At 38.8% G+C, this 72,089-nt stretch overlaps 2 protein-coding genes across 3 annotated transcripts in view; one reads left to right on the top strand and one right to left on the bottom strand.

Annotated features, from left to right (window-relative positions):
• Positions 1-12,749: 12,749 nt before the first annotated feature.
• Positions 12,750-69,491, bottom strand: lrrc47 (leucine rich repeat containing 47). The gene is made up of 7 exons (XM_039755986.1): positions 68,747-69,491; positions 67,475-67,942; positions 63,966-64,082; positions 35,769-35,884; positions 30,917-31,019; positions 23,831-23,920; positions 12,750-14,152 (listed from the first exon to the last, which is right to left on the bottom strand). Exons 1-7 carry the CDS (start codon positions 69,317-69,319, stop codon positions 13,916-13,918), a joined length of 1,704 nt encoding a protein of 567 aa, XP_039611920.1. The 5' UTR covers positions 69,320-69,491; the 3' UTR covers positions 12,750-13,915.
• Positions 69,492-70,525: 1,034 nt separating this feature from the next.
• pgap1 (post-GPI attachment to proteins inositol deacylase 1) overlaps positions 70,526-72,089 on the top strand; it is a 348,101-nt gene continuing 346,537 nt past the window's right edge. For both annotated transcript variants that reach the window (XM_039755984.1, XM_039755983.1), the window contains exon 1: positions 70,526-70,754. In XM_039755984.1, coding sequence (XP_039611918.1) covers positions 70,626-70,754 — 129 coding nt within the window. In that variant the 5' untranslated portion in view covers positions 70,526-70,625. The remainder of the gene's footprint in view (positions 70,755-72,089) is intronic.

Here is a 72,089-nt window from a genome sequence, read left to right as displayed (position 1 = left end):
CTCACCGTGATAATATCTTGCACTGCCACCTGGTGGATTCCTCCAGATTTACAAGTATAAACTGTCAAACGCTAGCGTAGCAGAAGCGTCCGCTGCAGCATGCGTCACATTGCATGAAGTATAACCCTGGCCTGAGGGTTCCCCAGGTCTACGTGCAGTGTAGAGAACTTTATGGCAGGAGTGACGAGGCTCCAAAAAACTGGAGATATGAATGGGTATCAGACAGGTTTAAATGAAATATTGTATAAATGTTGGGTTCGTGATCGGTGATCGGAGACACAAACACAGAATTCAATGGATGTTCTTCTACCAGGCTTTCTTTATTGCATGCATGCTATCCCTATCTGACGTACTAAACACCAGTTCCTATCCTTCCTTTTCCATATAACCAATCACCACACGATAAACGTCTTTGTGAAATTAAAACGTTATAAACTTAGACCTCAGAGTTTTCAGAACTTTAAAAAAAAATCTTTGTTATACATGTTTAATTATGCCATCCATTCAGGGTTGCGCCCATGCCAGCAAGCATCATGTGCGAGGCAGGAGCAAATCCTGAATGGGGCACCGGCACTTCGCAGGGTGAATACGAGCAACACATACACTAGGGTCAATATAGCATAACATAACCCCACATCCTACATGACTTTGAAAGGAAACTGAAGCACGCCATGTAAGCCCACCAGAAAAACATGCAAACACAAGGCAGGGAACACCCAGGACCCCCTTGCTGTGAGGCAGCAGTGTAACCACCATGCCCCCACATGCTTTAATACATTTCATCATGAAAATGATATCAAGTATTTATCTTAGCATTCTAAATGTTCAGACAGCAGGAATATCATGAAGTGAATGTATTGTGTGGCGATCGCTGCCTGCGCCTCCTCTTAGTGCAAGAGAAATCAGTTTAAGAAGCACATACTGATTAAGATGGCTCGGGGAACACTTAACACAAAGCATTTAATGTGCTACATAATTTATGACGGGGTTTGAGAAAATCTAGTAAATGAAACATTCATTTTAAGATGAAGTTTAGTTTGTGACATTCTACTGACAAACTACTAGAATAAAGTGGAAATGTCAAGAATAAAGTCAACATGTTGACTTTAATCTCAACGTTTATGACATTTCCACTTTATTCTTGCCATTTACGTCGAGATCAAAGTCGACATGTTGACTTTATTCTCGACATGAAGTGTTTTTTTCTTCACTGTGTCCATATTTTTTTCTTCACCGTGGCCGTAATACGCTTCCGTAAGACACCATTTACCCTTGTTATGCTTTTTTATGTTTTCAGCAATAGGACATTCCTGCAAAACTCATGCACCCAGTAAGCTGCTGCGTCGTTGATTGTCGTTTATTAAGATGACTTGTTTTGAACGGGTGTGATAAGTAAAATTTAAAGTCAATGTCATTTTCTAAAACCTTATTACGCTGACGTACACCATAAAATCACAATCCATGTACTGTATACCAGGGCTATTCAATTACAAATTCAGTTGGGCCAGATTTTCAAACCAAGACATTTAGTTGAGCCAGACATTTTAGTGGCTGGTAAGCAGAAGGTAATAACACATTTTAAAGTAACACAAATGAACGTATTGAAAAACAAGTAATGCTTTTTCATTGTATCCCTTTTAAATTTGGTCAATCTGACATATAGGCACATCAAAAAGTACATAAAAACAATAAAAAAAATGTGTAATTGAACAGAATCTGAGGTAGTAGCAATACTTGAAATTAAAAAAATAAACATTTTGGTCACATCTGACCTAAGCACATCTCAAAGTGAATAGAAACAAAAAATGCACAGTATTAGCAATAACATTTATTTCTCTTTTGAAATAAATTTATTTTGGTCATATACACTGTGTGCACAATTATTAGGCAAGTTGTATTTTTGAGGATTAATTTTAATATGGAACAAACACAGTGCTATCAGTCAATCCAAAATGTTAATAAACCTGAAACCTGAATGTTTCACAACGGAAATGTGAGTGTGAACATCATCAGGGGAATACATATGTGCGCACAATTATTAGGCAACTATTAGTGTGCAGATTTATTATGCAACTAAAGGAAAAATGAAAATTTTCCCATCTCACTTGTTTATTTTCATCTGTTATAGTGAGAATAATAAACAAACACCTCAAAATTTACAAATAAACATCTCTGACATTTCAAAATAAATCAATCAATCAATCAATGACCAATATAGCCACCCTTCTTTCCAATAACAGTCCTAAGCCTTTCCATTCATGGAGTCTGTCAGTTTCTTGATCTGTTGACGATCAGCTTTTTGTGGAGCAGTGACTACAGCCTCCCAGACACTCTTCAGAGAGGTGTATTGTTTTTCTCCCCCGTAAATCTAGCGTTTAAGAAGTGCCCACAAGTTCTCGATAGGGTTTAGGTCAGATGAGGAAGGGGGGCCATGTCATTATTCCTTCATCTTTAAGGCCTTTACTGGCTGGCCACGCAGTGGAGAACTTCGATGCAAGTGATGGAGCATTGGCCTGCATAAAATCATGGTCTTCTTCAAAGATGTAGACTTTTTCTTGTATCACTGTTTGAAGAAAGTGTCTTTGAAAAACTGGCAGTAGGTTTGGGAGTTGATTTTGAGTTCATCTTCAATGCAAAAAGGTCCAACTAGCTCATCTTTAAAAATACCAGCTCATACCAGTACCCCACCTCCACGTTGGAGTGGAGCTCTGTGCCATTACTGATCCACAGGTCCATCCATCTGGTCCATCAAGAGTCACTCTCATCTCATTGGTCCATAAAACCTTTGAAAAAAATCTGTCTTCAGATATTTCTTGGCCCAGTTTTGACGTTTCAACTTATGTTTCTTGTTCAGTGGTGGTTAGGTTTCAGCCCTCCTTACCTTGGCCATGTCTTTGAGCACTGAACACCTTGTACTTCTGGGCACTCCAGGTAGGTTGCAGCTGTGGAATATGAAATTACTGGAGGATAATGGGTTCCTGGTAGCTTCACGTTTGATTCTTCTCAAATCTTTGGCAGCTAATTTGCGTCTTTTGTTCTCAACACGTTTCTTGCGACCCTGTTGACTATTTGCAACAAAATGTTCGATGGTTCTGTGATCACACACCAATATCTTAGCAATTCCAAAAGTGCTGCATCCCTCTGAAAGACGTTTTACAATTTTTGACTTTTCAGAGTCAGTTAAATCTCTTTTTTGGCCCATTTTGCCCGAGGAAAACTAGCTGCCTAATAATTCTGCACACCTTGATATAGGGTGTTGATCTCCTTAGGCCACACCCTCCCTCATTACACAAATACACATCACCTGACGTGCTTAAATCCAATAAGCATTCAAGTTAATACAGCTTGGAGTTGGAATATACGCATTAAAAATGATGATATGGTCAAAATACTCACTTGCCTAATAATTGTGCACACAGTGTATGACCCAGGCACATCATAAAGTACATTTAACAGAATACAAAAGAACCATCAGTGCCATCAAAGCTATCTATCAGTGCACAAACCCATAACAAGTGCTAACAGTAACTGACACAACTGAATACAACGTCTACTGCACACGGAGGGAAAAATGGGTTTAGTTTTAAATCACCACATGTGTGATTAGCAGTGCCTGTTTTGTAAACCAAAAGGTGGTGGTTCCTACATGTTGTGTTTGAGGTACTGTAAAGGTATATAGAGGCAGAGAATCCTAGCACTACATGTTTTATTTGGTAAATAATAATAATAACAATTTGAAATTGACAAATCATAAAGTATAATAATAATTCTTTACCTTTATATAAATCTTTACTCACTACTCAAGATGCTTTGCAAACTCCACACACAGAGGACCCAGGATGAGAACCCACAATGTCCTTATTGCAAGGCAGCAGCACTTCCATTATATCACTTGCACGGGTGTACTGTGTTGCATAATACTGTCCTTGAAAGTTTAAAATTACAAACACAGAATTTCCAGAATTGAAGAATATTAACAGTAGGTTAATAATGAGCACTGCATTCTACAAAAAGGTGTTATGTAGTCCTACAAAGCAATCAGTGCTTAGTTTGGCAGAGTTTTACAGAAAATTCTAAACCTTTTGCATGTTTTCATCAAATGCAGTCTTTCCGATTTGTTCTTTGCTTTGAGTGTCAGGGGCTGATCATTGTCCTCGTAACAGCCATAAATCTTCAGGATGGCAGCCTGTGAGTGGAAGGCCAACCAATTGTATGAAGAGAAGTGTTTGTCAATAACAAGCTCTCTCCCATTGGAGTAACGATTAGATTCATTTGTGAAAACCCACATTTGAACAAAGTTGATAAAACTGGAATACAAGGAAGACTCAGGACTCGATTATAGAATCACTTAATTTGTAGTTGATGCCACGAACAGCAGTTGCGGCTGAGGATCCGGGTGCATACTGTCATACCAAAAAAGACAAAGAAATCACTGTATCACAGACTACTTACTTTCTGGCGGGACCACAAGCTGATCCACTCGGAGGTTGTTTTTAAGCTGCAAGTGGCCTGTGGTGTTAGCAATCCCACATAATGACAGTGTTTGGCATTGAGCAGTCGGTCAGGTCGATCGAGTCTTCAAACAGGTGACTGACTCACTTCTTGATGTCAAAAGTCTGTATCATTTTTTTTTATTTTTATGAGCACAGAAATAAACAAATCAATATGGTTGCTTGTTTTTCACTTGCAGGCTGACAGATTCCTTAAGTCTGACCTTCCTGATCCTTGTAGCCGTTACCGTACAAGTCGGCTGAATTTCTAGAGTGCAGTGATTAAAATGTTTTTTTTAAAAACATTTTATTGAATTCATTAAAAGCAAGTAACATTCCATACAAGCAAGCCAAACTTGACGAAACTAAGTGCAAATCAACCCTCACCTATAAGAAAGAGAGCAAGGCCAAAAGACCGAATAAAACTTTTAAGAGTAGGGGAAAAAGGGGTAGGGGAGAGAGAGAATATCCTTCTCCCCATTTTAAAAGCTATTCTAAAATGTTATTGATGAGATCCTGCCAGGTTTCATAAAAAGTTTTTCACAGATCCTCTAACTTAGAAATATATATTTTTCCCAATTTCAAATAGTATATAAGATCAGTTACCTGCTGATTTACAATAAGAGAGTTAGGATTCTTCCAGCTGAGCAAGATAAGTCTACGTGCCAGTAGTGTAGTAAAGGCAATTACAGTTCGTTTGTCCTTTTCCACTTTAAGCCCCTCTAGGAGTACACCAAACACACAGTGATTACAATTAAAGAGGATCACATTTCTTATTTTAGTGATCTGTTGTGAAATGGATTGGCGATGATACGACAGGTAAGAGTGTGGCTTGCAGAACAGGCAGAGCGCTAAAGGATACACTTCTATTTCTGTATTTTACATTTGCAAATAAAATTCAATACACTCAGACTGTACTGAAAAAAATGCAAGGCAGTTATACATAAGCAACATGACATACCATGTAAAATTCTCAGACAGGCTAGCAATATTAACAGATTCCACCTCCCAGTCTTCTATAGCTCAAACTCATGACCCGTTAAACCTAGACAAACTGACAATTTATTACACCAGAAAACAGATACCCCCTGTCACAAATGCAAGCCTTGGGAGCTCTTCACCGACTCTGGTCAGGTAGGAAAGTGCTGGAGGAGTTTGGACAAAATGCAGTCAAAAGTTGCCTGTAACACTTTTGAAATGCAGCAGAGGACAGAAATGTAAACAAACCTCAATGTCACTTCCACTTCACTTCCAGAAGTCCCACTCCTTCTGGCCCAGATCCTATTTAAGGCAGCCATCCACGAGATGTTGGCATTCAATTTCGATCCTACTTTTTGTTAAAGACAGGTGTTTACACTTGGATGGTTTGTTGAACAAGAGTTTTAGTCAGAGAACAGTGCCCTTCAGTTTATTCAACATCTTTGTTATTCCTTTCAAAGAAATTCTGATTAAAATAGGATTACTGCTCTGGCACTTTAACACTCTAAACATGTAGTACCACTCTTTTTATACTCCAAATTAAACAAATTTCATATTGATACCCACCACTTAAACCATTCCAAAGACAACCCCTGGTGTTAAGATTGGAATCCACCAAGATGGCACATCAGACAATCACAGGGTGCACTCACAGATGAGTACTGTCATTGACTCCAAAGTCATTACATTGCCTGCAGCTTTGGACACTTGCTGGGACAATTTAACTTGTGTACTGTTAAAATATCTAAGAAGGAGCAACAGTTTATCAGCTTCTGAAAATATACTCTATGCAAACACCTTAAAGACTGTTCTCCAAGATGGTCTAAATTCTGGATGTTAGTTGTACTTAATATTGTTACTATTTTTGTTATGCTTTTAATTCTCATTTTATACTTATTAGACTTTCCTTTAATTACTAAAGTGTGAATTATTTAAAGGGACTTTTCAAATATTAAATACTCAATTGAAAAATTGACAGCACAAACTGTTGTTTAAAATCCATTGTCATTGTGCTCAGTGAAATGCAGCTACATTAAAACCTTTTGAAGCGTGTTACTCATATTTTTGTTACCACCAGGAACACTAATTTAACAGGAAGAACTGCAGTTCAGGGAAGCACAGTACTGTGTACAAATCCTATACCTGGCTGATGTCCATATGGAGTTTGCATATTTACCCAATTCTGTATGGCTTTTCTCCCTTACCTCAAATACAGCATTATAGTTGAAGTCAGAAGTTTATATACACTTAGGAAGAATTCTTTAAAACTCACTAACAAACTATACATTTGGTATATGATTTAAGACATCTACTTTGTGCAGGGCAAAAGTAATTTTTTTCCAACAATGATTGTATAGTTTTAAAGAGACTTCTAACTTCAGCTATATGTTAATTTGCTATTCCATATTGTCCTCATGTGACTCTGATTGTGGGGGTGTCTGGGCCTTACGATACTGCTAGTACAGTATATTGTAGGTTCCTACTACCCAAGCCCACAAATTTGGAATAAGCAGGTTTGTTAATATATTAACTGCTGTTCAATTTACTTACTGAATTATTAGTGGTTTGCACCAATAAATAGGATTAAGAACTAGATATTGAACTCATCCACATTGGTTACATTCATTTTGTGGGTCATGGCTTAAGGAGTGACAAGTCATTATTTCTATGATAGACTTCATATAAATAGCAGTTATTACTAAATCAGTCAGAAAAATAAACAAGCGGAATATGAAACAAGTGTTAGTCTGAATAGCCATGGATGAGGGTAAACCAAAAAAATATATAAATTATATATACATTTAATTATATATTAATTACTAAGTATTTACAGAAAACAATGAAAAAGATCCAGGTGCAAAAGTCAGATGGCCACCACGAATCACACCTTTGCTGCTTCTGTTTACAAATTCCAAGGTGGCAGTAATTCTTTACTCCAGAAAATGCATGCCCGTAAACTCAGTTGTCAGAGATGATTTTAGTTAACCTTGCAAAGTTCATTTAGTACATTAGATTAAACATCCACAAACGTGAAAATTAGAAATGACAAGCTAATGTAGCTCCCATGTTTTGTAAAGAGAAAAGACTAGAATTTGTTTCGTCTGACATGATACATCTACTTCATCTGAACACAAAAGTACAAGCAACAGCAAAGCATCAGGGCAGATGCACTCAAAGCAATCTTTTATTCATTTTCACTTCCTCCACATTTAGCAAATAAGGTTCTCCCCCCTTTTTTTTTTTTTTTTTAAATCAAGTCTCTGATATATATTTGTTAAAAATGTATTGCATACACAGTTTTGATCATGAGAACGTAAGGTGCATTGTATAAGCTCTGAACAGGTAAGGAATAACATGGTCATTAACATTTCTTCCCTTCTTGCCTCTAGAGAAGGGGAAGAACCCTCCAATGCACCCTGACATCATCTTGGCCAGACTCCTGGAAGTAATGACCCTACTGGTTCATATGCTACTTGAGAAGCTTCATCAATGGAGTCAGTCTTTCATGGACCGTCTTCAGTGGAGACCAGACTCTCATGAGGTGGAGCTTTCTTTTTACTGCTTAAGAAGATAATCCTTCAATACGGACTGATGGTCGTCAAGACTTTTGCTTAATTTGTTACTTTTTATTATTCCAGCAGTCACTTGGCAGTTAAATGACCTTGCAGGTCCCCAAATCCTTAGCTGTGCTTTTCATTTTTTTACATAATCACTTATTTTAGAATAAAACCAAAATGACACTTTGTATACACATATGGTGCTTTTCAACTGTTCTCTATAATCAATTGTCTAATTTTTCTGTAATAAATTCTACACTGGAACTTTGTTCTCTGTGATATTTTTATTTTAAAGTGTTGAAGCTCCAAGTAATTTTCTTGAAATTAATACTGTTTTTTGTTAGAGAAAATATATATAGAAATAAAGGAAATACGCACAAATGATTAATTTCCACCTGCAGGAGTCACACATACAAGTATCACTATAAATGACACTTCCTTATTTTGACGCACCTTCTACAGTGGTGTGAAAAACTATTTGCCCCCTTCCTGATTTCTTATTCTTTTGCATGTTTGTCACACAAAATGTTTCTGATTATCAAACACATTTAACCATTAGTCAAATATAACACAAGTAAACACAAAATGCAGTTTTTAAATGATGGTTTTTATTATTTAGGGAAAAAAAATCCAAACTTACATGGCCCTGTGTGAAAAAGTAATTGCCCCCTTGTTAAAAATAACCTAACTGTGGTGTATCACACCTGAGTTCAATTTCCGTAGCCACCCCCAGGCCTGATTACTGCCACACCTGTTTCAATCAAGAAATCACTTAAATAGGAGCTGCCTGACACAGAGAAGTAGACCAAAAGCACCTCAAAAGCTAGACATCATGCCAAGATCCAAAGAAATTCAGGAACAAATGAGAACAGAAGTAATTGAGATCTATCAGTCTGGTAAAGGTTATAAAGCCATTTCTAAAGCTTTGGGACTCCAGCGAATCACAGTGAGAGCCATTATCAACAAATGGCAAAAACATGGAACAGTGGTGAACCATCCCAGGAGTGGCAGGCTGACTAAAATTACCTCAAGAGCGCAGAGACGACTCATCCGAGCGGTCACAAAAGACCCCAGGACAATGTCTAAAGAACTGCAGGCCTCACTTGCCTCAGTTCACGACTCCACCATAAGAAAGAGACTGGGCAAAAACGGCCTGCATGGCAGATTTCCAAGACGCAAACCACTGTTAAGCAAAAAGAACATTAGGGCTCGTCTCAATTTTGCTAAGAAACATCTCAATGATTGCCAATACTTTTGGGAAAATGCCTTGTGGACCGATGAGACAAAAGTTGAACTTTTTGGAAGGCAAATGTCCCGTTACATCTGGCGTAAAAGGAACACAGCATTTCAGAAAAAGAACATCATACCAACAGTAAAATATGGTGGTGGTAGTGTGATGGTCTGGGGTTGTTTTGCTGCTTCAGGACCTGGAAGGCTTGCTGTGATAGATGGAACCATGAATTCTACTGTCTACCAAAAAATCCTGAAGGAGAATGTCCGGCCATCTGTTCGTCAACTCAAGCTGAAGCGATCTTGGGTGCTTCAACAGGACAATGACCCAAAACACACCAGCAAATCCACCTCTGAATGGCTGAAGAAAAACAAAATGAAGACTTTGGAGTGGCCTAGTCAAAGTCCTGACCTGAATCCAATTGAGATGCTATGGCATGACCTTAAAAAGGCGGTTCATGCTAGAAAACCCTCAAATAAAGCTGAATTACCACAATTCTGCAAAGATGAGTGGGCCAAAATTCCTCCAGAGCGCTGTAAAAGACTCATTGCAAGTTATCGCAAACGCTTGATTGCAGTTATTGCTGCTAAGGGTGGCCCAACCAGTTATTAGGTTCAGGGGGCAATTACTTTTTCACACAGGACCATGTAGGTTTGGATTTTTTTTCCCTAAATAATAAAAACCATCATTTAAAAACTGCATTTTGTGTTTACTTATGTTATATTTGACTAATGGTTAAATGTGTTTGATGATCAGAAACATTTTGTGTGACAAACATGCAAAAGAATAAGAAATCAGGAAGGGGGCAAATAGTTTTTCACACCACTGTAAGTATACTGTAATTAAGTTCTACTCTGCTCAAGTTGTGATTTAATTAGGGGTGTAATGAAACATGTGAAATAGAATTCTGGTACATCTAATATATATTGAGACCTCATTTTCATCCATTTAGCTTATTCCATTCATGAACATCATCCACCATCAAGCATACTCACACCAACACTTAAAAACAGTTTGAGTGATTTCAAAATCAGATCATTGCCTAATGCTTTGGAAGGGAGATGTCAATTATATGGTTTCCTGCGTTTTTCTTGTAGGTGCTTTTATTTTGAAAATATTCAGTGCTGCATTAAATCATGTGAATATGTACAAGTACTTGTAGCTTTCTTTAGCATTACCACAAAATTGTTGTCTAATCAGAACCAGCCTTTCTCATCTGATACAATAGTTAGGAGATTACTAATCCTATATATTGGTTAAGAGGAACTGATTAGTATAAAAAAAGAATGTACAAGTTAGAACGTGTACACATGATGCAACATTGAGGTGCTTTGATGAACTAGTCACCTGATTTGAAAGTTGGAGCATTTTACATTTTTAATTACTGCAACATAGTCAGTTTCTTAAATATTTTTGTTAACAGTAAGCCGTATTAAAAAATAAGGATAACAGAAAGCAATTATAACACATCAGTAAACTACATTAAATAAATTTCATTTTAATGACACTTTACAATGTCATATGGTTAAAAACATATCCCAAACAGGCATGTGGTGGCTCAATAACTTTTATACAGAACAGATTCCATTTCAAGTGATGTAAAAATGTCAGTGGCTGATGTGTATTTGTTAGCTGTGGAGGGTCTACGACTAATTTTAGTTGACATTTTTTAAAACAAAATATTTTTAAAGAAGTTCCCGATGAAGAGTTAAAATCTCAGTCAAGGACTGAAGGTAAAATTGTTGGCTGCTTCAGACCATGATGGACAGCTGGTCTGAGACTTTGTTGAAAAATGATAGTGCCACAGAAATATAGATGATTATTATCTGCAGATAATGCAGCAGTAAGTTTGCTTTTATTGCAGACACCGAGTACATATTTGTTTACTCTAGTTACTTTACTCTTGCATCCATTTCTACTTTCTACTTTTATGTTTAACTTGCATCAAACAGCAGGAGAAGCGAGTGGGTTGCGAGTGCTGGCTTTTGACGAATGTGTATTTGGAATGCATTTTGCCACTAGAGGCATCTATCAGAGGTGTAAAACAGGAGAATATACAAGTACAAAATAAACAAGTTGAAGTGACCCCTCTCAAGGTAAATCTGAAACAGTAAAGGAATCTTGTTATTAAAGTTGTAAAGAATATTTCTCTGATTTAAAGTAGACAAGTTCATAAATTCACCAATGCTTTTCAAAGGGAGTTTTTGAACTTTCAAAAATATATACAATGCAATCTAGTTGTATTCAAGCTATTAAAACAAAAATGTAACTTTTTCTGACAAATTTCCTTGAGGAATAACTCTGCCAAATTGAATCAGTCTGCTAGGAGCCAAGTTGTTTTATATGGATAGAAAGAAAGACAAGGCAATTGCAAAAGGTAATTTTTGCATACTATGTTAACACACCTAAAAGGAATTTGTGCAAGTGCAAAAATAAATGAACCAAGTAGATGTACAGAATCAGGGGTGTAAATCATTGGGAACCAAATGAATCAATCAAGAGAGATACCTTAACTCTTTTAGAGTAGATGTCAACTTTTGTCAGACAGGAATCAACTGGAAACGGTGACAAAACCCACCGTTACATTTTAGTTTGACCGTCTTTGCTAGAAGGAAAGTGAGCTTTGTTGGTCTGACCAAGATTCCCTGTGCTGGTGTAAGAAGTGAATTGCAAAAAACAGCAAAATTTGTATTGACATTTAATGAGATAGAAGCGAAAATAATCTGTGGACACCATTTTACATATTATCACTGAATTGGACCCTGACTGGTCGGGCACCGATTTTGATGCAAGGGATCTGGAGATCGAGATAAAAAACGAAAGTGAGGTATCTGCATCAGCTGATCGGTCCCCAGTTGATTGTGGTGCTGAACACGTTCATGTAGCTGATGCATCTGTGGCAATGTTCACCTGGGAAGACAGACACTTACAATGACAAGAGGTACAAACCAGCTTGACTGCCACTGCCACCCCCAAAAGAGAACATGGCAGCCAGCCTGCCGCTCATACCCGATAGCTGTCATGCCGGCCATGAGTGGCAAACTGGTAGCCAGAGAACACAGCAACAGACATTTTATGATGATTTACATGTGTGCTTTTCAGAAAGCTGCATTTTTTTTAGAAAAAATTATTCAGCCCTCAAAGAGTTAAGGAAAAAGAGCTTGAGCAGAACAGAGATAAGAAGCCAAGTCAGTTTGGTGTTATACACATGGGTGAATACAAACACACCATGTTAAGTGGAAAGGAGATCTTACATGACATCAAGAAGAGGGTAGTGACTGCACATTAGCTTGGGGGAAGGCAATTAAAATCATCTAAAAAAATGCTAGCTCCATCAGTCCATTGTGAGACAAATAATTTATGAATGAACATTTAATATGATAAGAACCCAGCCTAGAAGTGGACACCCTTCTTAAATTTTACCAGCATTCACAAGAAGAATAATAAATTAGGCAAAAGTAATCCCAAACATAGAATTTATAAGATTGTGGATCTTATATAAATTGAGGCTTAAAAAAAAGATTTATTTTAATATGCAACACAAGAACAATGACCACCCACCCCTCTAGGGTCTACATACTTTTATGTAGCACTGTCTGCAAGGAATCATACAGACCTGAAATTTGCAAATCGCAGAATATTTTAAATGTGCTGATGGACTTCTACTGCATTAGACCAAAGTGACAAATGGGGAATGCCTGTATATAGACACCCCAGAAAAAAAACAGTTATACATATGGCCTCTAAAATAATTCAATTTGTCAACAAATGTTAGCTTAAAGAACATTTATATTTGGCTAATAAAAGACACAAATGAAAACAACGTATTACTAAAATCTTATATATTAACACACAGGAAAAAATTAATTTACATTTTTATGATAAGAAAGCTTAAATTGTAAATAGTTTTGAAATCAATGGAAGACATGGTCATCAAACCATTTTTATAACCATTAACGTGTCAGTCTGACAGACTCAACAGGATGTTATTGTACCTATCACAAAACACTCCTACCACCATCAAAAGGCTAAAGATATGGAAAACATTAGTTCAACATACTGTACATCAACATAATCAAAATACATTGTTTTTGTTAAATTTTCAACATAAGCTAGCGTATAAATAAACTGACCTAATTCAAAGCTGAATGTCTAGTGTAATCTCTATTGACAAGAGACTCAAGCTATTGTTTAAATGAAAATGAACAATTAGTCAACTTTATTTAACCATTCAAAATGAAAGTGAAAATAAAAATCTAATTTTTTTTTTCTCTTGGCCAATGTCATAGTAGGGTTTTGTGAACAATTGGTCATCTTAAACAAAAATGCTGAAAGGCTGTACCATAGAATTAAAAATATTAATAGAGTGCAAGCATACATTCATGGAAGATATGTAAAAAAATTATAAACATACTTCCCTTTGAAGACATTTTGAAGAATGCTTAGTAAACAGTTCCCGTTGAAAAGTGCTTTTCTTGGGTTACTATCATTTACAATCAACTGCTTGATTTAATCAAAGGCAAATCTTAAAACATCTCACATGAAGTGTTTCATTATGCAAGTGTCTTCTTGATGTTTTCACAATGTCTGCACCAATACCTTAAGTTTGTCAGCTCACTTCTGATGCTTCTAGCTGAACTTCCAAAAAGCATTTTATACTAACGAAGAACAGTTAAGATACTGTTTTCCAAGTTCAGATCAGTTTTAGAAGGGTAAACCACCTTCAGATTGCCTTGTGCATCCACAACACGAATTTGCTGTACTATAAGCTCTGGGGAATTGTCACTTTCTTGTTGTGGACAGGCATCCATCGCTGGACAAGAACCCTCATTTTCCATTTCCAAAGTAACCTCTTCCTTCTGATCAAAAGTAAATTTATTCAGTTCTGCCATTTTCTGTAAAGCAAAAAATATTTAGATTAGGATAAACTGAAATTTATTCATGTTTTTACATATTGCCTTCCATAATGAGCTGTACTGAAACTCTTCACAAAGCAATTAAAATAACAGAAAATATTTCTAGAAAATCTCATTCTTACATAAAGATGATGAAAAAATAATTACAGCAGGCCACAGACAAAATATATTTCACCCACAACACTGAATGACGATGGATTAAATTTTTTTTTTTACACTGAAGTGAAAATAGCTTTAATGTAATATTGAAATACCCCTAGAAAGTGATCTAAATTAACATAAAATACAAAATAATTGATCACATAAGTATTCACCCCCTACAGGTTAGTATTTACTAGATGATTTTGGAAACCACGATAGTCTTGATTCTGTGTAAAGAGGCCTCTATGCACTGCAATATTTCCTCAATTCTTCTTTGTAAAAATGCTCAGGCACTGTGAGGTTGCATGGCAATCCCTAAATGAACAGCCTCTTCTAAGTTCAGTTGCAAATTCTCAATTGGACTGATACAGTAGCTGGAGTCGGCCATTCTAGGATATTAACACTATTGTTTTTAAGTCATTCCAGTATAGCATTCCTTTTATGATAGAGGTTGTCACCTTGCTGCAAAACCAATTGTCTCCCAAAGTGCAGGTTTACTGAAGAATCCTTAAGGATTTCTTAGTATTTTTCTGCAGATGAAAAAGTGGATCAGTACTAATGTTTTTGGAAGTTATCACTGTAACTCAATATTTCTGGGCTCTGTCACTTAAAATATTTAATATATTTTTAGCCACCCATAAGCCACACAGATCATGGCACATTACAAAAACCTTGACTTGGGTGGGAAGGTGATTTGACAGAAATGACATTAGCGACAAAGTGGTATCGAACCTACAATCTTAACACTAGAATTGCCAGAGTCTACAAAAAAAACAAAAAAATCCGTCCCACCTTAAATCCCTTCGCGCCTCTCCATCTGCGTCTTTTGTCTTCTAAATGTGTGGATAAGCCCAAGCAGCCCGCCATACCAATAACCCCCACTTCCTCCACTCTTGTACGTCACACTATGTTCCTTCCTCTTCTTAAAATACGTATTCACCACAGCAATGTCCATCCTTCTGGCAAAATCCAAGGTCATCTGACCTCCTTCATTCCTTTCCTTGACACCATACCTACCCATCACCTCCTCATCTCCTCTGTTCCCTTCACCAAAATGTCCATTGAAATCCGCTCCAAACACCACTTCTGTTCCTTGGGTACACTATTCATCACTTCATCTAACTCATTCCAAAAATCTTCTTTTTCCTCCATCGCACATCCAACTTGCAAGGCATATGCACTAACAACATTCATCATCATATCTCCAATTTCCAGCTTCATAATCATTACTCTGTCCAACATTCTTTTTCACCTCCAAAACACTCCAAAAACTCCCCTTCCATTTAGTCTTTTGCATGCACAATATATCAACCGTCCTTCTCTCCATCATATCTGCCAACTCTCTCCCCTTACCAGTCATATTGCCATCATTCAAATTTCCTACTCTCAGGTCATCTCTGTTTACTCTTCTCCTCTCCTCCTTCCTCCGGACAAGTCTCCCCACTCTTCTTCGGTCAACAGTAGCCCAATTTCCACCAGCCCCCTTTTGGCTACCAGTACTGGTGGCAGTTGTTGTTAACCCGGGGCTCGACCGAATCGGTATGGAAATCTGTATTGTTGTCCGCATTTTGATTTGGCAAAATTTTACACCGGATGCCCATCCTGACGTAACCCTGCCCATTTATCCGGGCTTGGGACCGGCATGAAGAAACAGTGGTTTGTGTATCCTCTGTGGCTGGGTCACGTAGTATATGTGTACCAAATTTCAGGTCAATAGTTTAAACGGTTTGCGAGCTACAGGTGACTTAAAATCCTGGACAGACAAACGGGCAGCTATGGTAGCGTATTATATAAGAAGATACAGATGATATGGTGCTGTACAGTATATATAAGACCCACAAACATCCTTATCAGTAGTCCTTATTACAGTACCAGAATTTCAAAAGATATCTGGAATGGCCAATCCAGTCTCTTTGCAATTGAAACTGGTCCTTACTTATTAACTGGTCTCCTGTTAAAATACTATCTTAGCATTTAGGCCTGTTAGGTGAGAGAATATTTTTTTTTCTATAGATCATGATTGAGATCTTTGATATTCCAGTTTACAAAGTTCAATGTGTGGCCTGAGAGGCTCTGCTTCTGAATTTTTGAGGACATTATGTAATCTTAATTAAAGGTAGTGCAATGTTTCATAAATTAACTTTAACCTTGATATTATTATTATATTATTGCCAGCTATTATGGTTAAGTAACCTGTGAATTTCCCCTTGGGATTAATAAAGTATCTATCTATCTATCTATTATTATGGTGGCACACACAGTTGTGGGAGTTAAAAAGAGAAATAAGAAGTAACTTTCTCTCTTCCAACACCCACCACCCCCCATTTTGCCTCCCCAAGTGAGGCAAGACCACACTTCGAGCCCAATAAACCTAGGGTATGATTTTAAACAATCCCCTTAAGGGGAGAAAAAGCGTAGAAAAAAATGAAGTCTAATGACACTTTAAATTACTAGTTACAGGCAGTTTATCACTCGCCCACCACACAATCACCTCCACTACAGTATGCTGCCTGCAGCGTCCGCCCACCGAGAATGAACATGGTGCGGCCAAAGGCAGGTAGTGAATTACCCCCCCGCCGCCCCATTCTCCCTCAATGGTCACTGTTCAGCCACAACTGGGTCATCGCTTTTAGCATTACCAGCCGCCCAGCAAGAACGAACGGGGCAGCCATGTGTGGTAGGCGGACAGTGAAACGCCCCCCTCTGCTCTATCCAGCCTGCGTCCAGTCAGGAGCACTAGCTACGGCGTAGTGGCCGGGCAACGAACCACCCCATCAAGCCTCCGTCCTGCACACGAGCGATAGCTGTGGCCCCAGTGACTATGGACCATGGGTTACCGCTTGCCGCCGGGAGCCACCCAAGGGACACTACACTACGTGAGCAGAGAAATTTCCCCCCTCCAGCCACCGCTTACAGTGTCCCCAGGCGGAAGATGACAGAATGGCAGTTACTGAGGCACATGTGTTGCAGCTGCCGTAGGTCAGATGTCCGTAACCTGGGGACTACCTGTACGTACTTGATTATCAAAATATACAAATATTTAATAGAATAAATTTCAATACAGTACTTGAAAAAAGTGGCCAAAAAGGAAATAATATAATGTATAGTTCCGGCACATTTTACATTACAGACAGGCCAAGATGCAAGCAGAATCTTCTTTGCATTATCAGGACATGATAAGACTCATGTTCATATTTTAGATGATGTTAGGATCTGTCTTTTTAGCTCTTTTTCTCCTTCTTCAGGAGGTTATCAACAATCACTTTTAGCTTTTGTCATATATGAAATGACAACTGCAGTGGGCTGGCGCCCTGCCCGGGGTTTGTTTCCTGCCTTACGCCCTGTGTTGGCTGGGAATGGCTCCAGCAGACCCCCGTGACCCTGTAGTTAGGATATAGCGGGTTGGATAATGAATGGATGGATGGATGAAATGACAAAGCTCTTGATTCATTACAGCACTAATCACGCAACATAATACATGTACTGTACATTATACTAATGTTTTATGATTGGCATCAACTATAATGGCTCTAAATTATTATTTGCATACATGTGATTTTTGTCTATACCAGGGTTACTCAATTACAGTCCTGAAGATCTTCAGTGGTTACAGGTTTTCATTCCAACCAGTTTGGTAATTAGAAGCCAGGCCTAAGAGATGACAAAACTTGAAATTTAATTATATGCTTCATAATGTATGCACACAGATTTAAATGGAAGCAGGTTGACTGGAGAGCTGGGGGTTCCTGTGTTATTTGCACCACATTTTAACTGATGGCTGGTAAGAAAACAGGCAACAGTTAAAACCTTAATGCAGCAGTTTAAAACTAAAATTGGCAATTAAGGGTTCTGAATTAAAACTAAGCCCAAAACATATTGTGTTATTAGTAAATAAACAGGTTCAAATTAAGATAGAAGTTAAAGTGAAAACCTGCAACCACTGCGGACCTCCAGCACCATAACTGAGTACCTCTGGTCTATATCAGGAATGCTGGTTATTGATTTAATTGTATTCACCTGCATAGAAAATTCTTTATTTGCAGCTGCCCAATTCATATTTTTCACTCTGTGTTTTAATTTTTTTTAGTTTTTTTTCTACAGTACAGAAAATTATCTTATAGGATTAGTACCAAAGAAACATTTGTAAGTGGGGCCACAAATGTGGAGGAATGCAGTTATATTTCAACTGAAACTGAGACATTGCAGAGGAGTGGAGAGGCTGGGGGTGACACCTCAGCACCACACTGGAACAGTGTGTGTGTGTGTTTTTTTGTTTAAAGTGCCAATCCTGCCACCAACCCCCATGCTTTCCTTGTTAGCTGGATGCAGATTAACGTCATACTCATGTTAAGAGCCTTGCTCAAGGACCCAATGGAGTAGAGTCACTTCTGGCGTTTAAGGGATTCAAACCAGCAACCTTCAGATTGCCAGCACAGATTACTAGCTTCAGAGCCACCACTCCACCTGAGCCGTGGCAATTGCCCAGAAAAATTTAACTTTCACTTTTAAGTCCAGTAAGCAGTAAAGTAACATTTCAATATAAAAATTTGCCATTATAAAAATCACATAGATTTCTTTACCGATTTTCTCTTATCCTATTACTAACCTCAGTTCAAAAAAAGTTAAGATTTTATATTTGACTTCCACCAACATAGTAATAAATTAAAAAAAAAATTAAAGATCGAGAGGAGTCATATGAGGTGGCTCGGGCATCTGATCAGGATGCCTCCTGGACGCCTCCCTGGTGAGGTGTTCCGGGCACGTCCAACTGGGAGGAGGCCCCGGGGAAGACCCAGGACACGCTGGAGGGACTATGTCTCCCGGCTGGCCTGGGAGCTTGGGATTCTCCGGAAGAGCTGGAAGAAGTGGCGGGGAGAGGGAAGTCTGGGCCTCTCTGCTTAAGCTGCTGCCCCCGCGACCCGACCTCGGATAAGCGGAAGAGGATGGATGGATGGATGGATAAAGATCGACAGGGCAATGCATTTGTAAATAAGGCAAAATAAACACAGTATATATGAAATATCTACAAGTGTAATTTGGTAGCTCAGTTTATTTACTAAACAAAAAATACAAACTTAAAATGAAAACAAACCTGCCAGTAACTAAATTCCCCTCCTTAACTGATACACAAACTTTACATAATTCACACAAAAGAAAATTACAAAGGCTGACAATCATATTTCCAGTTATGCCATCTTCATATGCAATAATGTATTTTATCTTTAGATGTTGTCCTGCATGCATTCATCCAAATAATTTCCAAAAAGCAGAGCTAACACTACATGGTCTAAACACCTACCGTACAAATCTTCGCTCTATATTTTTCTCTTACTCACCACCACAACCAGGCAACACGAGTGGAGTTGACAGATTCTTACTTAAACTTTCTGAAGTTAAAATCATCAAATAAAAAGTACTGAAGACTGCAATATTGACTTCATGCTAATCTTTCATAAATATTGAATAAAAATTCAATACATTGCCCAGCCTTAGATGCCACATATTCATTTATAAAGTCAGCAAAAAGTGTCACTTTACTACACCTAACTGAAAAACCCTGTATTTAAAAAGTCCCACTTATCTTTTTTTTAACTAAAAAAATGGATCTCAATTGTTTCATCAGTTTCTGCAGTAAGAGAGAATACTCCATTGTGATACATAGCATACATATTACTATATCCATCTAACCAAAGCTTTATAATATTAGGATGTTTAACAACCCCCCTGTGCTTACAGAGGTATGGTAAAGGGTTCCGGGGGCATTGGTGGAAGGCAGGGTTAGGCTGGGATAAACATATGTTTCCATTTGTACCTGTAGGCAAAAGCTAGCTAAATCTTGAATTCTGTAAGAGTACAGACCATAAATGTGGGGCTTCATGATCCTTCTAGCTTTCTTGTGTTTATGCAGGTGGTGTCAAAAGTTACAATAGGGACAACTGGCTTGTGGAGACCAAGTGAACATAGTAACATCACTTTTGCTGCTTCCATGCCTGGTCTTACTAATATAGTGAAGCAGAAATCACTTAATGATGGACTTCAGAAACACTAATAAGGAATGTCATACTATTGTGAGAAGGTCACAATAACAATGTTGAAACTGAAACGCACCACTGCCCTGTACTAAGTTGGACCCATGTCAATACTTAACACCAGAAGCAAGGGTACACAGGTGAGTGGGTAAAAATCTAATTCTGACATAATATTAGCATTATAAAACATGTCTTATCTTTTTAATCCAGGGTAATACTGCTGCCATATACAAAAACCCAAGAGAACTAGAAGTGTGGTCCAGCACAGCTTTAAAAGCATGTTAGACAATGCAGTGTGCATCTCAAACCAGCAATGAACACAAAAATGGAAAAAATGCACAGACCATTATCCTCAAAGGCTGAACTTTTATACAAAGGCAGCGATTTTACTGACTTCATCACTAACCACTTAGGTATAATGTTCTTTCTTAGCTGGAGGTGCAGATTTCCATGTTTTCTGTTTGACAGCTCTATGTCATTTTAAGAGATCTGGTGCTAGTATGTCATTTGACACAGGCACACTTACAGGACATCTGACTGGTCAGATCTTATTTGCCCTGAATAGAACTGATGTAATTGGTGAGTAACCATACTGCACTGAGTTATAGCTAGCAAGTGTGCAAAAGTGTACAATGTCTGGATAATTTATTGAAATGAGAAACTAGTAATGTCTAAAATAGGGATAAATTAAGATATTTCTTTGGAGCCGATATATTGAACTGTCCTAAGAAATATGGTATGTATTCCTTTAGCAACCAACAATCAAGCAAAATACATTTTTTGAATATAAAAAAATATACATTAAAAATTTTGGGGCTACATACATGTACATTGCAATACGGAGACAATGTTACTTCTCTAGCTGTGTGCTGTCTGTAACCTATAACTGGTTATGCAGAGACAATAAAAAATGGATTATGTCAAATTAGAAAAAGCTGTGTAAAGATGCTTTAATGAATGAATGCACACATTGTGTTTTGTGATGGGCTGACAACAAGCTGAAATCTTAATTATGCCTAAATTTTTGGAAGAATAGCAAATTCACAAAACAATCTCAAAATCATGTGATTAGAGTGCTCATAATTCAAAGAAACCACCCAACAGTTCATAATAATTTTCAAGTAGTACATCTTTAACACAGATATGGATAATTAATTAATTAATAAGCTAGCAGGGAATGAATAAAGTTTATAGAATGTGGGCTATGTCAACAATCTGTAACAGCATTACATTTATGTAATGTTTAAATATGTGTCTGCATGATACACTGCTTATTTGTAACAGTATGCCGAGGTCATGCCACTTAACATGGAGTAATATAAGGTTAATGTGCAGACATCAAATCTTTCCTTAGTGCTTAGGTTTAACACTAAAATTACCAATGCCTATGAAAAAATTCGAAATCCTGGCCCACCTTAAATCCATTTGCACCTCTCCATCAGTGTCTTTTGTGTTGCAAATGTGTTGATAAGCACAAGCAGCATGCTATACCATTCCCCCCACCAACACAGAAAGGGCAGAAAGTTCTCTCAGCTCAAGTCTGTTTACCTGCATGTCAGTTGTCGGGAGTTGTATAGGGTAAATAATATATTGTTATTTGGAATACATACATTTCATGTGTGTTACATGTCTATAGCAATCTATGTAAACACATCATTAAAACAGAAATGTTTTTCATGTTTTAGTAATAATTGACAAAATGTAGACATGAAGTGTATAATGTGTGAAGTCCAAATATCAAATAAACACTTGAACAAAAGGTACAAGTACAACAAAACAAGTGCGCTTTTATTGAAGAATATAACTGCAGAAAAGGAAAAACCCGCGTTAAGGTGTGACATTGACACACTTTTAATACGACTGTTTTGGTGGTGCAGCAGTAAGAACTGCTGACTCATAATTAAGATGTTCATGGTTCAATACCAGATGCCTCTGTTTTGAGTATTGAGCTGCTCTTATTCTTACTATTATACAATAAAAACATACATTGGATTTGAGTCTGTAACACCCAGTGTAAATTTACAGTACTTGTAAAGGTGTTTTTTTTTTTTTAATTCACTTTTATTCTCTTATTCGCATTCATGCTCACCCCGATCTGACACTGTTATTTTCAAATAAAGACGTACTATAGCAAAGGTGAACTCAGCTGAGGACAAAGGTTCTACATTGGAGAAAGAGAACAGAAGCCCTCCCTGCAAGAAACGTCCACACACATATAAGAACAACGCAGCTGCACCAGGCGTAAAGGCATAAGATTGCACTGTTTGGATGCAGCAACAGGTCTGGCGTCATCCTGCCAGTTAGTCTGCCCCAAACCCGTCCTTCAACGAAACAGCACAGCTTACAGAGTTCACCAAGTTATCATGCAAAGTTCTGTTTGTGATTATATTTTGTGATGGTCTTTATATGAAAACAATGTATATGTTACTTATACAAAAGCCAGATTGAATGATATTTACCCTGATTTATTTACTTATCTTCCTACAGCGTAAAATGTCACAAGTAAACTGCAGAGCTTCTTCTGTTTGATCGACACAGGCATGCTCACAAAGTACATGTGTACTGAAGTGACTTTAGCTGCAGGTGGAAGCTCCACACAACTGCTGTTACAGTTCTGCATTGTTGTTGTAGACACAGAACACACATGAAATGCAGGTATTCCAAATAACGATATATTATTTACCCTATACAACTCCTGGCAACTGACACGCAGATAAACAGACTTGAGCAGAGAGAACTTTCTGCGTTGGTGGGAGAATGGGATAGCAGGCTCCTTGCTGCTTATCGACACATTTACAACACAAAAGACTCTGATGTTGAGGTGCGAACAGATTTAAGGTGGGCCTGGATTACAAGTTTTTTTGTAGGCTTTGGTAATTCTTGAGTTAAAGACAGTCTAGTAAGCAACCACAAAGTGGGGAAAACAATCCCCAATATAATACAGTGTAATATGGTGTGTAGATGGAAGAAAACCAAGTTTATATGATTACAATTATCGTTTCACCTGTATGATATTTATACTGGTATGTGAATTCAATGATGGAAATTGGTTGTCCTCTAGTCTATTACTTATTGCCATGGAAAAGAATTGGAAGGAACTCAATCTATTTCATAAACTGTTTGTCTTGATCCTCTTAAATACTGCAGGATACATACAACACAAGTGTTACTGGGACTTGTGTTATGCATATTTAATAAGACTGTTAGGGTTGCACCATTTGTTTATCGACTGTTGTATTTTTAGTTTGTATTAACAATAATATATCTGGTAAAACCTTCCGGTCATACACTATTATGATTTTTATTTAAGTGGAGGTAATTTGTGTGCATTTTTAAAGAAGGGACTATTTTTAGACTTAGCACTAAAAAGAAATATTGGGAAACAAAAAACAATAGCACATATTAAGCATACTGTAACAGGCCCAGAGATATATTTCTGGGATCATTATAAGCCACAAAAAAATCAGGAAAAAAAAAAAGACCTTACCAGAATAAGAGCATCCATAATGTCTTTACAGACCTGCAAACTCTTGGAGCTTGTCACTTCAACAAGTATTTCCTTGGTGGATTTGGTCAACTAAAAATCAAATAATGAACATAAAAAACAAATTCAAGCATTGTGTCCATTTCACTTGAAGTACATGGAAATAATTCAATTCAATTAAATTTTTGTACTGAAGTAACCTCAAGCTAGACTTCATTGACCAATTTAGAACAGTTGTTCTTAACAAACAACAAAATATTAATAAAAATCATAATTATATTACATGACACAGCAAATAAAAGAAATGATTGCCTAACCTGTGCATACAGTGTATGGACAGACAGCTATATATTAAAGCTTTCACTATAAATTAAATTTGTAGCAGTGCTACACGAATGGGGGAGTCTTAAAGGCGTTTTGTGCTGAGTCACGTCTTTTATAGCGTTGTTCTGTTTAAATGTTTTCCCCCTGGAAACAAAGGGGGAAGGAGGACACTTTGGAACCGTGACCCCTCAAGGTAATTTTCCCTGTTCACACATCGATTTAATCTGGGTCATTTCTATATAAACAATAGGATTAAATGAAAACATGAGAAACTGTTACAATCCGGACACTTCACCAAAGACCAAAGGAAGAATGCCGATACAGAATTTGCACCCTTTTCTCTTTTACTGCTTTCAACACCAAACATTTAACTACATCACCATCACTACATAAACCCCGGGACTCTGGATCACACCAATACGCTGAGGACAACACACGTAAGACTATTTTTTGTTGTTTGGGGAAGGAGCAAACAACAATTTCATCCAAGTGATAATTACCGTAGGAAACTTTCCAGCCGGACAAGGTTCACTCTCATTAATCATGTTCAGTTCAATCTTTTGGACTTCGTGTTCTGTGTGTGTCATATTTGTTTCATGTTCAGTATACGGACAAGGGAGGGTTTGTGTTGTATATTTATAGATGCACCTTTTATTATTATGTAGCACCGTTCACTTTTGGGGTTGTGTGTTATGTTGGGCCTGGTCAAGGAGTGAGATATAAATAGTTTGGCGATTGTTTCATTTATTTTTATTAATATATATTCACCTTATTATTCCACATACTGTTTGCTTTTTGCCTGTTTAATCGTCCAGCGTTGTTATGGCTGTATGCTTCAGGTCATTGTTGAGGTGAAAAGTAAACCATTGCCCCAGTCTGAAGCATGCACTATAAAGCAGGTTTTCTTTGAGGAACACTCTGTATTTGGCTGCATTCAACCTTTTCCCCAATTTTGACCCGTCTTCCTGCCCATGCTTTTAAGAAGTACCCCTTATAGCATGATGCTACCGCTGCCACTGCCATCATAGACCCAGCAGTATTCAAGGTGGAGCTTTGAGAAGTTTCAGCAACTCTCTCATAGTGGTGGTTATTGTGGATTGTTTTTGATTTGCTTTGTTTTTGCTTATTACTAAATTCTTTAACTTTTGATCTCTGCAATTGCATTAAAGTGGAGTTTCTGGGTGGTGTTTATTAGATTTGTTTGCTTCAGGAAAGACAACAATTAATTTATGCTACTTTATGCATTGCCTTCTATTTTGTGATGCTCTGAAATCATCTGAATAAACTTTTAAATACAAAGGAACTTGCCCTGCTTTGAGTTGATACTTATTATTTAAGATACTTAGCAGCATTTGAAGCCTATATAGGTCAGAAAGCCTGTCTTTTGAGTTTGGAAACTTGATACATACAGTGGAGACAATCCAGCAGGCTCAAACACGAAATAAGGTTTCTGAGGTAAGCTCCCCTTTTGTACTTCCAGTTTGAAGGATTTCAAATCAATTATCTACTTTTTAAAACTGGTATTCAGTTTGTAAAAGTACCATCAATCAATTAACCTATTATTTTTTAAATGTATTAAATGTTCTAAACATCGTACGAAAAGCATGTTACGTGGTAAACCTGATCCTGCAGAGAACAACCAATTGCTTTGCCCGTTATTTACTGTTTACATGACAAAGCAGAGCATTTACAGAGCTGTCAATGAGCCACTGCTGTTAGAGAGGATGAATTGCAGGTGACCCTGGTCACAATAGTATATACAGTATATTTTATCCATATTCACTATAGCAAATATTTTAAATGGTCCCATGAATTTTGGTACATATACACACACATTTTATATATATATATATATATATATATATATATATATATATATATATATATATATATATATATATATATATATATATATATATATATATATATATATATATACACACACACACACACACACACACACACAGTGGTGTGAAAAACTATTTGCCCCCTTCCTGATTTCTTATTCTTTTGCATGTTTGTCACACAAAATGTTTCTGATCATCAAACACATTTAACCATTAGTCAAATATAACACAAGTATACACAAAATGCAGTTTTTAAATGATGGTTTTTATTATTTAGAGAGAAAAAAAATCCAAACCTACATGGCCCTGTGTGAAAAAGTAATTGCCCCCTTGTTAAAAAATAACCTAACTGTGGTGTATCACACCGGAGTTTAATTTCCGGTGGGTAGAAGGCTGAAATTTGGCAGGCTCATTCCTTACAGCTTACTTACAAAAGTTGGGCAGGTTTCATTTCGAAATTCTACGCATAATGGTTATAACTGGAAGGTATTTTTCTCTATTTACTGTAATGGAGTTGAGCTCGAAAGCCGTGGAGGGCGGAGTTTCGTGTGACATCATCACGCCTCCCACGTAATCACGTGAACTGACTGTCAACGCTGTGCGTAGAAAACCAGGAAGACCTCCAAAAAGCGCTGAAGAAAACATGCATTATATAATTGAGAAGGCAGCGAAACAATAAGAAGCGAGTGAGTGACATACTACCATATTCATGAGTGCTGCTACTTTGGAAAGAAACCAAGGTGTAAACCTAAACTTTAAATTAAGTTCATAGACAGGCTGCCGCTGGCGTTTCTCATGCCCACGGGTAATGCGGGATACAAGTTTAATGAGAGGACGAGGATATAAAGCGAGTTTTGATCACTTTGTAACCAAGTTAAAATTGCAGGTGAAGGGCTGCGCTTATGCAAATTCCGAGACTGTGTTTGTGGGGGATTGACAGTTAAGGCGGGTGGGGGAATCACGTCATCATCTCCCCTCCCATTCACCTCATTTCGCTCTGAGCTGAGCTCCGCGGCTAACGCCGTCTTTCGAAGCAACTTTGTCACACTCACAGAAAAATTCACAAGTTAATACACACGCTGTCTCTAGAGTTTCTCCACACTGAATTCTCCAGGCACTACTTACAAAAGGTTACATTGACAATCGTGTTACTTTATTTTTAAAATCTTTCCTTATCTTAGCACAAGCACAGCTGAGAAGCTTCGATGCATGTGCTCCATAACGTGTTAAAAAATAACGCATTTAATCACACTTTGCATTACAAGCAAAGGGGAACTTTTGTCAATGCATGATTTCCTGGTACACCAATTACTTTGATCAGCGCATCCCTATTCATTTTACCCTCGCAACACCTTGGTTTGAGAAGAAGCATGAAAAAATATTAGGTTAACACAGAAAAACAGATCACCAATTCAAGCTTTATGAATAATCGATTCGCCATCAATAATTGTTTTGGTAAAGCCATACTCAGTGTAATCCTCCTTCCATTTTATAATTTTTCCGCCACTAGCCATGATTAAATGAACGGTAAAAAAGTAAGAGCGAAGCGAGGGTGACCTATTTAGGCAGGTATATATATGACAGCAACACTCATGACAATGTCAATCATGTTACGTTATTATTAAAATGTTTTCTTTTTCATTACTTCTTTAACACACTACTTCTCCGCTGCGAGGCGCGGGTATTTTGCTATACACACACACACACACACACACACACACACACACACTGTAGATTGGGATGGATAGATAGATAGAGCAAAATATCCGCGCTTTGCAGCGGAGAAGTAGTGTGTTAAAGAAGTTATGAAAAAGAAAAGGGAACATTTTAAAAATAACATAACATGATTGTCAATGTAATTGTTTTGTGACTGTGAGTGTTGCTGTCATCAAGGATTTGATTATCATTATTTCTTTCAATCAGGTTCGTATTTGGAGGATGTGTTGTGTTCAAGTTACATTCCGTGTTTGTCAACCGTTGTAAAGATATCAGGTTTAATTCATTGATTCCTTTCTTACTGCATCAATTAACAGCTCGTCTTCCTCTTTATTTGAGACATCACACACTGCATGCACATGTTTTTTTTTTTCTTCACTGTCTTCCATTAGCTGGACATTGACGTTTTCCACCGTGTGCTTTGTTTCTGCAGTACCTGCACTTATGAATATGTTTGTATGCGCCACTCGTGCAGTCGAGTGTTTCTATTGGATTGCCGCTGACCGACGGCCTTATATGGGCAGGCACTCAATTATATGGGAGGCGTGACGATAAGAGACGCAACTCCGCCTCACACGGCGACCGAGCTGCAGTCTAAGGCCGGTATATATGTACATAAGTAGGTTCCAGTTATGATTGTTACACGTAGAATTTCGAAATGAAACCTTCCTAACTTTTGTAAGTAAGCTATAAGGAATGAGCCTGCCAGATTTCAGCCTTCTACCTAGACGGGAAGTTGGAGAATTAGTGATGAGTGAGGGCTTTGCCTTTTATTAGTGTGTGGCCCTGTGTGAAAAAGTAATTGCCCCCTTGTTAAAAAATAACCTAACTGTGGTGTATCACACCCGAGTTCAATTTCTGTAGCCAAACCCAGGCCTGATTACTGCCACACCTGTTTCAGTCAAGAAATCACTTAAATAGGAGCTGCCTTACACAGAGAAGTAGACCAAAAGCACCTCAAAAGCTAGACATCATGCCAAGATCCAAAGAAATTCAGGAACAAATGAGCACAGAAGTAATTGAGATCTATCAGTCAGTCTGGTAAAGGTTATAAAGTCATTTCTAAAGCTTTGGGACTCCAGCAAACCACAGTGAAAGCCATTATCCACAAATGGCAAAAACATGGAACAGTGGTGAACCTTCCCAGGAGTGGCCGGTCGACCAAAATTACCCCAAGAGCACAGAGACGACTCATCCGAGAGGTCACAAAAGACCCCAGGACAACGTCTAAAGAACTGCAGGCCTCACTTGCCTCAATTAAGGTCAGTGTTCACGACTCCACCATAAGAGAGAGACTGGGCAAAAACGGCCTGCATGGCAGATTTCCAAGACGCAAACCACTGTTAAGCAAAAAGAACATTAGAGCTCGTCTCAATTTTGCTAAGAAACTTCTCAATGATTGCCAAGACTTTTGGGAAAATACCTTGTGGACTGATGAGACAAAAGCTGAACTTTTTGGAAGGCAAATGTCCCGTTACATCTGGCGTAAAAGGAACACAGCATTTCAGAAAAAGAACATCATACCAACAGTAAAATATGGTGGTGGTAGTGTGATGGTGTGGGGTTTTTTTTTTGCTGCTTTAGGACCTGGAAGGCTTGCTGTGATAGATGGAACCATGAATTCTACTGTCTACCAAAAAATCCTGCAGGAGAATGTCCGGCCATCTGTTTTTCAACTCAAGCTGAAGCGATCTTGGGTGCTGCAACAAGACAATGACCCAAAACACACCAGCAAATCCACCTCTGAATGGCTGAAGAAAAACAAAATGAAGACTTTGGAGTGGCCTAGTCAAAGTCCTGACCTGAATCCAATTGAGATGCTATGGCATGACCTTAAAAAGGCGGTTCATGCTAGAAAACCCTCAAATAAAGCTTAATTACAACAATTCTGCAAAGATGAGTGGGCCAAAATTCCTCCAGAGCGCTGTAAAAGACTCATTGCAAGTTATCGCAAACACTTGACTGCAGTTATTGCTGCTAAGGGTGGCCCAACCAGTTATTAGGTTCAGGGGCAATTACTTTTCACACAGGACCATGTAGGTTTGGATTTTTTTTTCTCCCTAAATAATAAAAACCATCATTTAAAAACTGCATTTTGTGTTTACTTGTGTTATATTTGACTAATGGTTAAATGTGTTTGATGATCAGAAACATTGTGTGACAAACATGCAAAAGAATAAGAAATCAGGAAGGGGGTAAATAGTTTTTCACACCACTGTATGTATGTATGTATGTATGTATATATATATATATATATATATATATATATATATATAGACACACACATACACGTACATACATACTTATACAATATATTTTTTTATATCTCTTTACACACACTTTTTTGTTTTTCTTTTGACCACAGAATGCTGCACTGGCTGTTTTTGTAGTAATTTAATATTTTTTATATTTATTTATCTTCTTAAATTATTGAAGATATTAAATATATGTTGCAGCTGTAATAACATACACCTCACAAGCTGCCTTAAAAAAGCAGTGTTTGAGTAATATTATTGCATTCCACTGTCCTGCCCATTTACTTTTGTTCCTCCTTTACTTTATCCAAAAATAAAGAACTACCAACACTTGCATTCCTAAACCCAATGCCATTTTTAACCCTTAAGTAAGTCGTAAGGCTACTTACCAGATACTCGGTAACATCACAAGCATGTCAGTAATTGCATGACAGTAAACATTTTATTTAAATTCTCTGATGTCGAATTTAATGTTGATTTTGTGTGCATTAACTTTAGGTTTTTATTGCTTGATCTGTCAAGCGGTTACTAGTCTATAAAAGATATATAAGCCAGAATATCATTATACTGGCACACATGATAAAAAGGAACTTAATACCTTTAATAACAGTTTTTTTAATAATTAACAAACATATAAAGATTATCATTCAATGAAAAATGTTTCAAATTCTGAATAAATACACACAGCTATATTTTAAAAATGAATTTCACAATCAAGTGACATTCTTCATAACTTTCAAAAATATAAAACTGGAGATATTATAAACAGTGTCTTAAAAGAAGTCCCGTGTTTTTCAGAATATGCAAATGCACACAATGCCATCTATTATTTTTAATTACAATATTAACATCTGATATAACATTAAAGTAAGTAAAAACTTTGGTATCCCCAATAGCATGTATAAAGTATACTGTACACAGTTAAAGCAAAATAAAACTCTTCTTACCTTTGTTTTGTCACTGTTTGTAATTGGTGGGAATGAAATAACATGACCTTCTGCATCTATGACACATGGGAAATTTTCTTTTCCATCTAGCAAATGAAGGTACCTTGGTAAAATCAGGAAAAAAAAAAAAATCAGGACTTTAAGGTTGTTACAAAGCTAACATTATACATTGAACTGATGTTATAAGCATGCATGTTCCATTGATTTCACTTTTATAACAGATGTTACTACCTGTTTCATTCAAGCTAAAAATACCACAAGTTGATAGTGTAAGCCAATAATGTACTAACACAGTTATAGCAAGCTTCCACTGTGTGTATGTTTTTTCCCTTGGCTCTTGTGATGGCATGTGATGCTCATCCAGTTATTAGAATTCATCACTGATGAGATTTTCTTTCCCCAAGTTTTTTCTTGTAATTCAATTTAATACCTTGGAAAGAACACAGAGTCAGACTGTGCACAGGATGTAAATTTCATATAAGCAACATCCTTACAGAAACTAGATGTTCATTTGCAAAATTCAGGCACTAAATTGAGGTTAGGATGCAGGAAACATTTTCTTTTCCTGACTGTACTATGAAGGTCATATTTATTCAGGTGTTGCTGCACAGAAGAACAGTACAGCATCACTCAAGAGCCTGTTAAATCTCCCTGATACTCTTTAGAGGTCAACCAAAGGTTTTTATTTGTCTGTCTATCTGGCAATCCAATGCGCATTTCTTTTAGAAAGTTTTCTTAGTCTTCCCAGACCTCAACTGGACATAACATTAAGAACTGTGGAAACAGCTAACTGAAAATGCTTTGTGATCTTCTTGTAGACTTCTCCTACATTGTGAGGATCAGTTTTTATTTTTCAGAGTGCTATGCAGTTACTTAGAGGAGCGCTTGGTTGCAGAATGCTGGGACAAGGTTTGAGAAGTCAGAGAATTTATACATCTTTGAAATTTGCATAACCTGGGGTTTCCTAATGATAACGGTGAACAAACCACAGAATTAATGAGCTAATGAAGGCCTGAGTCCTTGGTAAAAGTTATTTGACACCTCATATATCTTAGGGTGCCTAAACCTTTGCATGGTGCCCCTTTCCTTTTGGTACCGTACAATTGTACAAAACAAAAACAGTACACTAATCTTGCATAAAAGGCTGAAAAGAAATATATCATCTTTAACTTTGTCTTTTGGTGAGCAGTTCATCTTCTACTCAATTAACTATTCACAGCAATAGATATTTTAAATCAGAATCAGAAGGGTGCCAAAACGTTTGCATGCCCCTGCATGTGCTCAAGTCCAGGAGCTTCAAAGCACTAAACTCTAATGCTAAATGTTTACAGATGATGCATAAAACCATTTCTTTCCTTACTGTTATACTTTAAGATCACAATTTTCTTGTTAAAATGACATATTCCCCGATTGTCTAAATCAGGGGTGCCCACACGTTTTCGGCTTGCGAGCTACTTTTAAAATGACCAGGTCAAAATGATCTACCTATATTAAAAATTATATATATATATATATATATATATATATATATATATATATATATATATATATATATATATATATATATATACATATATATATACACAGTATATATAACTATATATCTCTATATATCTATATGGCCCCTGTGTTCTTGTATACATGCCTGACAACATTGGTGCATGCTTCTAATGAGATGACAGATGGTGTTGTGGGGGATCTCCTCCCAGATCTGGACCAGGGCATCACTGAGCTCCTGGACAGTCTGAGGTGCAACCTGGTGGCATTGGATGGACCAAAACATAATGCCCCAGAGGTGTTCTATTGGATTTAGGTCAGGAAAGTGTGGTGGCCAGTCAATGGTATCAATTCCTTCATCCTCCAGGAACTGCCTGCATACTCTCACCACATGAGGCCAGGAATTGTCGTGCACCAGGAGCCACTGTACCAGCATAGGGTCTGACAATGGGTCCAAGGATTTCATCCTGATACCAAATGGCAGCCAAGGTGCCTTTGTCAAGCCTGTAGCGGTCTGTGTGACCCTCCATGGATATGCCTCCCCAGACAATCATTAGCCCACCACCAAACTGCTCATACTGAATGATGTTACAGAACATAATGTTCTCCATGGCTTCTCCAGACACTTTCACTTCTGTCATGTGCTCAGGGTGAACCTGCTCTCATCTGTAAAAAGCACAGGGCACCTGTGGTGCATCTGCCAATTCTGGTATTCTATGGCGAATGCCAATCGAGCTGCATGCTGCTGGGCAGTGAGCTCAGGGCCCATTAGAGGACATGGGGCCCTTGGGTCACCCTCATGAAGTCTTTCTGGTTGTTTGGTCAGACATTCACACCAGTGGCCTGCTGGAGGTCATTTTGTAGGGCTCTGACAGTGCTCATCCTGTTCCTCCTTGCCCAAAGGAGCAGATACTGGTCCTGCTGATGGGTTATGGACCTTCTATGGCCCTCTCCAGCTCTCCTAGAGTAACTGCTTGTCTCCTAGAATCTCCTCCATGCCCTTGAGACTGTGCAGGGAGACACAGCAAACCTTCTGGCAATGACACGTATTGATGTGCCATCCTGGAGAAGGTGGACTACCTGTGCAACCTCTGTAGGGTCCAGGTATCGCCTCATGCTACCAGTAGTGACACTGACTGTAGCCAAATGCAAAACTAGTGAAGAAACAGTCAGAAAAGATGAGGAGGGAAAAATGTCAGTGGCCTCCACCTGTTAAACCATTCCTGTTTTGGGGGTCATCTCATTGTTGCCCCACTAGTGCATCTGTTGTTAATTTCATTATCACCACAGCAGCTGAAACTGATTAAAAACCCCCTCTGCTACTTAACTGGCCAGATTAATATCCCATAAGTTTCACTGACTTTATGCTATACTCTGATTAAAAAGTGTTCCTTTAATTATTTTGAGCAGTGTATATATATATATATATATATATATATATATATATATATATATATATATATATATATATATATATATATATATATATATACACACACACATATACACAGTGAACTTGAACACGGACACAGGCAGACGGACAACATAGTTTCACCACGCACCGTTTATTTTACAATATTATTTACAATAATTGTGCTCACGTGCACCCCCCAGTGCCTCCAGCACCGTTCCCCCAATGTCCAGGCCTCACAGTCCTTATGCCTTTCTTTTGGCCGCCTCCCGTCCTCTCTCCAGCTCTGTCCTCTTCCACCCGACATCCACTGGCAGCCCCTTATATGGGAACCTGGATGGGCTCCAGCTGCTTCCGGGCAATTAGTCATAGCCACACCCCAGTGTAGCGGAAGTGCCGGCTGCGCACCCGGAAGCCGTCCCGGTGTCCCCTTTCGTCGTCCCCCCAGCACTTCCTGGTGTGGCGGAAGTGCTGGGCTCCAGGGATATTCAGGCATTGGTGCGATGCCTGGCGGTGGCCACGGGTCCCTACAGGGCTGGGCTTCCAAGCCCTGTACCCGAGGCCCCCAACATAACCAGGACGGACACACCCTCGCGGTCTGGAGGAGGCACAAGCCACTATATATATATATATATATATATATATATATATACACATATACTGTACATATACATACACATACTGAGTATCAGAGGTGGGTAGTAACGAGCTACATTTACTTGAGTAACTTTTAAAAAAAATTGTACTTCTAAGAGTAGTTTTACTGCATCATACTTTTTACTTTTACTGGAGTACATTTGTGAAGAAGAAACACTACTCTTACTCCACTACATTGGGCAACACTCGAATCGTTACTTTTTTCCATTAGATAAAGTCTGACAGACAATTTTCAATCTGTTCTGTAGCGTATGCTGTCATGTTGTACACATGCCTTCCATTGCGTCTCAACTGCGATTTTAGTTTCCTCTCCTTTCTCTTTCTCAGATTGCTTTTCAGAAGGAAGTCAGTTTTGTAGTTTTTATGAACAGTTCGAAAGTGCCTTTCCACATTTTCCTTCTTTGGAATAGCAATGATAGATTGACAGATCAGACAAACGCAATTTGATTGTGACATTGTGAGAGAAAAAAAAATCCTCTTCCAATTCCGCATCCTCCTCATAAACAACAATTTTTTTTTTTTTTTAATTCCTTCTTTAGTCGATATAAATTGGAAGGCTAACTAGATCACTTAGATAGCCGGAGTTTTGTAGTAGTTCGCACATTTGATCGTGTGTGCGGGATGACCAGTGTGTTAGAAGAAAAGAGATCTCATACTGGCTGCCCTGTATGTCAATCAAGTGGCAAATGCCATAGGGAGGATATATAATAAACTAACATTTAAAAATTTTTTTTTTGAATGCAACGTGATCTACCTGCACTCCCTTTCCGATCTACCGATCGATTGCGATCGACGCATTGGGCACCCCGATCTATGTAAATACATCGTTTAAAAAGAAATGTTTGTCATGTTTTAGTAATAATTAACAAACTGTAGAAAGGACAAAAGACGCTGACAGAGAGGTGAGAAGCGATTTAAGGTGGGACAGATCTACAAGTTTTTTCGTAGGCTCTGGTAATTCTACTGTTAAAAGATCAAAAAGTGAGGTAAGAAGGATTGTTTCTTAATGTTTACATTCATTTCTAGCATTTAGCAATGCAAAAACAGTCTTCTTACTTACAGCAGGTTGTTGATTCATCACCTCTTTACATTGTTGAATCTACTAATTCTTATGCACCTAATTCCAGGTCTTCGAGTATACAACAGTGGATTAAATATTCTAGCAACAGTAGCAGTTGGAAGATGTTAAGAGAGAGAAAGAAATTTGCTCTACCCTATTCAGACTGTAGCTCACCATATACAAAATTTAATGGATGGACAAAAAATATGCAAGTGTCCGAAACTCACTTATGGAGGCCAGAAACATTCTGACGTTTCTTTAGTTTCCTTTGCTCCTCTGCCTCAAATTGTAGTTGCCTCACCAAATTAGCTGCATTGGTCTCCTTGCGGCCAAGAGGTGTGATCTACAGGTATAAACAGAGACAGAAAAATAATTATAAGCAGTGATGGATCAAGTCAACAATATAATTTGAAATTTAAAATTTTAAGATCAAAATGTTGAAGGAGTTATTTTCTTAACGCCAGATGTTAAATACATTCAAGAGTATTGGGTTTTCAAGATTAATTTATCAATTCTATCTGTGATAGGGACCACATTTTACCAGTGTGGGGTTAAAGCTAACAAAGAGTATGATTTACATTTGATGGTAACATAGGTGCATGCTTACACTTGCAGTGTAATTGTGGTTTGGAGATGCACAGTGACAGCTCTCCTGGCAGCTAGTGACAAAAAAAAAAACAGAATTCTGAAACTGATGCAGGTTGCAATTGGAAACCTATAGGGAGATCAAGAGGAATGTAACTTGAGCAAGATGTGAAGATGCAAACCAGACAAACCGCTACATTTTGCATAACTGAAAACTCTGATGGCACAGTTTAGAAGTCCTGGTAGGAAGAAGGTACAGTTCTCCAAAAGAGATATGGCCAGGGCTTTTATTAGGTATTACACTGTGTAATTAGTCAAGTACTGCAAGGTTAATCAGATGTTTCAGACAGGTAGGATATGGAGGAATTTGCCACTAATGCAATCTTCTTTGCAGAGGTTTCCTGGTTTATAGAGCTATCATTGTCACATGTACAGAGTACAGTAGAATTCTTACTTGTATGTGGTAATTAACATGCAACACGCTGCCACTCTCTGCCGCCAGGTCAGTTTATTATCTGAACTCTACTCAACATTCTTGACTATTGCGGACTGTTCAACACAATTATAGTAAGGCTGATTAAGAATTCACATTATAGCCATAAGTATGAAAAATAATGATGAAATTTTTGTCTTTCACCTAAAATGCTGATTGCACATATGCAAATGTTTGTGAAATCCACAAAGTTTTCAGCATATGATGGTCACTATTTTTGCGGTGGGCTGGCGCTCTGCCCGGGGTTTGTTTCCTGCCTTGTGCCCTGTGTTGGCTGGGATTGGCTCCAGCAGACCCCCTTGACCCTGTAGTTAGGATATAGCGGGTTGGATAATGGACGGATAGTCACTATTTTCACAGTAAGCAAACTGGTACAAATCACACCACATTATTTTTGTTGCTTCTTCACTATTCACACTTGAGATTTGTTTTTGAAAAAAAAAAAAAACCCCAAAAAAAAAATTGCATGCACAATGTTAGTATAGCACAAGGTTGTCAAAAGTATCAAATATCAGCAAGTAGCTATTTTAACATTTTAAAATTACTTCAATACTCATTTTTCAATGTATTAATTCTGCAGTCTGCATTATGCAGACACTTCTGGTTGACCATGGCTAGAGTTGCAGTTCCATTTCCAATCACTCACGGATGTTAATATGACAACTTCAGAGGCTTTGGAGCCCCTCTGTATCTGGAGCTTGCTGTAAGTTCTATGAGACATCAAGGAGCGGGGGTGGAGGAATGGTGTTTGAAGCATACGCATCTTAACTTATCTAAACCATGTCCCTTGATGGGTCGATTAATTGTTTGACCGACTCTGCTTAAAGGACCAACATGCAAGTCAATACGAAAAATGTCAAGAAATATCTTATTTCTAAATTTTACAGTCATGGCCAAAATTATCGGCACCCCTGAAATTTTACCAGAAAATGCACCATTTCTCCCAGAAAACTGCTGCAATTATAAATACTTTGGTATACACATATTTATTTCCTTCATGTGCATTGAAACAACACAAAAAACAGAGAAAAAAAAAGTCACATCTGACAAAATCAAATTTCAGTGGTGCCGATAATTTCAGCCATGACTGTAGTAACATTAATTAATAAATAAATGTGTAAATTGTTATATTTGAAGAATGCAATGTACATTTTTTTTTATACAAGTTAAACCTTTTTTGTAGTCAGTTAAACATTTACTGCTTTACAACACGGGACAGTTTTATTCTGTGCTGTTCATTCTGGAGCAATAGTCTTTAGCACTGGGGCTCCTTCACTTCCTTAATTTTTAAACTATTGCTGTGAACTGAGACGCTGTAGTGTGTTTTTGTTTTTATCACATATGATTTTGAAATCGTATCACATTCAATATAACTTTCAGTGCTCAATTGCATAAACAGTGGCACACCTCTGTATGCTCAAATACTTTCAGCTGTGCTTCAGAGGGTGTATTTAGTATATCAGGGCTCATTTGTAGCCCAACAAAAGCATGTAGTGGCCTCACGGATGAGCACATTGACATGCTGGTCTTTCTTGCAAAAAAATTGGAAGTTACAAAGACATCCTAGTTTACTGTATCTACATAAAAATGCAATGTGCACGGTTTGCATTAATGTAAAGCTTCTAAATGTATTAGTGGTCTGTTTATGCGTTACTTTTCTGAACAACTGTTGAACTGCTGAACACTAATGATCTTTTTACTTGAATGTTTAAAAACTTTTATGGCAAGTCATGTGAAAAAGTAAGCAAATGCCTTTGAAATGGTTGGCTTTTTCAACACAGTTGAACAGAAAAACAGTAGATCATGCAAATTATGCCTACACATATAGGTGATAAACTTGAATAAAAAAATAATTGCCTTTTCTATCATTTATTCAGCAAAAATATCAAGAGATATAATGGAGTACTAGGGAAAAAGTACACCCCTGGCCTCAGAAGCTGGTATTGCTCCCATTAGCAGAAATGGCTTCTTGCAGGCATTTTGCATTACTGCCCACCAGCCTTTGATATCGACTCAGTGAAACTTTTGACCACTCCTCCATGCAAAATTCCTTCAGTTGCAAGAGGTTTGTGGATTTTCTTGCATGCACTGCCCATTACATATCCCTTCACAACTTTTCAATGGGACTCAAATCAGGGCTAGTTCATAACCTGCGATTTATTCTTTGTGAGCCATTTCTTGGTGTATTTGCTAGTGTACTTCAGATCATTATCATGCTGTATATCCCAATTCCAGCTCAACTTCAGATTTGGGATATATTGTCTCAAATTCTCCTCAAGCACACTTTGATAAGCTACAGAAATTGTTGACTTGATGACTGCAAGGTGCCCAGGCCCTGTGGCAGTAATGCAACCACAAATCATATTTCCCTTGCAATGCTTCACATTTGGTATGAGGTTCTTCCCCTGAAATGCTCTCTTTGGTGTGCACTAGAAATATCTGCAGTTACTGTGGCCAAACAACTCTATCCTCAATTCATTTGTCAAGAGCACATTGTTCTAGGAGGCTTGGTCTTTACCCATATTTTCAATGGAAAGATGTATCCATCGATCCATCCTCTTCCACTTATCCAAGGTCGGGTCGCGGGGGTAGCAGCTTAAGTAGAAGCCCAGACTTCCCTCTCCCCGGCCACTTCTTCCAGCTCTTCGGGAGAATCCCAAAGGCGTTCCCAGGCCAGCCGGGAGACATAGTCCCTCCAGCGTGTCCTGGGTCTTCCCCGGGGCCTCCTCCCGGTTGGACGTGCCCGGAACACCTCACCAGGGAGGCGTCCAGGAGGCATCCTGATCAGATGCCCGAGCCACCTCATCTGACTCCTCTCGATGCGGAGGAGCAGCGGCTCTACTCTGAGCCCCTCCCGGATGACTGAGCTCCTCACCCTATCCTTAAGGGAAAGCCCAGACACCTTGCGAAGGAAACTCATTTCAGCCTCTTGTATTCGTGATCTCGTTCTTTCCGTCACTACCCATAGCTCATGACCATTGGTGAGGGTAGGAGCGTAGATCGACTGGTAAATTGAGAGCTTTGCCTTACGGCTCAGCTCTTTTTTCACCATGACAGACCGATGCAGAGCCCGCATCACTGCGGATGCCGCACCGATCCGCCTGTCAATCTCACGATCCATTCTTCCCTCACTCGTGAACAAGACCCCGAGATACTTAAACTCCTCCCCAACCCTGAGAGGGCACTCCACCCTTTTCCGGCTCAGGACCATGGTCTCGGATTTGGAGGTGCTGATTCTCATCCCAGCCGCTTCACACTCAGCTGCGAACCGCTCCAGAGAGAGCTGAAGATCACGGCCTGATGAAGCAAACAGGACAACATCATCTGCAAAAAGCAGTGACCCAATCCTGACCCCACCAAACCAGACCCCTTCAACACCCTGGCTGCGCCTAGAAATTCTGTCCATAAAAGTTATGAACAGAATCGGTGACAAAGGGCAGCCCTGGCGGAGTCCAACTCTCACTGGAAACGGGCTCGACCTACTGCCGGCAATGCGGACCAAGCTCTGACACGGTTGTACAGGGACCGAACAGCCCTTATCAGGGGTCCGTACCCCATACTCCCGAGCACCCCACAGGATTCCCGAGGGACACGGTCAACGCCTTTTCCAAGTCCACAAAACACATGTAGACTGGTTGGGCAAACTCCCATGCACCCTCCAGGATCCTGCTAAGGGTGTAGAGCTGGTCCACTGTTCCGACCAGGACGAAAACCACACTGTTCCTCCTGAATCCGAGGTTGACTATCCGACGGACCCTCCTCTCCAGAACCCCCGAATAGACTTTTCCAGGGAGGCTGAGGAGTGTGATCCCTCTATAGTTGGAACACACCCTCCGTCCCCTTTTAAAGAGGGGACCACCACCCCGTCTGCCAATCCAGAGGCACTGTCCCGATGTCCATGCGATGTTGCAGAGACGTGTCAACCAAGACAGTCCTACAACATCCAGAGCCTTAAGGAACTCCGGCGATCTCATCCACCCCGGGGCCCTGCCACCAAGGAGTTTTTTGACCACCTCGGTGACTTCAGTCCCAGAGATGGGAGAGCCCACCTCAGAGTCCCCAGGCTCTGCTTCCTCATTGGAAGGCATGTTAGTGGGATTGAGGAGGTCTTCGAAGTACTCCCCCCACCGACCCACAACGTCCCGAGTCGAGGTCAGCAGCGCACCATCCCCACTATACACAGTGTTGACACTGCACTGCTTCCCCTTCCTGAGACGCCGGACGGTGGACCACAATCTCTTCGAAGCCGTCCGAAAGTCGTTCTCCATGGCCTCTCCAAACTCCTCCCATGCCTAAGTTTTTGCCTCAGCAACAACCGAAGCCGCATTCCGCTTGGCCTGCCGGTACGTATCAGCTGCCTCCAGAGACCCACAGGACAAAAAGGTCCTATAGGACTCCTTCTTCAGCTTGACGGCATCCCTCACTGGCGGTATCCACCAACGGGTTCGGGGATTGCCGCCGCGACAGGCACCAACCACCTTACGGCCACAGCTCCGGTCAGCTGCCTCAACAATAGAGGCACAGAACATGGCCCTTTCGGACTCGATGTCCCCACCTCCCTCAGGACGTGGTCGAAGTTCTGCCGAGGTGGGAGTTGAAGCTACTTCTGACAGGGGACTCTGCCAGCCGTTCCCAGCAGACCCTCACAACACGTTTGGGCCTACCAGGTCTGACCGGCATCCTCCCCCACCATCGAAGCCAACTCACTACCAGGTGGTGATCAATTGACAGCTCCACCCCTCTCTTCCCCCGAATGTCCATGACATGTGGCCGCAAGTCTGACGACACAACCACAAAGTTGATCATCGAACTGAGGCCTAGGGTGTCCTGGTGCCAAGTGCACATATAAACATCCCTATGCTTAAACATGGTGTTTGTTATGGACAATCCGTGACGAGCACAGAAGATAAATAAGACCAATTAAAAAAAAGATTTTTAATACAGAAATGTTGACCTAGTAAAAAGTATGTCCATGTACGTACTCAATATTTGGTCGGGGCTCCTTCTGCATGAATTACTGCACCGTGTGGCACTGCTGAGGTGTAATGGAAGCCCAGGATGCTTCGATAGCGGCCTTCAGCTCGTCTGCATTGTTGGGTACTGGTGTCTTTCATATTCCTCTTGACTATACCCCATAGGTCAGGTGAGTTTGCTGTCCAATCAAGCACAGGGATGCCATGGTCATTGAACCAGGTATTGGTACTTTTGGCAGTGTGGGCAGGTGCTAAGTCCTGCTGGAAAATGAAATCAGCATTTCCATAAAGCTTGACAGCAGTGGGCAGCAAGAAGTGCTCTAAAATTTTCTGGTAGATGGCTATGCTGACTTTGGACTTGATAAAACACAGTGGATCAACACGAGCGGATCACATGGCTCCCCAAATGATCACTGAAACTGGAAACTTCACACTAGACCTCAAGAAACTTGGATTCTGTGCCTCTCCACTATTCCTTTAGAGTCTGGGATCTTGATTTCCAAATGACATGCAAAATGTACTTTCATCTGAAAAGAGGAGTTTGGACCACTGAGCAACAGTCCACTCAGTTTTCTCCTTAGCCCAGGTAAGACGCTTGTGACGTTGTCTCTGGTTCAGGAGTGGCTTGACACAAAGAATATGACAGTTGTAGCCCTTGCCCTGGATACATCTGTGTGTGGTTGCTCTTGAAGCACTGACTCAAGCTGCAATTCACTCCTTTTGAATCGCCCCCAAAATCCTGAATGGACTGTACTTCACAATCCTCTCAAGGTTGCGGTTATTCCTATTGCTTGTGCATATTTTCTGCCACTTTTTTCCTTCCACTCATCCTTCGATTAATATGCTTGGATACAGTACTCTTTGAACAGCCAGCTTCATTAGCAATGACCTTTTGTGGTGTCAATGACTACCCTCTGGACAACTATCAAGTCTTCCCCATGATTCTGTGGCCTACCGAACCAGACCGAGAGACCATTCAAAGGCTCAGGACACCTTTGCAGGTATTTTGGGTTAATTAGCCGAGTGGAGTGCGACACCATGAGTCTACAATATTGAACTTTTTCACAATATTTAAATTTTTTGAGATACTGAATATTAGGTTTTCATTAGCTATAAGCCATAATCAGCAAAGAGAAAAGAAATAAACGCTTGGAACATAGCGTGTGTAACGAATCTATATACGAGTTTCACTTTTTCAATTAAATTACTGAAATACATTAACTTGTCAATTATATTGTAATTTATTGAGATGCACCTGTAGTTTGGTTAGTAAATGGTATATACGCAAAAGAGTGGTGCTTTTATATGTGTCGTGATGAAACCTGCTTGTTTGTTAGTGCTGATGATAGAGCCTCCTTGTGCAGAGAATCCTACATGGCACATTGTGGAGTGACTGGCAATTAGCACAACTCAAGACTTTGTCTGGCTAGGATTTCTAGAAGTATGTGTGTGGAGAGACTTCTATGTGGAGTATTGTGGGGCGACAGGCAGCTGGCATCACCTGAGACACTGAATAGGATCTCTGCGCATGTGTGTGTGTGGCAATATTCAAGGGCAAGAGAGATGAAGCCAATTAACATTCCTTGTAAACCTCACAAACCTAAAGACAATAAGGTTTGCATAATGTATTAAAAAAATCAGGAGTGGTCTCCCCTAGACTTTCTCGTATACTCAAATATGGGGATGGATATTTGAGGAGTAAATGGCAAGACAATGATTATATTTTTATATTATGTACATTAAAGAACCATAAACAACAAATCCAATCAAATTAATGATATTCTGAACACTTATTATAAAAGTAAAGTTAAATAAATCAGACTCTGGAGCTGCATGAATTAAAGGTAAAGTACCACTTCTGGTTAATGGAAATAGCCCAAAAGTTGATAGAAATCTATTTTTTGTACCTGATACTTGTATGCAAAATTTAGTTGACCTAAGTTAAAACATACTCATCGTGTTTACATATACTGCACATACACACATACAATTCCAAAAAAGGTATTTTCTAGCTCGGGAGGGTCTAAAATGTCAAGATTCATCAAAATCCACCCATCCATTCTCCAACCTGCTATATCTTAACTACAGGGTCACACGGGTCTGCTGGAGCCAGCCCACGGCAGTTCATCAAAATTTCGAAATTGAATTTTTGGAGGATTCCAATACTTACCCTATACTTTGTATGCGAGCAAGTCACAGAGTTCTAAAATGTTGCGATTCATCAAAAACCTGACATCGAATCTTTGAACGATTACAATACTTTCCCTATACTTCATATACGAGGAAGTAAAAACCATCCATTTCTAACCTGCTTACACAGCTGAGGGTCACAAAAGGCAGAGTTAATGTTAGGGTTAGATCTTAGCAGCATAGCATACAAGGCTGAAGCCAAACCTGGACTGGTTACCATTTCAATCTAAGGAGACGCATGCACCCACAAACCAATAAAGCTGGGTCAGTATAGTGTTGCCTGTAAGCTGTATATACATATCTTTGCAATGTTGGAGGAGGATCTATGCAAAGCCGTAGCGAATGTGCAAAAAGGACAGTGCAAGGGCTCTTAGGCAAGCAGTATACATTTTAAGGTCTCTGTGGGTGTACATAAAGTTGACTGGCTGAGAGCCACTTCAACCTGGCTGTGAGGCCTGAACCATTTATTGCAGATGTGGATGTAAAATAAAAGTGAGAGACTATGAACAAATAGGGTGTATCTAAACTCTTTTACACATCACAGAACCCAGCTGACTGACAGTATGTGGTGTTAATTTCTAGAAGGAAGAGCTTCCAGATTAAGATAGTTGACTGAGCAAGTAGAGAAGGTAATGGCCATTTATTTTATTCATAAGTGGAGTTGAGAGCAGTAATTTGACATTTTTCTCTACCTCTGACTATAAACCGTTTATTTTTTCTAGACATTACCACCAATAAAAAAATGAAATTATGAGCTTGTTTAACTTTCCAGAAAGCTTAAATTTTTGTGTTATATGATGAAAAAGCAAGGCCATGGAGGATGTTACACCATCATAAAATACAACATCACTTATTCATGTGTTGTCTTTAAGGGTAGTACAAGAAGAATGTGGAGGATAGAAAGGGTTTTAGTACTCTTCAGTTAATAGATTGAGTGAAGTTTTATTTGGAATGAGGCCCTGTGAGTTCAATGTGGTGTACATCATACCAGTAAATGAGAGCTTTCTTTATTTTTTTTACTCCCACTGCACATTTTCTCTCTTATTACTCCTATGGCTAATGTTGTTTAGGCCCTATTAATTTTACTGTCAACAAATTACGTTGATGAGTGTTGATGGGATAAATGAATTCTCAAAAATTGTTGTGCTACAACAATACTTCTGAGCTGCACAGCTTACACATGGCTCTGCTTTTATTTAGTTATTTTTTACTGACAATCTGTTTGAACCCGTAGGAAGTCCACAAATCTAATTTAAGTGTTGAAGGCACCACTTAGACAGTAAAGTGACTTTTCCATAGAAGGCCATAACAGGCGCATCAGCGAAATCTACTGGATTAGACGGCAAAAAATGAATATAAGCAAAAATCTACATATAGTAATTGAGCATAACAGAGATTCATAAGATCGATCTTGAGACTTTGAGAATTGATATCGAATCATTTGAACGAAAAATAATGATTAATCAGAAAATCTATATTTTTTCTCAGTCCTAAAGAAATTCCCTTTGCAACTCTGGCAAATCCACAATGCTTCTTTCCTGTACTCCAAACCAGGAAATTCAGCATTAATCCTTTGACACCAATGTTACTTCTGTAAGTAGTTTGCTCTTAAAATGGTTGAATGCATATGTTTCAATTGACCACTCCATATTTTGCTGTTTCTCTTCCAAAAAAAGATCAAACTTCAAAAAATCAAAAGCAGTAGCAACAAGTAAAAAATGGGGAAACTCCTCCACTACATCTTCCCTCTCAACAAAATGTGTAAGACTTAATATATGTATTGAAACATAGGGAGAAAACTCACTCACTGACCCACCAAACAAACGGTAACAGATTGACAATAAAAGTAAACCAAACCAACACCTCAAATGCACATACCCAACAAAACTAATCACAGGAAAAAAACAATAATGTAGCATGAGCAGGTCATAATCCTGTAAAGCCTTAACCACCTTAGTCACTTTGTCCCAGGTAAGTAGGCCTTTTACAGATGCACTATTAATGTACACTGCTGGCAGCACTAAAAAACATTAGATTAAAAATTGCAGTCAACCTAAAAAAAAAAGCACCACTTGCAATGAGAAGCCACATGATATTAAAGAAATGCTCTACTGCTGGGCAATATATTGCCTATACCGGTAATGGCTTCACACAATGATAAAATTTTTTAGTTTTAACGGTACTTAATCATAGTTTACAACCTTTACACTTATCATAAATCTGTTAATGAAACATCAGCATTTCAACTGCCCTACCTGGAGAAATACCACAGCTGCATTAAAGTAGACAGGCTAGCACGAGGAGGAAAAAAAAAAAATCTGAATTTATGGTCTCAGCTCACACCATGCTCTTGCAATTGGGTATACATATACACCTGCAAAACAAAAATGTTACTGCTGTTTTAATAAGTAACAAAAGCTAAAGAAATACACCCTGCTACCAGAAAAGAGAATTCAAGCAGCACACTGATGCAAAGGGTAGCAAAACAAGCAACCTTTAGCTTCCTTTGACAAGCAGCATTACATAAAAGTGAAAAAAATTAAGTCAGTTTACAATCAAAAAATACTTCACCAGAGGATACCTGTATATCAAAAAAAACCAAATCCTCGAATGAAATTACAAATTCTATAACAGAACACATTAATAAGAAAATGTGTCCCATTTATATGGAACAAAAAGAGAGAATTAAAAACTTACTCATAGACCCTGGGTATATAGTGCCAAATCACACACATTTCATACTTTTGTGGGAACACTGCTTAAGTGAAGAATGCAGGCAAAAAGTCCACTCAGATATTAAATCAACTGAGTATTTGTCATGCGGAATGAATCTTTGGTCAGTCCACACATCTAAACCATATACTGTATAAGCAATATACAGTGGTGTGAAAAACTATTTGCCCCCTTCCTGATTTCTTATTCTTTTGCATGTTTGTCACACAAAATGTTTCTGATCATCAAACACATTTAACCATTAGTCAAATATAACACAAGTAAACACAAAATGCAGTTTTTAAAATGATGGTTTTTATTATTTAGGGAGAAAAAAAAATCCAAACCTACATAGCCCTGTGTGAAAAAGTAATTGCCCCCTGAACCTAATAACTGGTTGGGCCAACCTTAGCAGCAATAACTGCAATCAAGCGTTTGCGATAATTTGCAATGAGTCTTTTACAGCACTCTGGAGGAATTTTGGCCCACTCATCTTTGCAGAATTGTTGTAATTCAGCTTTATTTGAGGGTTTTCTAGCATGAACCGCCTTTTTAAGGTCATGCCATAGCATCTCAATTGGATTCAGGTCAGGACTTTGACTAGGCCACTCCAAAGTCTTCATTTTGCTTTTCTTCAGCCATTCAGAGGTGGATTTGCTGGTGTGTTTTGGGTCATTGTCCTGTTGCAGCACCCAAAATCGCTTCAGCTTGAGTTGAGAGAACAGATGGCCGGACATTCTCCTTCAGGATTTTTTGGTAGACAGTAGAATTCATGGTTCCATCTATCACAGCAAGCCTTCCAGGTCCTGAAGCAGCAAAACAACCCCAGACCATCACACTACCACCACCATATTTTACTGTTGGTATGATGTTCTTTTTCTGAAATGCTGTGTTCCTTTTACGCCAGATGTAACGGGACATTTGCCTTCCAAAAAGTTCAACTTTTGTCTCATCAGTCCACAAGGTATTTTCCCAAAAGTCTTGGCAATCATTGAGATGTTTCTTAGCAAAATTGAGACGAGCCCTAATGTTCTTTTTGCTTAACAGTGGTTTGCGTCTTGGAAATCTGCCATGCAGGCCGTTTTTGCCCAGTCTCTTTCTTATGGTGGAGTCGTGAACACTGACCTTAATTGAGGCAAGTGAGGCCTGCAGTTCTTTAGACATTGTCCTGGGGTCTTTTGTGACCTCTCGGATGAGTCGTCTCTGCACTCTTGGGGTAATTTTGGTCGGCCGGCCACTCCTGGGAAGGTTCACCACTGTTCCATGTTTTTGCCATTTGTGGATAATGGCTCTCACTGAGGTTCGTTGGAGTCCCAAAGCTTTAGAAATGGCTTTATAACCTTTACCAGACTGATAGATCTCAGTTACTTCTGTTCTCGTTTGTTCCTGAATTTCTTTGGATCTTGGCATGATGTCTAGTTTTTGAGGTGCTTTTGGTATACTTCTCTGTGTCAGGCAGCTCCTATTTACGTGATTTCTTGATTGAAACAGGTGTGGCAGTAATCAGGCCTGGGGGTGGCTATGGAAATTGAACTCAGGTGTGATACACCACAGTTAGGTTATTTTTTAACAAGGGGGAAATTACTTTTTCACACAGGGCCATGTAGGTTTGGATTTTTTTTCTCCCTAAATAATAAAAACCATTATTTAAAAACTGCATTTTGTGTTTACTTGTGTTATATTTGACAAATGGTTAAATGTGTTTGATGATCAGAAACATTTTGTGTGACAAACATGCAAAAGAATAAGAAATCAGGAAGGGGGCAAATAGTTTTTCACACCACTGTATTAATAAGAACTGAAAACTAATAAGTGCTTACAAACCTCATACCTTGGGGAATAAATGCTTTCTAAAAGGAAAGCAATTAGAAATTTCTTCCTAAAAACAAAATGTCCTTTGCACAATCCTTATATTATTTTGCTTGTGTCTGTCCATGCTCGATATAAACAACGGTTGCCACAACTACTATATCCCTCTGTAACAATAGCGAGGAATCAGTGTTTCTGGTAGAGTTTTGGACTTAGTCTTCAATGTGACCAATTGTCAACTGTAGTATTTGACTGTTTATTCAGTGTATACTTTGTTACTCACCAAAACTGCATGATGACACTACCATTTTACACCTCCTTTTTCCTTCACTTCAACATAATCCTACTGATAAAATGAAAAGGCACATACAGCCTAGCTGCTACCAACAGAAACGGTCTTGCTGACCTACTTAATCACATCAATGCACAGAAGCAGAAACATCTATATCATGCCAGACCAACCAGCACAGGCAAGATGCCTTAGAATAATAAAAGCAACATATGACAAACCACAGAGAAACATTATCTGAAGGTCAGCGGAAGCAAGTCTTGTACCTAGACAGTGAATGAAAAACAAATTACACAACCTTTCTGAAGAGCAGTGGCAAACTGGCAGACAAAAAACATTGATGGAAAAACTACAGGGATTCCATAACACTGACAACTCAAAACATGATATTCCCTTTATATTATGGTGTAGGCAATTCCTAGTTTGTTTAGCACATTGTATGACTATCACCAAGTCACAATGACAAATGTTTAATAATAAGAGTTTATTTGCCACTCCGTGTTTTTACCCATGGCCAGTTGTACACTACATTTTCCAGAGTTACATTGAAACCCGGGCTAAACGGAAAGGTACTTGAGGGTTACACACAGGGGAATATTTTCGCTAACAATAATATTTATGCAACAAACTGCGATTTCCGACAATTATTATAGATGTTGGTATACTACATTACCTGACGGCCACACTGACTTAAATGTGCCCTGTATTTCCCTTCTTATCCAATATGTTCTGTTAAATTGTTCATGTTACATTTTGTAAATATTCATGTTGTAAGTGACTATAACATCATCTCATACTAATCATGCGACTATTCTAATACTGAGTCCTCTCACAAGTCATTATTTATTAGAATAATCCCCTTTCTTACTGTAATGTGTGATGTACAGCTCTACCTCATCATAATTTCATTAATGCTTTTACTCTTGTGAAATTTTCGCAAGGACGTTTTGCTAGTATTATTTTAAATTTCTATGAGGTAAAGTGTCAGTATTCTTACATTTTGAGTTTTTGAGCGCTGCATTTAAAAACAGCGTTTGAACAAAGTGTGTTTTTTCATGATTTCTTTGTATCTGTATATATTTGTTACAGCTGTGTAGGTATTTACAAGTTTAGAGAGGTAAGAGATCGGAAAAGAAATGACAAGATGCTTATGAGCACCACAAAACCTTTAAAGAGCTCCTGTCATTAACTGTAGATGATGACTCAGACAGACTCAGTAGCAGGCAGCGGGGAGACAAACGAAGAACACAGAGCGAGGCACTGGAGAACAATACTATATCAGATCATGAATGTTATGGGTTTAGGAAACTGTAGAGGGCCAGAGCTCAGACCAGGAGAAAGGGGTAGTTTGAAGGGGCAAGGAGCTGGAGCAGCTGCTCATAATGAAACAACACAAGTCACATCACCTGAAAAAGCTTCTTACAGAAGCAAAAGCAGATAAAAAAAACATTGAAGGTGTCATTTACGACCAGTACAACTGGACTGCAAAAATATTGACTGCTGCACTATGCACCAGAAGACATGCTGATATAGTGATAACAAAAATGTAACTGTGGTCAGTGAATATTTGGCAGAGTCGCACAATAGTATAGTATAATTTGTTATTATTCTATGTTTTGTAGGAAATATTAAAAATTAGTTTAAAAAATGTATACTGTTAAGGGAAGAGGTATTCATTAAAAGCTTTCACAGTTATGGTTATTCTATGTGTATGTGTGTGTGTGTGTGCGTCGGATGGACCAAAACAATGTTCCAGAGGTGTTCCATTGGATTTAGGTCAGGTGAGCGTGGGGGCCAGTCAATGGTATCAATTCCTTCATCCTCCAGAACTGCCTGCATAATTTCACCACGAGTCCTGGCATTGCCATGCACCAAGAGGAACCCAGGACCCACTGTACCAGCATAGGGTCTGACAATGGGTCCAAGGATTTCATCCCAATTCCTAATGGCAGTCAAGGTACCGTTGTCTAGCCTGTAGAGAGGTCTGTGCGTCCCACCATGGATATGCCTTCCCAGACCATCACTGACCCACCACCAAACCGGTCATGCTGAATGATGTTACAGGCAGCATAACGTTCTCCACGGCTTTTCCAAACCCTTTCATGCCTATCACATATGCTTATGGTGAACCGGTCCTCATCTGTGAGAAGCACAGGGTGCCAGTGGTGGACCTGCCAATTCTAATATTCTATGGCAAATGCCAATCAAGCTCTATGGTGCCAGGCAGTGAGCACAGGGACCACTAGAGGACATCGGGGCCCTCAGGCCACCCCGCATGAAGTCTGTTTCTTATTGTTTGATCAGAGACATTCTCACTGTTGGCCTTCTGGAGGTCATTTTGTAGGGCTCTGGCAGTGCTCCTGTTCCTCCTTGCCCAAAGGAGCAGATACCAGTCCTGCTGACGGGTCAAGGACCTTCTCTGGCCCTGTCCAGCTCTCCTAGAGTAACTGTCTGTCTCCTGGAATCTCCTCCATGCCCTTGAGACTGTACTGGGAGACACAGCAAACCTTCTGGCCATGGCACGTATTGATGTGCCATCCTTTGTAGAGTCCAGGTATTGCCTCATGCTACCAGTGGTGACACTGAACGTAGTCAAAAGCAGAACTAGTGAAAAAACAGTCAGAAAAGATGAGGAGGGTAAAATGTCAGTGGCCTCCACCTGTAAAACCATTCCTGTTTTGGGGGTTGTCTCATTTTTGCCCTGTTGTTAATTTCATTAACACTAAAGCAGCTGAAACTGATTAACAATCCCCTCTGCTACTAAACTGACCAGATCAATAACTCAAAAGTTTTACTGACTTGATGCTATAGTCTGCTTAAAAAGTGTTCCATACACACACACACACACACACACACACACACACATATATATATATATTATAGGAGGTTCATCCCTGATTTTGCGAATAGGGTGGCTCCTATAATAATCGGCAAGCCCCAAAAATGCTCAAACCTGTTCCTGCGTCTCCGGACGTGTGTAAGCAAGCACCTCACCCACCTTTTTAAGTTGAGGTCCAATCAACCCCCTGCCAATACAAAAACCCAGGTAATGCGTCTCAGTCATACCCAACCTACATTTCTTAGGGTTAGCTGTCAAACCAGCCTGAAGCCGTTCCAAATGTATGTGCCAATCATTATTGAAAATTACATCATCATTGAGGTATGCCCTGGAATATTCAAGAATGAGGACTCAAGATCTGATCCATCATATGCTGGAAAGTTAGAGGCGCGCCATGGAGACCAAACAGAGTTTTCTCGCAACTGGAAGCTTCAAGAGGCACCTGCCAGTAACCCTTTTTGAGATCCAACAGGGAGACATAGGACGCCTGACCCAGTTTTTCCAACAACTCATCAACACGGGGCATTGGATAGGCATCAAATTTGGAAACCTTATTCAGGCGCCTGAAATAGATACAGAACAGAATTGAACTGTCTGGTTTTGGGACTAATACAACCAGACTGCACCAATCTATTTTACTTTCATGCATAACACCCAATGCTAGTATCTGCTTGACCTCCTCGCACAATAGTGATTTTATTTCCGCAAGATGAGAAAGGCCCGGCAGGGCAGAAAAAACATCTGTGTTCTGTTCAATCAAAGATAACAACTTTGTTTTTTGCAAGTCAGTCAAATCGCCACCAATGGCAACCAAGGATGTGCAAACTCCCTGTGGGTCACGCCACTCCTTCAAGAGATTAATATGCAAAATGTGTAGTGGCTTCCGCCGGCCCAGTATTCTGACCTTGTTATTCACGGACCCCATATGCTCCTCAATTACGGCAGGCCCCTGCCATGTCGCAAGGAACTTGTGCGGTCAAAAGGAATCGGAACCAATATGCGATCGCCAAGTTTGAATTCACAGAGCTTGCACCGTCTATCATACAGACGCTTCTAGGTGTCTTGTTCACGTTGCTGATGCTCTACAGCGATAGCAGAAAATTTAGAAATCATTTCTTGAAGCAAAATTACTCAATCCGCAAAGCTCTGTCTGTGAGCCTTCATCTGGATTCCAGTCCATTGTTCACGAACATCATCCAAGACGCCCCATGGGTGCCTACCAAACAACAACTTGAAGGGAATCAAGCTGGTGGACACCTGCGGGGATTCCCGAACTGCCAAGTCAATTCAAGTTGGGGAGCATACATTAGTACAGTGCATTGCCACACCCACCACACAACAAAACAACTCAGGATCCCAGTTGGCAACCCCCCATGGTGACACGCGGTCCAGTCCCGCCCCCTGGAAATGTGCCTCATTCGGGACTCCAAGTCGAACCAACGGTACCCAAGGATTTTCCAGAGAGACGCAGTACCAAAGGAGTCCAGTCTTCGTCTCAGGTCACTGGATAGTGTCCATGTCTCGCATCTATATAGCAAGACAGGAAGAGCCTTCGCAACAGAGGAGGAATTGGCTTTCCGTAGAGCAGCCACTTCAGGATATTGTGTTGCATAGTCAACCAGCACAAGAATATACTGATACCCATTTATAACTCTTAGGGAGAGGGCCAACAATATTTAGCCCAACCTGATGAAAGGGAACATGTAAAATAGGCACTGGAGAAACGGGAGCCCGAGGAGGTTTATGAGCAGAGACGACCTGGCAGTCAGGCTAGGACCTGCAGAACTGCTTAACATCCCTGCCCATATTAGGCCAATAAAACTGCTTTGATAATTGATCCCTAGTTTTATCGGTCCCTAGGTGACCGCCCAAGATCAAGTGTGCCAACTGCAAAACAATGTCCCTATGCTCGGCTGGGACAACTAGCTGCTCAATTAGCCCACAACCTAAACGATCTGAAATCACCTGAAAAAGGCAGCCGCCTTTCTTGAGAAAGTGTGAGGTCTTGATATTAGCGGACTCACATTCCTGATAGTAGGGAGTCACTAGTAGAGTAAGTCTAATTGAACGTGTGTACTCTAGAGAGCTACAGGTACACTGCAAGCACGCAAAATTCGTCTGTTCGCAAGCCGGTGTGCTCCCGGTGGCCAGTGCAGCATCTACTTGAGAAGTTGTAGAGAGGCCAGCAAGCCGCTCAAGGAAATCCAAGGAATCCTTCCCAGCCTCACTGGAGAGATCAGTTTCAATGTCTTGAGTGCTTCTCCAACAGCCACCAGCTCCTCCCCCTCATTCATGGTGACAGGGGGCTGGTGCCCTGAATTTGGCCAAGACCCTAGGGAAGAGGGTGTTCCTCTTCCTGAGCAGCAAGAGCCAAGGGCAGGAATCCAAAATGGCAGTCCAAACTTTAAGTTCTGACCCTTTAAAGGAAGCAACACTGTCTCATAGACCTTAAAATCCCCATGTGCACAGTGCATACCCACAGTCTCAGTGACAGACAGGGAAGTAACCCTGAGCCAGTCACGTCTGACAACCCAGAGGTCACGAGTCCCTGAGTCCAATAAGGCAGGGATCTCCTGGCCCACTAATGTCACAGAGACCCTGAAAACGCCCTTCTTCAGTGATGCAGGTGGTACCTGGGAACAAACACACATCAGCCAAGCCGACTTCCATGGACTGAGTAGGGGAGGGGCGACATTCCCTGGCGAGGTGGCTGGTCTGATCACATCGGAAGCACCTGTGCTCAGCACCAATGCTGGAATATGAACAGCGACGACTCCTACCACACACAAGCCCAAGAATGTCGATAAACTTATTCTTCTATCTCACAACCTGCCACAGTTCTCACAATACTGAGATAATAAAAGCACATGATCTCTATGTCTGTAATACACGAAGGACAGACACCAACAAAGGAACGAACATGGACATCAACCCATTAACTAAGGGTAATTATTAACATGATAAAAAAATTCCAGCCTTGTCCTGGAACAAAATGAGTACTATGCATGTAAGCTTCAGTTACTTCAAGTTCTTTATAGTGGGCCATGCAGAAGAACTAATAAAATTAAAACAAGGTTAATATTTTAATTAGGGATGTTAAAATCTAAAACATTTTGAAAGAGGTTTAGTTTAATTTTTAGCTTGTTTTTGTGTATTATACTTGAAGCATGGGAATGCTCTACTAGTTATTCCAGGTTTTATATGCTTTTGCAGTTAGATGACATTTAATGCACAGCATGTGTTCTCTTACTGTTAAGACGTTTTACTTTTCCCATTTACCTACACTCGTACATTTGATGGCTCTCTCCAACTCGCTCTGCACTGAAGGAAGCAACAACTTGCTTGTGGATTCTTTATGTAAAATGGGTATATATAATGAAAAAGTAATAAGATATTTGAACAATTGTTTGCAGTAAATTTCATTAACCTAAGACCTATTTATGAGCTAGTTTTTAGTTTACGCACATGTGTGATTGTAATGGAAGGATTTTTCTAAAGAGGGGGGGGGGGATCAAGAGAGCAGATGGGCGTTGGTCGCTCAGCGCAAAAACCAGCTTCAAGAAGGAAAAGTACTGGGAATATGGCCAGAGGGTCATGCTGACTTGTTTTTCACTTCAAGGGGCTTCACTACGCAATTCTTATTTTTGTGTGCCTCCTGGTACCAGGTGTCGTCATCATCAGGACCAAGTGCAAAACAACACCGCGTCCCGTGGAAAGGTGTGTGTGCTGAAACTAATCACTTTTGTATACACTGCTTACGTAAGCCGCTTTGGGCAAGGACGCTCAATTAGTATATAAGGGAAGGTTCCGCCCTCAGTTTCTTTGGAGGCTCAACCGTGGGGACAGCGCGCACCGCCCGGTAAATGAAAGGCAAAATGAGTTGGTCCTTTGACAAGACTGACAAGCGGGCCCCCTCAGTCTACTGGTCTGGGATGATGGCTCTATGTCTTTTTGTATGTCTGTAAGTATTGTTTTGTTTTGTATGTCTGCATTATATGTGTTTGATTATTATAGTTGATTAAGTAAATAAAATAGAAGTATTGGACCTCTTCTCTCTGATTCTTTGCCTACTTATGTTCATATCCCTGGAACCATTTTCCCGTAACAAAACATTTTGGCGTCACGAACAGGATTTTGGGGAATCTGGTAAAATATTGAACTATTGAGTGAGGCAAAAAGAAATCAGAGATGTTTAAGAAGAAGAATAAAGACCCTGAGGCAGCTCCTTTACCTCTTCCCGGTTGGGAGGAAACGGTGTGGGAAGACTGCACCAGAGAATTGAGATGTGGGGGGATTAGCACAATATTGGCAAAGTTTAGGCCCCCCAACACCAGTGAATGTACTAGCCGCGCTTAAGAAAATGCAAATGGACTTGGTGGGTGCGTTAGGGCGGGCCTCGATGGCCGAATCCCAGGTAGCTGTATTATTGCCGCGGTACAGCGGGCGGGGATGACGGAAAAGGCAGCCTTATGCATAGCCAAGATAAATACCTGGCTAAAAATTTGCGAGCAGCTAGCAGTACACGTAGCAATGTATAAAGAGAATGCCATATAGATTAAGCAACGATCGCTCAGTGTTAAAGTGTGTGGTGGTGCAGTAGTTAGCACTTATGCCATGATTCGAGTTTATTTGTGATTTATGTTGAAGCTTACATGTTGTTTGTTTTGAGTTAATATTCTCAATGACAGTTTAGTCTTTTTGACGAGAGTGCCGTCTTGCTGTAGTATCGAACCGCGTTATTTCTTGATAGTTGGATTTGCCCTAATTGTCGCATGAATGGATCGCCACGGAAGCAATTCCTCGTTGTCGCCGAGTCATTTCGGCAATGGAGTCTCCTTGATCTAGAAACCAGCGCCGTTTGAGCTGAGTAGAATCGTGTTAGAGTTAACATCCGTTAACGTCATGAGAGGCTGTTTTATATTATAGTCTGATAAGTAAAGCAGCCTTCAGAAAAATGTAGGAGGATAGCACCAAAAAGAATAACAAGCGTTGAGAAGAATATAATGCGAAAAGAAAAAGTGCACTGTATTTAACATCAAAGGTACCTGGCGCTCGCTAATGTCTGTGTATATGAATATGTCTGTGCTGAACTTATTCAATGTGTATGCCTGAGCATTAATTGTTCTCTGTGTGTGTGTAAATACGTTTGTGCTAAAAATGTGTGAGCGTGCCTGTTGTTTGTTCTGTGGGTGCGTACGTGTGTTTGGGAGTAAGAAAGCAAAAACATGGAGACTTCTGGGTAATGTAGTTCAACTATGATTTGCTGAAGCTGCCATGTGCATATAAACGTCCAGAGCTCTGAGTAAATATGGGTTAAAATAAATGTGAGTATGAGTAACATTTGATAAAATGAAGAATGCAATCACTTTTAGTAATAAGTGATAATAAGTAACAAAACTGAGGTAAAGTTGAATGTGTTAAAACAATGGTTTTGGGTGATTTTTGTATGTTATATAGTGTATTAGAGGGATCCCTATGTGTGTGTATGTTAAATAGGTTTCAGTGTGCTTAAAAGAATGTGTAAAAATATGTGTTGTTTGCAAGAATTAAATAATTGGTATTATTGTGAATGTAAATGTTGAGATTAAAAGAGCTCTTAATTCTAAATTAAAAAAAAGATTTGAACAGGTGGTGTAAAAGGTCTCCAGATTAAGCATATTATATGAGCACCCCTTTTATTTGAGTACTGGCCAGACTCTGATAAAAGGGAGGATTTTAATTAAAATGAGTAAATTTCGATTGAAGGAGACATTCTTTTACCAAAATGAAGCAGGTTATTGGTAATACTCCTTTCAAAGCCTATGTTGATTAGTGCTGCTTAGAAAGCAAAATTTACTGTATATTGGAGAGGCAGAGCACAAGGAAAGCTGCTATAATGTGAGGGTTACTTGTATGTGGTAATGAAGGTAAGTGTAAGTGACAATATGGTGTGCATTTGTTTGGTGATGGTCAAATGCGACAATGGGTATGAAGAATGGCATGTGGCAGTATAAAAACAGCCAATGCCAAACTGTAAGTGAAAGAAAGGGAATAAGGAGGGTTAACTAAGAGGAAAACAGACTGTACTCTTTGGAGTCAACATTCTGAAAAACGTGTAATAAAACATCTGGAAGATAACAATGAAAGAATGTGCAAGATCAACTGTCTTTGACAGAAGGTTATGGGGAAAAGAAAATTAGTGTATATAATTGAAGTAGATTTGAAGTATTTTCTTAGTTTACCTGATAAACAAGTGGGTTCTTCATTCTAAATATGGGTAGAAATGTGCAAATTTCTTAGAGGGCTTTATAGTAAATAAAGACACATTTTGCATTATAGGGCATTTTGATATATTGATTTCTTTCCTCATTTCCTTTGTGTGTAATATTGACATGTTTGTGTGAAATACAGTGGAATACTGGGATCACAGCAAAACTAATGGAAGGCTCACTTTTATACATGTATAGAAACTTTAAAAATGAACACCTTGTGTAAAAAGAAAAATGTTTTTAGGACTTTGCATAACTGAACAATGGTTTGTGATTAGATACATGGGGGAAGAAGTGTGGAGCCTAACCTTTTTGTTATTCAATGTCACCAAGGAAAAGATTGAGAATTTACCCGTCTAGATTGTGGATTTCTTTCTTGACTCTGCTTGATATGTTATGTTTAATTTTGTTTAAATTTTACATTTTGAAACCAGTTTAAATCTTGGAACAAATGCAGATAATTTGAATATTATGTCAATATTATTGGGACCAATTTTGTAATGATTTATTATTGAGTACTTTTCCTTTTGTAATACATTGATTGACTTTATTTTAATAATGACTTGGGACATTTTTTTTTAAATTGAGTGGAAATTGCAACCGCAGCCAAACTGGAAACAGCTATAAAGGAGGACTTGAACTTTGTGCTTATCAATCTAAATTTTTACTCTGACTGTTTAAAGACAAATTGACTTAGACAAGCACAGACTGGATTGAACTGACCATTTGTTTCACTGCTAGCAATATTTTTAATAGGGGTACCCCCAACGAAACAGATCTGACATCTTATGACATATTGTTTTTTGGATCCATAAGTAGCTACCAATGAAGAATTAATATGCTGACTATTTAAATGAGCATTTTTAAGTCTTTACATCTGCAGGTGAAAGCTGTTTTTTCCTAGTGCATTGTAGATAACAGCATTTGAAGTTGAACCAGAGATTGGGCTGTGATAAAGGTCTGCAGATAAACTAATTATCTGAATCCAAGGAGAACCCAGCCATACCAAAGAGGGAATCAAGTCATGAATCAGGCCATCGATCAGCTGACTACTGGACAACGCACTTTGATTCCAGTTCCAGACATCATGGATACCTGCTGCCAAGAGCTCAACTATGCTGGTGATGTTTGAGCCCAAAAGATCATCGTGGATTCCGAATCATAGATGACATCTGCCTACTTGGGTCCTTTTTGCTTGGGATGTTGGACCCCAACACCTGCTTTGGTCCTTATTAGAGAAGAAAATCTGTCACACTTTTACTCTGCAGGGCTCAATGTTCTTGATGGAGCCTGCTTTGACTGTCCACTTGTTTGACAAATGGCAACATCTTTTGGGTTAAAAGTATTTGAACTGTGAAAGATATAGAAGGGAAAGCTAATTATTTGTAAACAAAGCAGAATATAGGGATTCCTAAATAACATGTATTTAATGAATGTTTGTATTAATTCATAGTGGTTATTTTTATGAGATAATAAGTCACCTTTAAGGACCAATGATTTGGTTATTTGTAAAGCTAATCAGAATTGAATTTTAATCTAACATAAGGGATCTATTAGAGATTGTTAAGTGATTTTCATTGAAGGGACAATGCACTATTACTAGTCAGGGTCAGTCCAGTTTAGATATTTTAGGTTATTGATTGTAAGTGTTATAGTAAATAATGTAGAGCTTTACATTTAGGTACATTTAATTAATTGAAAAGAATAATAGTAAGCATATGGGATGACACACATGACTAGTATTTTGGGGATAAGGGACACATACTATAGGTCAGGACATCTATAGCTTTTAGAAGAGGATAAAACAGTTTAGGCTAGCATGTTGATGGTGATACAGGTCAAATGATTAACATCATGGCTTGATGAGTATATGTTATGGAAATCAGTGAAATGAAGTAATAATTTGGCCCATAGGAGATGGAGTGTCCTATACATACAGTGGTGAGTGTGAGGTCCGTGAATTAAAAAGCCCAAATGAAGTTTGAAGATCTCTGAAGATATGAATAAGCTTGGGTATAACCCTTGAAATTGAAATGAATGTGACCTCAAAAATGACCCAGTGATTTGCATTTTGGAAGTAGTGCTGACATCTTCCGAAGGGAGGATTGACACCTACTGTCCACAAGATGGCTGAATTAATGTGATAAAGGTGGCTCAAGGTTGAGACCACAGCTGGGTGTATATTTGGGCAATTTTATGAATGAGTGTATTAAGATGTGAGCATGGTGAGGTGTGTAAGGACTTCATCTCCGACTATCATTGTGCACAGCGGTGGCAACCTAAAACTGAGAACTTTTGAGTTAAGATAAATATTTATGCCATCTGTATCATCACCAATAATATTAATTAGTATTAGCTTTATTTGAACCTGGGTATCATGGGGGTTCATGTTAGTGAAGCAGAAATTACTCTCTTAACAGTACGTTGTTGCTTGTTACTAGTTTCCTAATTAGTTATTACTAGAGTTGCTGTCAAACAGGTGTGCACCCAATTTCTTGAACCATGGACACCTTCAGTTAAAGATTCTTATTCTTTTCTTAATGACAATGTGGATGATGAAATACCAAATCAGAAGAAACTCCTTGGGTGAAGTGCTAGTAACCGCTCCCCAGGGAGGTGACCCTCTACGGTGCGCAAAGTACCTGGGTTGAAGAAAAATTGTAATTTCACTGGAAAAATATTTCTCCAAGCGAAGAAAAAGCATTTATTATGGACAATTGTGCTATTATTATTGCTTTAATGACTATATTTAACTGTTATGTATTTTGTGCTTTACTGAAAAATTGCAATCAGAACAAGAAGGGCAAGAGCGCTGGGTTTGCGCTGAGCGAGGGGCCGAATGTAATGGAAGGATTTTTCTAAAGAGAGGGGGGGATCAAGAGAGCAGATGGGCGTTGGTCGCTCAGCGCAAAAACCAGCTTCAAGAAGGAAAAGTACTGGGAATATGGCCAGAGGGTCATGCTGACTTGTTTTTCACTTCAAGGGGCTTCACTACGCAATTCTTATTTTTGTGTGCCTCCTGGTACCAGGTGTCGTCATCATCAGGACCAAGTGCAAAACAACACCGCGTCCCGTGGAAAGGTGTGTGTGCTGAAACTAATCACTTCTGTATACACTGCTTACACATAAGCCGCTTTGGGCAAGGATGCTCAATTAGTATATAAGGGAAGGTTCCGCCCTCAGTTTCTTTGGAGGCTCAACCGTGGGGACAGCGCGCACCGCCCGGTAAATGAAAGGCAAAATGAGTTGGTCCTTTGACAAGACTGACAAGCGGGCCCCCTCAGTCTACTGGTCTGGGATGATGGCTCTATGTCTTTTTGTATGTCTGTAAGTATTGTTTTGTATGTCTGCATTATATGTGTTTGATTATTATAGTTGATTAAGTAAATAAAATAGAAGTATTGGACCTCTTCTCTCTGATTCTTTGCCTACTTATGTTCATATCCCTGGAACCATTTTCCCGTAACAAAACAGTGATCTTTTCTCAACTGGGCAACGGTGAAGAAGAGGTCTGTGTAAGAGAGAGCAACACTTAAACGTTTAGCACTCCAGGATTAATCTATCAGAAATAGAATGTACAGTCCTCTAATGCACGATTTGCTTATTTAATATGAGAATGAAAAAATACATTTGTACAAAAAATATGGTACAAAAAAGTTGGGTAGCCGTAACTAAAGGAAACCACTTGCTAAAATGTAAGATTTTAAATCAAACCTATGAAACAAAACCACTAACTTGATATACATTTGTTACATAGCTACCCAAAACACAACACCAGAGTCTTTAAAAGTAAGTAATATGCAGAGGTACTGAAAGCAGTCAAATTAAGTATAGACTTGCATTACTCTATAAAAGATAATTTAAGTACCTGTAAGTCTCCAGGAAGCTTATACTATGAGAAGTTAGACCTTGTCACAACTACAGTAGGTTTAAATGCACTTGACTTTTGAGCACTGCCAACTTTTTCCAATTAGTTCTAATATGATCCTTGAAAGACAAGACAGGATAGCGAGATAGGTTATCTGTAGCACAGCACAATTACGCTAGAAGGTTTGTGTGCCCATTTCATAATTTAGCATTTTGTTTTTTTAATCTAGAAAATGCATATTTATTTAGAACTTCTCTCTTCTTAACTGAACTACAGTAAAATAATTCACCAATTTGAGTTTTGTTTTAATAGAAAATGTCCATTCAGCAAAATAATACTTACAAATATACAGAAACTGTACAGGTACAAAAATATGGCATCCCTAAGTCCTATGACTTACATCAAGGTAATGTCTGACCAGATGGTTACTAACTTTAATCAATATTTATTTTTTCAATTACTAAACTGTAAAATTTCTTTACAATCCTTGTGTAGTAGCACTTTGTGAAAATCCAAATACTATAATAGAAAGATTATGGTGATCTTCTTTCAGCTGCTCAGCTTATAAAAAACTAAACTCTTGCACAGACATTTGAATGTTCTGTTTCACATCTTTTATAACAGTACTAATATAAATCACACAATGTTATGTATGTGAACAAAAGTGTTTTAAAAGAGCCTTCCAGGTTAAACATTAAAGTAAACTCAGAAACTATGTACATTACAAAGTTCTACTGACAAATCTTGAGACTGAAATGTTCAAATTTTCTTAAAAGACCAAACTGCAAACCATTTAGCAATAAAATAATCTGAAACACATACGTATAGCCTCATTTATTATTAAGACGAGCTGTAACATGATGGCACCAATTATACATATTCGCTGGAAACAAGATTCCTTTTAAACAGAAAGCTACAACAATTCCACACATCAATAATGCACAAAGCAGCACAACAGTAGCTAAAACCTAGACAGTTATTCTGTACAGAAAATTAAATGGATTTGTGGAAAAAAGTGAAAAAAGGCACTTTTAAGACTTTATCAGGAGTTTGGGAACCGAGGACCAGATATCTTTTTTTTCACCAGAAGTAAAACTTAAGACGTTATGGCTGAAATTAGCTGCTTAATTCCTGTCAGCACTGTGCATAGACATCACACTATAAAAGCTACACTCCATCTTCACTCTCTCAAAAAATACAGATATGTATGAAGAAAATATGCTTAACCAGACTAGTAGAAGCGGGTTTAGGTGAAGTAGAATATAATTTGGAAACAATATGGCAGTTCTAAATCTGCCTTAAGCAGTCCTTCCTTAAAATCTGAGTGTGACTGTTCAAGGAAGGCATCGTGAGGGAGGTCTCTAAGAGACATATAAAAAAACCTGAGAAAGGTACTACTTTTTGTGCCGGATATAGAAGAGATTGTTGTTTGGATGCTCAATTGCAGGTTTACTTGTGATTGTAAAAGAGAAAACAACCCAAAAAAAAAACACAACATTAGGTTAGAATGCATATGGGAGACCAAAGTGGAAGAAGGATCTATGGCCTAATAAAACCAAAATTGAGCTTTTTGGTCACTCAGAACACTATGTTTAGAGTACGCCAAACACTGCACATCAACAAAAACACACAATCCCTTCTGTCAAGTATGGTAGTAGTTGCATTTCTGCAGGAGTTCCTGGAAGGATAGTGAAAGCAGAGGGTAAAATGAATGCAGCTAAATACAGGGAAATCCTTGAGTTAACATACTACAGAATGTAAGGGAACTGAAACTTAAGAGATTTATTTTACATGAAGATAATGACCCCAACATAAAGCAAATCCTATACAAGAATGTCTTAAAAAGTAATGCAAATACTGCATCTAAGAGTAACCAAGTGATAATCAAGACCTCAATGCAACTGAAAATTTGTGACTGGACTTAAAAATAGCTGTTGACATATGGTGTCCATACAACCTAAGCAATTTTGCAATGAAGAATAAGCAAAAACTGCAGTGTCCAGCTGTTCAAAGCTGATAGAAATCTGTCCACGAAGACTTAAGGATGCATTTGCTCCCAAAGTTCTGTCAATCAAATGACTTGAATACTTAAGCAATAAACTTTTATCTTTAATAACTGTAATAAACTTACATCACTTGTAGAGATTTATTTTTATAATTATTTTTTATGACCAGTGTCAAAAAGTTTAATTAAATATACTGTGATTCAATGCTGTAATAAAATAAACAGAAAAAAACTGCACATTTTATATACACTATATTAGACAAGTGACAACTAATAAGAAATTATCTTTTTAAAAATGTGATCCAATTTATTTTACCATTCTTTTGTTAAACAGCAGTATTTTCCATATTAAATCTGTTTTAAATAGTCATAATAGAGGTATATTTGTTAACACAATGAACAGAAATACTTACCTTCAATGTTTTTGGAGGTCTTCCATCATAGGTAAGAGGTCCCTTAATCAAAGACAAATCATGTGTGGCAATAGTGGCTGCTGTTCTTTTTTCACAGATTTCATCATGTAGCTTAGTCTAAGAACAAACATATCACATTTAGTCTGTGTAAGTAATATGGGTCTACAGGATTCAAATGGGGAAATAATCTGTACAAACTGTACTAAATGGCCAAATGTTTGTGGACACCTGACCATCAGACCTGTATGACCTTGTTAAACATCTCATTTCTAAACCATGGGAAATAATACTGAATTATATGGAACAATACTTTCAATCATCACTTTTTTGAGAAAACCAAACCTAAAAGGGGAATTACCTCTCCACAGCAGTTACAAATAAGAAAAACAGACGTCCTTCACAGTGAAGTAGAACAAAACACCCAATGTCTGGTTACTTGGCTTTACTCTACACGTCAAGTGAACAACAGTACTAACATATATTAAAAGATGTTGAAAATTCACACATAGTTATACATCACAAAAATGCATCAAATTTTGCCTGAAAATGGATGAGTCTGTTTGCCAAAGGAGCAAATGTATATTCTTATACTATCGTAATTTTGCCATGTTACAGTTATAGAAAAACAGTGTCCTCAAAACCTAAGGCATACAAATTGAAGATCCTTATTTTAAGGAATTTAGGTAATACAAGATAAATGTGTTAAATTTAAAAGATAACAGCAACTTTAAGATTATTTTTTAATTTACAAAGACTAAGTTTAAGAATTACAACTGCTATATAACAGCAGAAATTAATCTGTAGTTTACTGTAATACCACGCCAAGGGCAAAATATTTCTATTTTCAAAGTTTTCTTTCTTCCTTCCTGACCGCTTAACCATATATTAAGTGATTCTCTTTAATTCAACTGTGGAAACACTGGTTCCACTAATTCTACCGGCACCAAGTAAATTGGCAACCCTGGATTGGGTTCCTAGACTGCTGCAAGAGACACACATACCCGTATACACGGTTTCTCAATGAACCACTTTAAAGTTATAAATGATCACCTGCAGTAACCAGACAGAAAAAAAGTACATTTAATGTGAAGAGGACTAAATTCCCACACCTACTGAACCCCATTGTATACTAAGGCTCCAGAAAAAATGAGAAATACCAATTCTAGTCATCGTTTTCAAGTTTGGATTGGTTTGGACATGTGTAGAGGAGAGATGCCAAGTAAGAGAAAAACAAGAAGGTTTGAGGAGGTTTATATATGTGGTGAGAGGACAGGAAGATATGGGAAAAAAAGATGATCTGCTCGGACGACCCTTAACGGAAGCAGCCGAAAGAAGAAGGATGCAAATTTTGCACATGGAACATGCCACAGTTATGTACTAAGTGCTTCATAAGTGTTTAAAAAAAAAAAAAAAAATTGTGATAAAGTTTAGGTAAGGAGATACAGAATAATATATTATGCTTTTTCATTTTCTTCCTGAATTCAAAGTGTTTCCTCTTAAGATGTCCAGATTTCTCTCAGAAACCTAGGGCATGAAACTTGGTTGACATACAGAAATTGACAATTATTGAGAACTTTACAACAGCTAAGTTTCCATCCAGTTTTTTGTGACGTTTTGTTATCGACAAACAGAATATACGTTAAAAAAATGTGTGAAATTTGCTGTCTCCAGCCTGTTTCCATCCAACTGGCTTTTTAATCGATAAAATGGTGTGTGTGATGATGTCATCCCCTCCAAAATAAACTGTCCCATAAGTTTTGTTGCATCGCGAAAAAAAATCTGCCCTTGAGCCGTTTCCATACATAATTTTGTGTATGTCTCAAATTATCTACCTTTTGTTTTCCACGTTACACCCCCTCCACTAAACAAAGAAACAAAGAAATGGAGAGATTATTTAGACAGATTTTTGAAATTTGCCAGTTTACTGTTATTTCAGTTTCACAAATAATTGGAATTGTACATAATATCCGAAGACGAAAGCAGAATGAAGCAGTTGCTTGTCTGATAGCCCTAGAGCTCGAAGAAAGTACCCCAGTGCGACGAAACCCACGGGTATGGGAGAGATGACGGAATAAGGCCTTCTGGGAGGAGGTGGTGGGGAGACACTTCACAGAAAATCTCTGGCTGCAACATTTTAGAATGACACGGCCGATGTTTGAGATGTTGTGTGGATTTATCAGTCCTGATGTTGCGCCCATCACAGGTTGTCACCGACCACCGCTTCCAACCCAAAGCGGATTGCCATCGCCCTTTACAAGCTGGCAACCTGCTCCGAGTATAGAGTAGTTGGAGAAACTTTCGGGGTTCGTAAAACTACCGTCCATCCATGTGTATATGCTGTGTGCACCGCTATTAAAGAAAAATTAATGCGGCGTTATATCAGACTTCCGACTGTAGCGGAGGCCAATGAAATTGCATACCGCAATTCCTTGGTGCATCTTGTGCCACAGATTTACGGTGCGCTGGATGGCACGCATGTGCCTATTCTTCCCCCAACGGAAGGCTACCGCGATTACATTAATCGCAAAGGGTGGCCATCTATTGTTCTCCGGGCCCTTGTTGATGACAGGTGCATGATATGAGACATTTGCGTTGGCACTCCTGGAAGTGCCCATGATGCAGCTGTGTTTGCAGCATCGGATCTGTACAGGTGAGCCTACCTTTCAACATCCCTTCTCAGTGCGATAACAACTGAATTAGTACTGTAATCTGCTTCCCTTAAGGTTTTTAATTAAAACTGAAATTTGAATTAATACAAAATAACGACATTTAATCAAAAAAAACTAAAGTTAATATTAATGAGAGAATTTCTCATATATGCTAAAACATCTGCCATTTAATAATAAAAAAAAAATGTTTAGATAATGAAACACACGGTTTATTAAATATTTTGACTGGCACAGTAAATTACCTTTGCGGTTTTTGTATTATTTAGACATCCTGAGAGACACCCCCAGGCTACAGTTAATGTGGAGGGAGTTCAGGTACCCCTTTTAGTAGCAGGAGACCCAGCCTATCCGCTACTGCATTGGCTCATCACGAGAAATAACGAGTCTTTTCATCAGACCATGCGAACCGCTCCGCTATTCTCGTTTTGATTGCACGTGATGAAAATGTATCATGTGACACATTTATTTGCGTTAAAGCCCTTTTTTTCCGACAAAAAGTGTTTCCAATATAGTTTTTGCGACATCTGAAGTATCGATATGGAATTTATGCGTTAAAGTTAAACGGAAAAATATGTCGACATGTACAATATTTTATTGATAATTAGCATTTCCATCAGCTAAAATTTAAAGCGCTAAATATTTTTTCGCAAAAACTCCTTGGATGAAAACCTGGTTAATGTGACACTGGTGTCCCATCTAGTACTTATTTTTTATGATGTGCTAGTTGCCACAAATGAAATGGGTTTTGTCTCGTATAACATAAAAGTGGGTTAAAAAATGGATCAGGAGATAACACTTTGGGCACAAAATCAAGTTAAATAATTTACTCTACATGCTTACCTGTGCAACAAGAAATCTTTTTAGAGCATTTCCTGGTTTGAGGTTCATCCCCTTGATGATGCAACATACAATATAAGGCCGCACATCCTTTACTGTAGTGGTAACTTGCACTGTTAGGGTACCCAAACTCTCGGAGACATTAAGAACCCTCACCACCATCTTGTTAAGTTCTTCAAGATCATCTTTTGCATCCTCTGACTGAGGATCTCTCTTCCTCTGACGCCTATCCATTTTTTTCTTTTTATCTTTGCTTTCATCCTTGTCATTCAATTCTTGCTTCCCCTTTCCTTTCCCTCGACCACCAACTCTCAAATACTCAAGGACTGATTTAGTCTGGCATCCATTTACCATTTTTTCCAGGCGCTTGTCTTTTAATTTATTGTCCCTAAAGTTTATCTCTTTAAGTTTTGGGCAATCAGCCAATTCCGCTGGTATCTCAGTAATTTTATTCTTTGAAAGATCCAAAACCTGGGGAGGGAAAAAGTGCAATAACACAATACAAAAAATAAATTCAATTATTGTGAATTATATAACTTTGCATAATAGAAACACTATAAAAAATGAAGATTTTAAAAAAATGTAAAGCACCATGCAGATGAAGAATAAAATATTAAGAGTTTCAATATAAGTCTGAAACAAGAACAGTGTGGAGATGACACAGCCCTAGTGTGAGGGTCACTCAAAAATAAACTGGCACCCTGTCTAGACATTGTTCCCACCTTGTGTTCTATGCGATGGGCTCCTGCTTCCCCAAAACCCTACTCAAGATAAGAAGATTTGAGCAATGGATGGATAGATGACTATGTTATGTTTGTACTTAATAATGAATTATGTCTTAAGTTTTTGTATTTGTATTGCTCACATTTAACGAGAATTAAGAAAATATCTGCATGTCTTATGTTTGCTCACCCGTTAAATTTTTGCTTTCCAGTTAAATTTTGAAATCCTTTGGCTATTTAACTACAGTATTTCGATCTGTTTATACAATTAAGCACAGCAAATACGAGCCTGTCCTTCACCCGTGGCTTTCACATGTAGTATTACTGAAAAATTACGGTACAAGGTGTAGAGAGTCCTAAGCACTAATATTACGCCAGCAGTAAGCATCATTCTGAATTTTAAGAAAAAGGTCGCATTGTTTTTAACTAGTAAAACTGAAGACTTACACCTTTAGCTAGACCTATATGCAAATAAATCACCAGCACATCCAAGTCAGTCCTAAGACTTCACGAGACAGGCAGTGTGACAAAACAAAACGTAAATTGGTCGTACCTTAAGCGCTACCAAGTTGCAGACGTCTGCGCTCAGTTCGATGATCTCATTCTCAGTGGCTTCAATGCTGCTGAGCAAATCGAGCTGAGGACTGAACAACTCTTGTGGAATCTCGGTCAGTCGGTTGTGGGAACAGTTGAGGGTTGCCAATTTAAGGCAACCGGCTAGTGTGCCGGGCAAGACCTGCAGTTTGTTACAACTGACGTTGAGTGTGTTGAGCTCGGCGAGTTGGCTCAGCTCATCGGGTATTATTTCTAGATCATTTCCAGACACGTCAAGAACCTTAAGACTCCGGAGGGCACCCACAGTTGTAGGAAGCTCGACAAGACCGTTGCGGCACAAAATTAGACTTTGCAGGTGAAGCAGTTTTCCAAGCTCTGGTTGCAAGATCCGTAGACTGGGGCAATGGCTGACTTCTAGATAGTTTAACAAACTTAAATCATACACTTGTATTGATAGCCCGCCACTGTCCTTTATTTTGGCATCTATAGTGGGTCCCTGTAATACCAGCTCCCGACGTTTTTCTCGTTCCGCTTTTTCAATTTCAAGCCAGCAGCCACCTCCTAACTCCATTCTCAAACCTTAAGCAAGGGCAACACCGGAAGGTGAAAAGAATTACTTCCTGTCCTACGGCGAAGTACCTTTTTGAGAAGCATCCACTGATATTGACCTTTTTCAAAATAACAATCCGATTTGCTAATACTCCTAGCAGAAATGCCAATCAAAATCAGTGACGTTCACGATCAAGCACAGAAAAAAATGTGAAAGCACGCCCTTTCCGTCTATGCGCGTTTCAGTCCAATTGTATGCTGGGGAGAGGCCCATGAAACTTCTTCCTGATCATTCCGAAAAAAAGATACAAAGCTTCGAAAATAGTGACATCTGGTGGTTGATAGAAATAATAGCAGCCATAAGCTCGACGCAGCCAGAATGAGACAATTATGCCCAACTGCTCGATGGAGATGGGTGTAACTGCAGCCCATAATTACACTCTTTTGGGTCAGAAGAGCTTACTAAAAGCTTAAAACGCTCTTTGAGCTCATTTTCATAATCATGTTATCATTACAACAGGAGTAATGAATGTGAATGTTAGCATGGGCGACAGTGTTCTACAATAAAATAATGTTTAAATAATTGTGTTGTCTAAAAGATGCATTTTATTGCCATTATTAATATTGTATCATTGCATCAGTGCTCATCGGATTGTCGCCTTTTACATCGCTCGTTAAAGTGGCTCTGTATCCTTTGAAGGACCGCTCGCTATTGCCTCACTAGTTGAAATTAATTTGCGACATTGTCAAGTTTGCCTGTTTTATCGGATCTCCTGCAGTTGGCACTAAAGTTACTCATTTATATGATGGAACACCAACTAATAGTGCTGGCTACTCCTTCCAGGCTGATGCAGCTTGACAGCGTTGTACAACGATGCGAACAACTAAAATAACCATTGATTCTTAAAGCCTGTGCATTTTAAAAATATGGATAGTTTAGTAAAAAGGGTCATATTAAAACAACAGTTATCAAAGTAAGAATGATGTTCATACCAAAAACTATATGGGCTCTGAGAAATAAAAATAGAGGTCATTATGTAAGCTGTTTCCAAGACGGGAAACAAAACAGAACAGTTAGACTAGATTTCAACAAGGGACAATGCATGTCGCTTTTTGAATACGTCACCGACAGAATCCATAAGAGCCCGCCTTCCGGAGAAGGATCTCTATTGGCTACTTAATATAATTCCGTAATCTGATTCGTCAAATGACTTAATTCAGGGTCGAGTAATGTAGTATAGATTTGCTCATTTGTACTTGGTCGTGAATTTAATGCATTTGGGTTTTTTTGACCATTCCCTGGTTCTGTATAAAAGTAGAGAAAAACTATGAAATTAGCAACGGTAATCTACGCCTCGACGGTGGTTTTACTTCTCATTGGAATTCGAGAAATGTTTTTCGGCTTCGAAGACAATCAGTGTAGTATGACCTACATGTTTGAATATCCAGAGTACCAGGTGAGCAGCAACAGATGAACTGCTTTCATTATTTAAATATCACATAAGAAAGTTTTCGCCTCTGTTGAGCTTAGTAAATACTGTGGCACCTGTAAGGTGTTATTGGTAGAAAACCTTGTAGAGCCAGCAGGCATAGTCGATCTCGGTCTCGTGCTTTTCCATGTGTCTTTGTAAAACGTAGATTTATTTTTTACAGGTTCATCAAATAATTCGAGACCTGTCTATTGAGATGCTTGATAACCCGTAATTTAACATACAAAATTGTTCAATGTATTGTAACTGGAGACTTATTAAACATCTATCTCTCAGTAAATATTTTAAAGTGGACAAAACCATAATAACATTTTTTATGTCTTTTATTGAATTTGTTGTTACATTTACCTTTATATACCTCAAGAGTGAACAGCAGTAATTTTATTGGTTTGGAGCTGCCCTCTGTCACCTAACTGTATCACAATCAGGATAGAAACAAGGGCAACAAAACTCAGACAGACAATAGTTCTCTTTTTTTCCCTAAATTTCAGCTGTTGTCACCATCATACAGATTTAGGTTTGCAAGGGTAAACAAAAAATGATTTTAAAAACTTTTATTTCAATACCTGTAAGCATTTTTAATTCTGTTACTTTTAGGGATGCTGTTAAGTTCTAAATGATTACTTTGCACACTATTAAAAGTAATTTATTTATCTTTGTACATCTCTTGTGTGTGTACTTATGGTAACACTGGTTGTCAGTTATTGTGTCTTTTCTTATTTTCTTATATCTGTATAACAGTGCTTAATGTTTGTACTTTTCCTCCTGCAAAGAAATTTCCCCCTGGTCTACCAAACTTAATGTGTATAGAAGCAGCACACTTTTTTATTTTTTTGGTTTAGTTCTTAATAAAGTGAAATGAGTTTTTTTTTTTTTTAAACAAAAGACAGTTAATCTCAGAAAATCCTATACACCTTTTAGTCCCGAGTACCATATCTTGGAACCTTTTTTCTGTAAATTTATTGCAGCTTTAGACATGAATATACTTTTTTTCTTTTGAGTGGTGTGGTGTCAGTTGGGTGTTTTTACAGGCAGGCTGTTAATCAGAAGCCAACTCTTATCTTTAACAGAGTTCTTTACCTAATTACTGTACGTTTTTGTTAAAAATGATTTTCTTAGTATTTTTTTCTTTTCTAAGATTCTAAAAATGTATTCTTGCACACATCCATTTGTAAGTCTTTTTACTGATATATTTTTAACGGTTCAAGATTGCACCAGGTATCTAAACTATAAGTGTTTTGACATGTCTCTTTATTCTCTGCATTTTATGTATATCATTATATATAATTTGATGCTATCCTT

This window comes from Polypterus senegalus, chromosome 6, assembly GCF_016835505.1.
Source record: "Polypterus senegalus isolate Bchr_013 chromosome 6, ASM1683550v1, whole genome shotgun sequence".
NCBI classification, from domain to species: Eukaryota; Metazoa; Chordata; class Cladistia; order Polypteriformes; family Polypteridae; genus Polypterus; species Polypterus senegalus.
Note: the sequence above shows the minus strand (reverse complement) of the source record. Positions and strands in the feature narration are given on the sequence as shown.

Excerpts from the sequence above, each read along its gene's own strand:
- lrrc47 (XM_039755986.1), bottom strand. The coding sequence starts at position 69,319 with ATGGAGTTAGGAGGTGGCTGCTGGCTTGAAATTGAAAAAGCGGAACGA. Across the intron at positions 67,943-68,746 it reads GCAACTTGGTAGCGCTTAAG|GTTTTGGATCTTTCAAAGAA; the intron begins GTACGACCAATT and ends TTCCCTCCCCAG. Across the intron at positions 64,083-67,474 it reads AAAGATTTCTTGTTGCACAG|ACTAAGCTACATGATGAAAT; the intron begins GTAAGCATGTAG and ends GTTTGTTCTTAG.